This window comes from Callithrix jacchus, chromosome 3 (assembly GCF_049354715.1).
Source record: "Callithrix jacchus isolate 240 chromosome 3, calJac240_pri, whole genome shotgun sequence".
Taxonomy (NCBI): domain Eukaryota; kingdom Metazoa; phylum Chordata; class Mammalia; order Primates; family Cebidae; genus Callithrix; species Callithrix jacchus.
The window spans coordinates 80,914,304-80,986,392 of record NC_133504.1 but is presented as its reverse complement, the minus strand read 5'-3'; the positions used below and the strand labels follow the sequence as shown (position 1 = coordinate 80,986,392).

The 72,089-nt window shown below is 35.2% G+C and overlaps 1 pseudogene; it reads left to right on the top strand.

The window, feature by feature from the left end:
- The first annotated feature begins 27,898 nt into the window (after nucleotides 1-27,898).
- LOC100408719 (torsin-1A pseudogene) lies at nucleotides 27,899-41,903 on the top strand (annotated as a pseudogene).
- The last annotated feature ends 30,186 nt before the right edge of the window (nucleotides 41,904-72,089 follow it).

The following is a 72,089-nucleotide window of genomic DNA, read 5'->3' as shown; positions in this document are numbered from 1 at the left end:
ACAATGAATTTTAAGAAAATGATGTAAATATTAAATAACTAGGCTGAAGGAAAGAGTATATAGAATTAGAGCAATTGATACAACTTCAAGTAAATGGGAGTAAATCAAGTGCAGCAAAAATCAGATCAGCAGCTTCCTGAGAATAGTAAGTACAGGACAGATGTTTATGATATGGGCCAAAATAAAACTTTTGGGGTGATGGAAATGTTGTTTTCTTGATTATGGTTATGATTTCAGGATGCATTAATTTGTTAAAATGTACCCAATTATGCAGTTTAAGTACACAGAGTTTATTGTATTTCAATTAAACACCATAAAGTTATAATTATTTAAAACACTAAAAGGCAATGTCAATTTATGTCAACTCTTTGAAGTATTTGTTCTATTATTATTTTATTTACAATGCTGAAATTGAAAAGTTTGTTGTTGTTTTGACTCTTGTTCCTTTTTAATTTAACTGCTGGTTCAAAAATGATTTTAGAATAGTTTTCTTTGACGTGATCACATTTAATTGATATATACCAATGTGTATATTTCTAGTTTTTTTTTTGTCAACTTGATTTCTTTGACCTGAATTTCTGCATTTCTGCCTCACTAATGTTGATGCCTTACAGTGATACATTTTTTACTTAATTTTATTATCATTGTTTCAAATTATCTGATTACACTCTTAATCTCAACTTTTAGTTCCATAAATATGTTCAAAGTCTGTGCATGATGACCCCATGATATATGATCCTGTTGGTAGATTCTATTAACTTGATTTAAAACATATAATCTTCTCTCCTGTGTTACTATTGATTTTTGTTTAAATGCCTATTACTTTATATAAAAATATTAAAAATTCTTTGAGGCCTAGAATGCTACTATATTCCGCTTGAGAGGATTTATAATTTCTTCTGTCAACACCTAGGTATAGTAACAATCTCAAAACACCATAATACAATTTCAGAGGTTTACATATTTTGGCCTTGTCTGGACCCATGCAGTTCCACTTCACCCCTGGTGCTTACATTGCCTTTAGGAGTCCTTATTCAAAGGTTGACTTTAACCACAAAAGCCAATCTTGATTGACTATAGAATCCTTTTTTTTCTTTCTTTCTCTCTCCAGAAAATTATGAAAAGTAACGATTTTTTGCTTGGTTTCTCAGTCACTCAGCTGATTGTTCTGAATTGGCAGACATCTTTGGGTAAAAAATGATTTCAAACATACAGCTTACATGTCTTCATTTTCTCTTAGGTTTAGATTAGGTATGTTTTTTCTTTCTTCTTTTTTTCTTTTCTTTTATTCACCATGGAAGAGTTGATGAAAATTTTCTAGCTCACTGGTACCAAAAATAAAATCTCCCGGAGTGGATAATGTTTCACTATTATTTATATTTGACTAAATGTATAAACTAAAATAGTATATCAAAAATAATATTAAAAAAATAAAAGCTAGAGGGCACAAAATACAGTTTACTTTTAAAATATAATTAAAATAAATATTTAGTTTTAATAAAACAAATTCTTGACTGTAAAAAATAACATTATTTTTCTTTGTGGAATTCATATGACAGTTTTATACATTTGACTAAGGTCAGTTAAATTACCCTTAGTTTTGATGTTCCCTGCTGTGTGAAGATACCAGTGAATTACAACATTTTTTTCTGATACTAAGGTGAACATACCCCCACTACACCACTTGCCAAATGTTGTAAGAACAATGTGTGCCCTAGACACTTTTCAAAATTCTTTCTAGTATTTAGTTGTATTCATATACATGTTAAATTTAAAAGTTTGCTGTAAAATTTTTAGAAGATTTTAACATGTTAACTTTAAAATGATTTAAGTACAAATTTAACTGCATTTTTGAAAATATAAAAATCTATATGTATGAAATTATACTTTTAAACATTTAGATATTTATTGATTTTTACTTAATTTTAATTTTTTTTTATATTTTAGAATCTATTTTTCCTGTAAGCCTCAAATAATTTTATTTCCATGGTTAAAAAAATAGAAGTTCCTTTAAAATAAATAGGAATATCTTTTCTTAATTTTAATATAATTGCTATAGCTTTAAATTTTCTTACACAGAAAAATGACTGAAGAAAAATAAAGTCTGTCATGAAATGTATATCCCATATGTTATTCCACAAGTGGAATAGTTCAATCACTCAATGGCATGTTTTAATCAAACAGTACTGTGCCATTTCAGCTGAGTCATAGAGAGTTTTTGTTAAAATATTTCAGAATAACTTTTTTTATTAATGACATATTGACAGTAACTATACACCTCTTTTAAAAACCCTAATGAGAACAGACATTTTTAAGAAGCATTTGAACACTAACTATATCACCGGGTCATTGATCCCAATAAATCATATCAGGATTGACTCATACCATTTGATGGCTGGAATTCACAGAAGACACGCCTAATGAAAGTAGAAAAAAAAAAAAGTAAGTGTTTAACAACTTAAACAAAATTTTAAGTGAAACTATTTACAAATACCATTTTTCCTTTTTTTTTTTTTTTTGAGACAGAGTCTCGTTCTGTTGCCAGGCGCCAGGCTGGAGTGCAGTGGCACAATCTCAGCTCACTGCAACCTCCACCTCCCTGGTTCAAGCAGTTCTCCTGCCTTAGCCTCCCGAGTGGCTGGGACTACAAGCATAAGCCACCATGTCCAGCTAATTTTTATATTTTTAGTAAAGATGGGGTTTCCCCATGTTGGCGAGGAGTGTCTCAACCTCTTGACCTCGTAATCCGCCCGCCTCAGCCTCCCAAAGTGCTGGGATTACAGGTGTGAGCCACCACGCCCGGCCCACTTTTCCATTTTTTAAAAAATTTGTCTTTTGATGATGAAACAAAGTTTCAAGGATAGAAACAATTAATGTTACATGCCTATTAATTTGCTTTTTGTACCAACAAGTGCAACAGCACAAATGGTAATGGTGTTGATGATAACACAATATTTGAATTTGTTTTTTTCCTTACATTTGTGAATGACATTATGATATTTACATATTTGATATTATAAAATAATGAACCACATGTGTTACTGTTCCATTGTATAACTAAGTGACTCAAATGTATCAGGGGAAAGGCTATCTTAAGAAATTTATTTCTCCAAAATGTAAGCATTTTTATTCATATGTACATTTTCAAGTGCATGTGCTCACACACATACTTCCATGTAACTATTTCTGCTAAGGTTTATTAAATTTTGAAAGATAATATATGTTTATAAAATATTTTTACATTTTTGTCAAAAAAGTATTTTTAATTTCAAGACAAATTAGTTTTGCCAAATTAAAGATATATTTTACATCTTTCTTAAACACAGTAATATATGATATCCACTACATTGTGGGGCCATTAAAAATCAAAGAAAACCATATTTTAACAAAAGATTATATTTAATCCACAAAGTAATGTAACCTAACTATATAGAACTGTGTCAATTGTGATTTTGCAATGGCTTTTTAAATTTTTGAAATTAAATTTAAACTCTTTGTACAAGTTTTGTATTCCAATAGTGGAAATTTGTATGTGCTCTCGTATCCTTGCCAATTCTAAGAAAAAACTACCTATTTAAAAGGAAAATATTAATTTTTATTTACTTATGAATAAATTTTCAATCACGCATAACTTTTTATCATAGAAAATTTTATAAGAAAGTTTTGGACTCCTCATAAACACACAAATTGAAGTTTTAAAACAATTATGTGAATATTCTTAAGCAAATAACATATATATTCAAAACATGGATTTTTTTTTTTTTTTTTGAGACAGAGTTTCACTCTGTTGCCCAGGCTGGAGTGCAGTGGCAGAATCTCAGCTCATTGCAACCTCTGCCTCTCAGGTTCAACCAACCCTCCTGCCTCAGCCCTTCTAATAGTTGGAATTACAGGCATGTGCCACCATGTCTGGCTAATTTTTGTATTTTTAGTAGAGATGGGGTCTTCCCATGTAGCCAGGCTGGTCTGGAACTCCTGACCTTGGATAATCCACCTGCCTTGATCTTCCAAAGCGCTGGAATTATAGGTGTGAGCCATCGCTCCTCTCTAAACATGAATATTTTAGGATTAAAAGTCATTTTAGAGCTGTGCAACATGGCAGGTACCTATAGTCCCAGGTACTTGTGAAATGGGAGAATTGCTTGAGTCCAGGATCAAGTACATTCAGGATAACATAGTGAGATCTTATCTCTGGAAAAAAAATCATTTTACTCTAAATTAGTTAGCTATTTGCTTATTCTATATTTATTTACATTATATAAATGCATATATCCAAATACTATATCCAAATAAAAAAAGCTTACTAAATTTATGTAATATTTTATTGAAAAAAATCTTATTAATTTCTTCTTCAGCAGATGAATTGCCACAATGAAGAACAATTTTTCCTGTACAGTCTATCTTACTGAGTTAGGTATGTATTATTGCTACTAATTTTATATCTATGGTACTCCAAAGTATGCAATAAATTATATAGATTTCATGTTGCCTAACATGGACAGTAAAATAATCAGTCACTCACATAACCTGATTAACCTTGGAAAATCTCCAAAATGGCTCTGGCATAAACTAAAAATAATTTCAGATCACTTATTCCTTTAAAAGTTGAAAAATACTTGCAGAATTTAAGGAATGTAGCTTTCAAAGAAAAATAATCAAATCTATCTATTTTGTTGGTTTGATGTAATTTTTCACTGACGCTGATAATTTTAAAAAATGACATCAGTATGACTGGGAAATCAATGCCAGTGAAATATTTTACTTTTAATTTAACCTCCATATCCCCTAGATTTTCAAAGATTTAATACCTATGTTGCCGTTTTATCTGATTCTACTAATATAGTCAAACATAAAAAGGCAAATTAAAGCAACTGAGTGGTGTCTTCAAACATTCTCAAACAAGGGTTTCTTGATGAAGGAAAGCAGAATGTTTTACACTAAAATAGAATTTTATGTAATTGTTTTTATTAAAATAGAATTGCAGGTGAAAATGTTAACAAATTCTTATAATAATTACTTACATTTGTTTAATGCTTTATGATTTTCACAGTACTATGACATGTGAGTGAATAAATTGGCCGACTGTTCAGCAAAAGAACTCATTTGGATCGCTGTACTTTTCCCAAATTCAGGGCACTAATGTTAAATTCTCTACATAAGGAAATTCAGTCTAATAGTCTATATTATACTAGAACTCTTGCAAAGGCAATAAATATATCCTAGATTTTACTGCACACAAGTAAGAGCCAAAGCCAATAAGAAAATACGTTTTCTGTTTAATCTTTGACATATCTTAACAAGATCAAGTTCCACTCTTTAAATATGTAAATTTAATGCAGATTATATCAAATGTTTGGTTATCATTCTTCCTATTACTTACTATTTAAGGAGTACATAGTATACGCTAAAAACTCTATATATTGTCTTTCATTTCCAGAACATAGCAGAAAGCAGGTGTTGCAACTTGTTTTGTACAGGTGAGGAACTTGAAAAGAGTACAGTATGTCTTCCAAGTTACAGGAAGAGTGAATGGATGAACTGGGGTTTGTATAAAAATTGACCAGCCACTTAGCCCACAATATTTATACTAAACCAATCTGTGTCTCAATTATTTCCACATTATTTATTTTACTTATGACTCTTCTGATGATGGAAAAAGCAGTTACAAAACACAATTCCTATTTATTTATCTATTTATTTATTTTGAGGCGGAGTTTCACTCTTGTTACCCAGGCTGCAGTGCAATGGCGTGATCTCGGTTCACCACAACCTCCACCTCCTGGGTTCAGGCAATTCTCCTCCCTCAGCCTCCTGAGTAGCTGGGATTACAGGCACGTGCCACCATGCTCAGCTAATTTTTTGTATTTTGAGTAGAGACGGGGTTTCACCATGTTGACCAGGATGGTCTCGATCTCTTGACCTCGTGATCCACCCACCTCGGCCTCCCAAAGTGCTGGGATTATAGACGTGAGCCACTGTGCCTGTCCAACAATTTTTATTTTTATAGTACTTTGCAGACAGATATGTGGTTGAGATTGTTGCCATTTAAGGGTCAGTATTCCATGATTCAAGAGGCAAAGCAAAATTTCTTAATAAAGAAAAAAATCTTCTTTACTGTTAAATAAATGAAGTTCACAGGTAGGTGCCGTTTAAAAATACAACACATATTTTGGTAAATGCTGTGTCTTTGAACATATTAATTATGTTTGTTCCTGAACATTTTAAAAATTATATGTATTCTGTAATTAAAGAGCATATTATAAACACAATATTAAAAGCAATCTTAGTCTATTTCTGCTGCTTTAATAGAATACCAATAACTTTGTAATTTACATAGAAAATAAGTTAAATTTTAATTATTTTAATTATTATTTTTTTAAGACAGAGTTTCGCTCTGTCATCCAGGCTAGAGTGCAATGGCGTAATCTTGCCTTACTGCAACTCCTGCTTCCTGGGCTCAAGCGATTCTCCTGCCTCAGCCTCCTGAGTAGCTGGGATTACAGATGCCCACCACCACACTGGGTCAATTTTTTGTATTTTTAGTAGAGATAGGGTTTCACCATGTTGGGCAAGCAGACCTGGAGCTCCTGACCTCAGGTAATCCATCTGTCTTTGCTTCTTGACATGTTAGGATTACAGGTGTGAGCCACTGTGCCTGGCCAGAAAGTATGTTTATTTAGCTCATGGTCTGGGGTCTGGGAAACCATTGGCATGGCACTGGTCTCAGGTATGGGACATCTTGCTGCTTTATAACATACAGTGGGCATCTTATGGTGAGAGGACAAGTGCATGCTAGCTCAGTCTCTCTCCCTCTTCTTATATAAACACCAGTCCTATCATGGGGTCCTCACTCTGATAATCTTAACTGTTCCTAATTACCTCCCGAAGGTCTCAACTCCAAAGGTCATCAATATATAAATTGGGGGATTAACTTTCCAACACATGATATTTGGAAGACACATTCACATCATAGAAAAGACATTGCATTCCATATATTTTCTCTACCAATTCCACTTGCCTCAAAAGCTCCATTGAATTCTTGCCATATCCAAACACATGCATTGCTTTAAGAGCAACCACAGCAAGTAATATACAGGTAGGGTCTGTAGTTTTGAAATACAATTATCAAAACATTGACTTACCAGGAGATGAATAAGACTGAAGAAATTAATATTGGTTGGAGCAAAAGTGATTGGTTTTTTTGCCATGAAAAGTAATGATTAAAACTTCAATTATGTTTGTACCAAGTTAAATAGCTTAATTTTTATTTTTGTCAATATTTGGATATTTGAGCTATCACCCAGGTACCAGGCAAGATAGTTATTTAACTTTTGTACAGCATGTTTCAATATGCTCAAAGTACTGGGAGATAATGTGGGCTTGTGTGTTTATTACATCTAGGCATATGTTATAATATTTTACACATCTTTTTTGTTGTTGTTGTTTTAATTTTTTATTGCATTTTAGGTTTTGGGGTACATGAACAGAGCATGCAAGACAGTTGCATAGGTACACACATGGCAGTGTGTTTTGCTTCCTTTCTCCCCTTCACCCACATTTGGTATTTCACCCCAGGTTAACCCTCCCCACCTCCCCCTCCCACTGGCCCTCCCCTTTTCCCCCCAATAGACCCCAGTGTTTAGTACTCCCCTCCCTGTGTCCATGTGTTCTCATTTTTCATCACCCGCCTATGAGTGAGAATATGCGATGTTTCATTTTCTGTTCTTGTGTCAGTTTGCTGAGGATGATGTTCTCCAGATTCATCCATGTCCCTACAAACGACGCAAACTCATCATTTCTGATTGCTGCATAATATTCCATGGTGTATATGTGCCACATTTTTCCAATCCAGTCTATTATCAATGGGCATTTGGGTTGATTCCAAGTCTTTGCTATTGTAAACAGTGCTGCAATGAACATTCGTGTACATGTGTCCTTATAGTAGAACAATTTATAGTCTTTTGGATATATACCCAGTAATGGGATTGCTGGGTCAAATGGAATTTCTATTTCTAAGGCCTTGAGGAATCACCACACTGTCTTCCACAATGGTTGAACTAATTTACACTCCCACCAACAGTGTAAAAGTGTTCCTTTTTCTCCACATCCTCTCCAGCATCTGTTGTCTCCAGATTTTTTAATGATCGCCATTCTAACTGGCGTGAGATGGTATCTCAATGTGGTTTTGATTTGCATCTCTCTGATGACCAGTGACGATGAGCATTTTTTCATATGATAGCTGGCCTCATATATGTCTTCTTTCATAAAGTGTCTGTTCATATCCTTTGCCCACTTTTGAATGGGCTTGTTTGTTTTTTTCCTGTAAATCTGTTTGAGTTCTTCATAAATTCTGGATATCAGCCCTTTGTCAGATGGGTAAACTGCAAAAATTTTTTCCCATTCTGTTGGTTGCCGATTCACTCTAGTGACTGTTTCTTTTGCCGTGCAGAAGCTGTGGAGTTTCATTAGGTCCCATTTGTCTATTTTGGCTTTTGTTGCCAATGCTTTTGGTGTTTTGTTCATGAAGTCCTTGCCTACTCCTATGTCCTGGATAGTTTTGCCTAGATTTCCTTCTAGGGTTTTTATCGTGCCAGGTCTTGTGTTTAAGTCTTTAATCCATCTGGAGTTAATTTTAGTGTAAGGTGTCAGGAAGGGGTCCAGTTTCTGCTTTCTGCACGTGGCTAGCCAGTTTTTCCAACACCATTTGTTAAATCGGGAATCCTTTCCCCATTGCTTGTTTTTGTCAGGTTTATCAAAGATTCTATGGTTGTAGATATGTTGTGTTGCCTCCAGTGCCTCTGTTTGTTCCATTGGTCTATATCTCTGTTTTGGTACCAGTACCATGCTGTTTTGATTACTGTAGCCTTGTAGTATAGTTTGAAATCCGGTAGTGTGATGCCCCCCGCTGTGTTCTTTTTGCTTAGAATTGACTTGGCTATGCGGGCTCTCCTTTGGTTCCATATGAAGTTCATGGTGGTTTTTTCCAGTTCTGTGAAGAAAGTCAATGGTAGCTTGATGGGGATAGCGTTGATTCTGTAAATTACTTTGGGCAGTATAGCCATTTTCATGGTATTTATTCTTCCTAACCATGAACATGGAATGTTTCTCCATCTGTTTGTGTCCTCTCCGATTTTGTTGAGCAGTGGTTTGTAGTTCTCCTTGAAGAGGTCCCTTACGTTCCTTGTGAGTTGTATTCCAAGGTATTTTATTCTTTTTGTAGCAATTGTGAATGGCAGTTCGTTCTTGATTTGGCTTTCTTTAAGTCTGTTATTGGTATAGACAAATGCTTGTGATTTTTGCACGTTGATTTTGTATCCTGAGACTTTGCTGAAGTTGCTTATCAGTTTCAGGAGGTTTTGGGCTGAGGCGATGGGGTCTTCTAGGTATACTATCATGTAGTCTGCAAATAGAGACTCTGCATCAATTGAGATAATCATGTGTTTTTTGTTTTTGGTTCTGTTTATGTGGTGAATTACATTTATAGACTTGCGTATGTTGAACCAGCCTTGCATCCCCGGGATGAATCCTACTTGATCATGATGAATAAGTTTTTTAATTTGCTGTTGCAATCGGCTTGCCAATATTTTATTGAAGATTTTTGCATCTATGTTCATCATGGGTATTGGCCTGAAGTTTTCTTTATTTTACACATCTTATGGCCCAATTTAAAAAGGTAGTCTTTGAGTCTGTTTGTTATTTGAGTTTCTAATGTTTTTTAAATTTTTAATTGGTGTCTAACGTTTAATAATTAAGAGATTTAGCACAAGAAAATGTGATTTTTCTGATTTTATTTGAACATTCAGAAATTATATACTTAATGCTCTCCATTTTGGCAGGGTAAAAACTGGCTGGAAAAGAATAGCTTATTCTGCCTTTATATGGAGATCCAGGTCTCCATAGACCTCACCACTCTCTATCATTTTATTTCGCTTCCCTAATTATTTATACTATCTATTGTATGAAGAAAAAGGCACTTGGTTTTGGGATTCTTAAAGCAGAGAAGGCGGAATACATTAATCCTAGATTGATGGTTCCTCTGTACCTACAATAAAAAAAAATTGAAAAGTCAATTCAAAATTACACAATTAATTCCCAGTAATTTAACTGGACACCAGGAAATTCCAAAGCTGTATTGAAATGCTCTACACTCCTGTACTATTTGTGGTGCTTGTACTGTCTAGCATACATAAAATTGCCAGGCTTGCAAAGGGGCAGAAAAATATAATCAATATCAGGAACAAAATCAGTTAATGAAATCATATTCCAAAATTAAAGATATGACAAAATTAAAACAGGAAAATTAAGCAGCTATTATAAATGTGCACCATATGTTTAATAAGGTAAAGGCCAACCTCAATATTATAAGTGAAAATTAAAAAATTACAATTCCAAATGGAATTTCTAGAGATAAAATGCAAAATCCTAAGTTAAAATAAGCTAAAATTTAAAGAAAAATAAAAAGTAAACAATGGAGAAAATAAGTAGACTTGTAGATTCAGTTAGAATCAAGATGAATAGCAAAAATGAAAGACACAGCAAACATAAACACTAAAAAAGGAACAACAGAAGACCGTTGACCCTCAAATCAAAGCCAAAAAAGTCCAACACAATTTTATTTGAAACATTAGAATGAGAGGAGAGAGAAGAGGGACAAAGGACACGGATGCACCTGGATTTAAATCTTTCTTGTTAAAATTGTTGACACTTGCTTTATGGTTGAGAGTGTAGACTATCATGGTAAATGTTCTATATGCATTTGAAAATAAAAATTGCTCTTCAAGAGGGTTAGTATTGGTTATAAATATCAACTAGTATCAACTTGCCGTTTTTTGTTTTCTTCAAGTATTTGTAGACGTATGTTGACATTTTCAATGAATAATTGTTATTTTTTAAAAATTTGATCTCTTATTTCTGATGAATTTGTGCTTCATGTATTTAAATATCTAATTTTAGGTAAAGACAAATATATGATTATTAATTTATCTTAGATAGTTCTTTATTAAATTGAAATGTCTCTCTTTAATCAGTAATAATCTTATACATTTGAAATCTATTTTCAATAACAATACTAAGTCCACTGCAGCTTTCATTAATTCATGTTGGCATTGTGAACATTTTCATTCTTTTATTTTTATTCTATGTCTTCATATTTTAGGGAGCATACGATTTACTCTTTCTAAAATCAAAGCAAATTATTTTATATTTATTTAGTGTGTTTGAACAAATTTCAATTTAATGTAATTATATATTCACAATTAATGGTAATTGTATATATTTCATCAGATTATTTCTTTCCTATTTGTCCAATTTTGAAATAAAAAATGAGCTAAGCAAAGCATTTGGTATATGAAAATACATATGCTTTCTGACAACAGACAATTTATTGTTATTCAAATGCCACATCTATTTTTTTAATTTATATTACTATTTTTCTCTTTTTTTTGACAGGCCTCAGGATGAAATGTTTATGTGTAACAGCAACATAAAAATATCTGGAGTTGAATTTAAAGAAAAAGTTTTAAATGCAAAGAAAATGCAATGAACTATCTTTAAAATTTAACTTTAATAAAATAACAAAGGTGATGTTCCCAGGTTTTTCATAACTTTTCATTCTATGGTCCTTTCCTGACAGTCCTGCTTTCAGTTATAATTTTTTATTTTTTTGTACAAGCCAATTAAATGTTACATGACAATCTCTTTTCTAGCACAAGTGACCAAGCTTCTGAGAGATGGAAAAAATGGTAATGGAATAATTAGAAATTAGGCCATATAAATTGAATTATTTTCTAACTTCAAGATTTATTAACAATTTTTGACAGTGTTCATATCTAAATGGCTCTTGGAATGTCTTACCAAACATGTTCCCTTCTCTGCAAAATTTTCATCTCCCATGTTCACATTATCACTTCTGAGACAGTTGACTTTCACAACCCTTACATGTGTGAGAAACAAGCCATATGCACTTTCCTACAATAACATCCTCCACGCAAGCCACGAATAAAGGATCGGGGTAGGTAAATTACAGATAACCTAATACAACCAAATAGAAATCCTCTCACAAAAATTAAAAGTTTCCACATGAAGGAAGTATATTCATGCGTTGATTGACAGGCATTTGGGTTGGTTCCACGATTTTGCCATTGTGAATTACAGTAGCTAAGTTATGAGGATGCAAAGGTATAAGAATGATAATATGGACTTTGGGGACATAGGGGAGGGAGCGTGGTGGGGTGAGGGATGAAAGACTACACATATGCTGCAGTGTATATTGCTCATGTGATCTGTGCACCAAAATCTACTCAATCACCACTAAAGAACTTACCAATGTAACCCAATACCACCTGCACCCCAATAACTTATGGAAAAAAAATACAATCAACTTTAATTATTTAGAACTAAGGTTTAAGGTTATTTAGATACGGTTCTATGGTGTCTATGTTGAAGTCAAATTTTGAAGCCCTATTTATTGAAAAAAGTACACACTAGAAAATTTGGATTTAAAAAATGAGAAAAAAAATTATTCTGAAGGAAACAAGATACTAAAAAATGAAACAGTTTTTCTGGTAGTTTTTAGTTTCTTTGGTTGTTAAGTCTGCTATGGCATTTGAGTTTAAAGAAATTTGCCAATTTCTTTGTAATAAATTCCCCTTTACTAAAGCTAGTTTAGACTTCTTTCTCTTTTTATTAAGAGACTATTTAGAAAAAAATTAAATATTTTATATTTCTTTTTAAAAAAACTTTTTTGGCTTTTTTATGTTTCCCATATTTTGAGCTTTGAGCATTTTAAGACTATTCTGTTTGCTTACTGCTAAATAATTAGTTCCATTTCCTAGCCTTGAGAATGTCACTAGGGAGCAGAATGTTTGAAGTTAAGAAGATTAAAATCTTCCCTTACTTAAAGCTATATATATATATATATATATATATATATTTACTTGAAGCTACATAACCTTCAAAAAGTTTAATCTGATAAAGCGTTATATTAAGAACATTCTCCAATTCCCAATCTTATATTTTGTTTAGTGTGAAGGCATGAACAAAAATATGCAATACTGTTTTGCTTTTTATTACAAAATTGTCCTTGGAAATATTATTTTAACACAATACTTTAAAATTTTAAATCTCAGTGAGTAATAGGTCCTGTAAAAAGAAACATTTATATTTCATATGCTATAATTATAATAATGTTCCTTGCTTAATTATGTTACATTGTTAATAAATAATTATTATATTAATAATAATATTTTTTTATTTTTAAATAACAGAAATTTATTTCTCACAGTTGTGAAGGCTGAGAAGTCCAAGATCAAGGTAACAGCAGATCTGGTGTCTGGTGAGTACTTGCTCTCTGCTTCCAAGATGATACCTTGTTGCGGAATCGTCTGTGCTGCTGTTGCTGCTGGGGCTGGCCGGTGTGGGCAGTGGGGGCTGCCCATCACTCAACTGCTTCACTCCTTTGTGGTGGGATTTGCCGTTGAAATGCACCTGAGTCTGTGCTGCAGAGTTCAGCTGGATATTGCACACTTCACAGAAGGAGAACAGAATTTTCTTTTTCTCTTTGCTCAACTGGTCCTCAGGCCTGTCACTCTTTATCCCCTTTTCTTCAAAGCCATGTAGAAAATTTGCCATATTCATGATTCCGTCTTCAAGATGATTATCAGGGCTTAAGGAGTACCTCATGCATTGAGTTGTGTTCTAAAATCCACAACTATTGACTTCTAAAAAGTATGCATGCTCGCAAAATATCTTTGTTGAAGTAGTGAAATTAGATAATTTCTTCTCTTACTGCACACTTAAAGGTAAAATAAAACATATGACTCTCTTGGCTTCCTCAGTCTAAACTCAAGTAAATAGTTTTAAAAGCTTTCTTTTGCTTATATGAATATCTCACAATTCTTATGGTTGATATTCTATAACATTATTAGTTATTTTATTTTACTTTAAAGAGAAAATATATTTATTACTTTTATAAATTTCCTAAAAATAATTTTGTAGCAAAGATGGCAATTTTTTTTCACAGAAAAATTTATGCAAACTCTGGTATTTCATTGTATTTAAACTGTGCATACACTGTTAACTGAAGTAAAGCAACCTTTTATTTGTAGGTTATGGTGTCTAAATAATCTTTCCAGATATTTGAGTTTTTGATTTCAATATATTTACTTATTGAATAAAACTTGTTTCTTATTTCTACTTTAAGGATACAGATGCAAAGTTAATTGAGAAATGGGCCTTTATAGAAAATAGACCATATGCTAAGCAGAATGCTGTGTAGTTAATTATGCAATTTTAAAATTACTTCTTTTCTTTTCCTCCCCCTCACTCTCACCCAAACAGCAGCTCACTGAGTCTCCCAGGCTGGAGTGCAGTGGGGCAATCGCAGCTCACTGCAACCCCAACTTCCTGGGTTCAAGAGATTCTTCTAAGTCAGGCCTCAAGTAGCTGAGACTATAATCGCCTAAAACCACCCCTGGTTAAATTTTGTATATTTTGTAGAGATAGGAGTTTTGCTGTATTGCCAAGGCTGGTTTTGAACTCCTGGGTTCAAGGGGATCTGTGCACCTCAGCGTCCCAAAGTGCTGGAATTACAAGCATGAGTCACCAATCCTGGCCTAATATTTATTTTTAATTTTTTCCGTGGAGATGGGGTTTCACCATGTTGCCAGGCTGGTAAGTCTCTTTTAGTCATGCAAATAATTATAATAGAAATGTTTAAAGATGAATTGCCTAAAATGAAGTGAGTTTGCCCAGGTACACAATCAGTATGTCCTGAATAGATTTTTAATTCATATTTTTATTTCATTTAATACATACACTTGCCCTTAGGCTTTTTCTCATGAACTAATTAAAAAGTTCCCTTTGTTTTCAATAATATTTGGATTTTCTAGCTCCTAAACCAGTCAATTATTTGAGCTTAATATTGGTGTCAATCACAATTATAAAATATTTGGTAAAAATATTAAACTCTTAAGGAAAACCTTTTGAGGAACCTACCTATTCTTGTCATTCCACCTGTCTAGTGAGTTACAAATAAGTTAGCTATGTTCAAACTCCAAAATGGCACCTTTTCTTCTTTTTCTCTGTCCTTTTGCTATTGTGTTGTTTGCAAGATTGTCTCTTTATGTCATTCAGTTGTTTCACTTTTTAATTTTTCCAATGTGACTTTTTACTATTGTTTTATTCTCATTCCCCCCCACATTTATTTTTCAAAAATATGGTAACTTCCAGCTTTATTCGGTGATCATGCAGCACTATGAACATAGTTCTAGCATCACCTATTTCCATGAGGTTTGTCGAATTTTCTTGGAGCTGAGCCACTCGATTTGGTAATAAGTTTTGCTACATTCCAAGTCAATCACCTATTTAACCCCCTAAATTTTATTGATGTTTCTGCCACCTCATTTGTTAAATATGTTTTTATTTATTCAACTTGTTTATTTTATTAAAATTAAAATAGATAATGGATATAAGATGCCCTTCATAACTCCATCTAAATAATAACACTAGTTCTTTGCCTTGATGCATGTTTATGCATGTATTTGCTGGTCCATTCATATTGTGCACATAACTGTATATAATTCTTCCCAACATTGGAAAGTCTAATATTGTGTGGGGAATGCCCCCGTGTGAGGCCCCCCGAAATTGGGCTACATGATATGGTGGGCTTGAGCCCAGACATAGAGTCTCCAGTTGAAAGGAAGTCGAGCTATGGGAAAGCAGGAATGGAAAGAGGATCTAAGTTAAAAATAAACATGTGCAGACAATCACCAGGTGGTCATGTGGTAATAAGACGCATTGTGTCTTTTAATTTAGTTCTTTCTCAGTAAAGATGTGACTATCTTCTAAGAAGGTAATAAGACTTATTGTGTCCTTTAATTTAGTTATTTCTCAGTAAACACGATTCTCTTCCAGAAAGTAATGACTAACTTCTTACTAAGATAACCAGTCACCTGCTTAATTTAATTGTCTAGCTGACCTTTCCACTGTATCAGATAATGAGACCCACCTGCTTGGTTCCATTGTATATCTGATCTTTTCTTTGTACCCCTTTGATGATGTTGTAAATTGTTCTTCTACCTTAAGACTTTCTGTCCCCCTTTCTCATGGAATTATGTCCCCCTTATCATCATGGAATTATGATGTATGCAAGTACCCAAAAATGTATATAAACTGACCCTAAGCACAATAAACTTGTTGGTGAAGCATTGCTTCTTAACCCTCCAGACCCTGTTTATCTGTCATCTTTTACCTTCTGCGCACCCCCCCATCCAAGTTGGAACCCTCTTGCTGGACAAGAGTTTCCTGGCAGATGTGCCCCCAATAATATTGTGACATGAATGTTAAGATGACAAATACCATCTTAATAAGACCTTAAATACAATGGGACTCATAATTTAATATTTCCCAGTAAAAGCAAAGGTGAAAAATTTGTAATTATCTATGGCAATTTTTATAAGAAATGTTTACTTTTGTCTTGATTATACATCATTGTATCATTTTCTTGCAAAGCACCAAAGTTGACCTTACAACTCGATGACAAGGTAGTGTTGAAAGCAAGTTAATTTATATTAAGTGATAGCTAAGATTTTACATGTATTACTAACATTTTTAAATATAATGAAGAAAGCATAAATGCCTTCAAATATTCTCAGCATTCTCACTCTCTTAAGTTGACTCTAGGAGCTGGAAAAAGAAAAGCGTATTATGAATTTTTATTAACATGTAAATCACAGACAAATTTGGTCCTCAAAATAACCCATCTGGTACAGTTTAATGACACATAGTGGTGAAAATGTCATCAAGTTTTGTATTTCAGTAATTTCACTGAGATTTTGTTAAAAAACTATATAGCATATATTGTTTTATACTCATTTGGTGTCTAATTAAAAATCTTATAGTATAGGGGAGAAGATTCAAGATGGTGCTGTAGGAGCAGCTCAGGATTGCAGCTCCCAGTGAAAGCACAGAGGGTGAGTGGACGCCGCATTTCCAGATGGATCTTCATTGCCCAAAGACTAGGAGATTCCCAGGCGGAGAAGCCCCACGGGTTGCCAGCGAGGCTGTTTCAGCTGGTGCGGCTGTTTCAGTTCTCCGTACAAAATACACTCGTCTGGTTGCCCTGTTAAACTGGCAATTGGAGATCTGGGAAGGAAGATTAGCCCATTCATCTGATTAAATGGGACTGAAACATCGAGTCAGGTCAGGAGATTCCTGGGTAGCAACTTTGTTTCAGCCAGTGCAGTGGGTCGCCCCATAGGAAATCACACAGCTCCTGGTGCCCTTTCAGCAGGCGACTGGAACACCTGGGAGAGAATCAACCATTCAACTTATTAAAAAAAGGGCTCTGAGGCAGGGAGCCAGGTGATCAGGCTTGGCAAGTCCCATACCCACAAAAACAAACAAACAAAAAAAACAGCAATTGAAAACGCTCAGGGCTGAGAGTTTCACAGCAAGCACAACTAAACCTAGGATGGTCCAGCTCTGTGGGGGATGGGCGTCTGCCATTACTGAGGCACTCCACCCCTATGGAGGTAGTCTGCCATTGCTGATGCAGCCTGCCATTGCCAAGGCAACCCACCATAACAGAGATAGTCTGCCATCACAGAGGCAGGCCACCATTGCAGAGGCAGATCTAACCACACCCATATAAACAGGAATGCAGGGAAATACACACAGCAGCAGGGAGGAGCCCACTGCAGCAGGGCAGACCCCACAGCAGATCAGCAAAGCCTCTGCAGGCAGACAGTGACTAGGCTGCCTCCTTGCTAGGCAGGACATCCCTGAAAAAAAAAAAAGCAGTAGTACAACGGATACTCATAAATAAAGTCCTAACTCCCCGGGACAGAGCACCTGGGGGAAAAAGAGGGGGTTTATGAGTTCTGCTGCAGCAGACTTAAACGTACCTGCCTAGCAGCTCTGAATGAACAATGGAGCTCACAACTCAGCACTTGAACTCCTATAAAGAACAGACTGTCTTCTCAAGCAGCTCCTTGACCCCCATATATCTAAAGAGTCACCACACAAAGGACTGATCAGACTAATATTTGGCCAACACCATTCTAGGACAAAGATAGCAGAAGAAGAAAAAGGTAGCAACTCCTACTGTTCTGTAGCTGCTGCAAGTGATCCCCAGGCAAGCAGGGCCTATAGTGGACCTCAGCAGTCCTACCGCAGAGGGGCCAGACTGTCAGAAGGAAAACTAAGAAAAAGAAATAACTTCATCATCAACAATCTGGACATCAACTCAGAGACCCAATCTGAAAATCAGCAACTACACAGACGACAGGTGGATAAATCCACAAAGATGGGAAGAAACCAGTGCAAAAAGGAGGAAAACACCCGAAATCAGAACACCTCACCTCCTACAAGGGATCACAACTCCTCACCAGCGAGGGAACAAAGCTGGATGGAGAATGAGTGTGATGAAATGACAGAATCAGACTTCAGAAGGTGCATAATGAGAAACATCTGTGAGCTAAAAGAACTGTTCTAACTCAATGCAAAGAAACTAAGAACCTTGAAGAAAGATTTGATGAAATGATAACAAGAATGGACAACTTAAAGAGGAATATGAGTGAATTGATGGAGCTGAAAAACACAACACGAGAACTTTGCAAAGCATACACAAGTTTCAACAGCCGAATTGACCAAGCAGAAGAAAGGATATCAGAGGTCGAAGATCAACACAATTACATAAAACAAGAAGGCAAGATTAGAGACAAAAGTGCAAAATGGAATGAACAAAGTCTTCAAGAAATGTGAGACTATGTGAAGAGACCTAATCTACGTTTGATAGGTGTACCCAAATGTGATGAAGAGAATGAATCCAAGCTGGAAAATACTCTTCAGGGTATTATCCAGGAAAACTTCCCCAACCTAGCAAGGCAGGCCAATAATCAAGTCCAGGAAATACAGAGAACACCACAGAGATATTCCTCAAGAAGAGCAACCCCAAGGCACATAATTGTCAGATTCACCAGGGTTGAAATGAAGGAGAAAATGCTAAGGGCAGCCAGAGAGAAAGGTCAGGTTACCCACAAAGCAAAGCCCATCAGACTCACAGCAGATCTCTCAGCAGAAACCCTACAAGCCAAAGAGAGTGGGGACCAATATTCAACATTCTTAAGAAAAGAACTTTTAACCCCAAATTTCATATCCAGCCCAACTAAGCTTTATAAGTGAAGGAAAAATAAAATCCTTCATGAACAAGCAAGTACTCAGAGATTTTGTCACCACCAGGCCTGCTTTATAAGAGCTCCTGAAAGAGGCACTACACATAGAAAGAAACAACCAGTACCAGCGACTCCAAAAACATACCTAATGGTAAAGAGCATCAACAAAATGAAGAATCTGTATCAACTAATGGGCAAAACAGCCAGCTAGAATCAAAATGGCAGTATCAAATTCACACATAACAATATTAACCTTAAATGTAAATGGGCTAAATGCACCAATCAAAAGACACAGACTGGCAAATTGGATAAAAATCCAAAACCCAATGGTGTGCTGTATCCAGGAAGCCCATCGCACATGCAAGGATACACAAAGGCTCAAAATAAAGGGATGGAAGAAGATTTACCAAGCAAATGGAGAGCAAAAAAGAGTGGGAGTTGCAATTCTCATCTCTGATAAAATAGACTTTAAAGCAACAAATATCAAAAGACACAAAGAAGGACATTACATAATGGTAAAAGTATCGATACAACAAGAAGAGCTAACGATCTTAAATATATATGGACCCAATACAGGAGCACCCTGATATATAAGGCAAGTTCTTAATAACTTACAAGGAGACTTAGACTTCCACACAATTATAGTGGGAGACTTTAATACTCCACTGTCAATATTAGACAGATCAGCCAGACAGAAAATTAATAAGGATATCCAGGGCTTGAACTCAGACCTGGAACAAGCAAATCTGATAGACATTTACAGAACTCTCCATCCCAAATCAATAGAACATACATTCTTCTCAGCACCACATCACACCTACTCTAAAATTGACCACATATTTGGAAGTAAAGCACTCCTCAGCAAATGCAAAACAACTGAAATCATAACAGTCTCTCCGACCACAGTGCAATCAAGTTAGAACTCAGAAATCAGAAACTAACTCAGAACCACACAGCTTCAGGGAACCTGAACAACTGGCTCTTGAATGTTGACTGAATAAAAAATAAAATGAAGGCAGAAATAAAGAAGTTCTTCAAAACCAGTGAGAACGAATACACAACATACCAGAATTTCTGGGACACATTTAAAGCAGTCTCTAGAGGAAAATATATAGCAATAAGTGCCCATATGAGAAGAGTGGAGAGATCCAAAATTTACACCCAATGGTCCAAATTGAAAGAGCTAGAGGAGAAAAATCAAGAAAACTCAAAACCTAGCAGAAGTCGAGAAATAACTAAGATAAGAGCAGAACTGAAGGAGATAGAGACACGAAAAACGCTTCAAAAAATCAATAAATCCAAGAGCTGGTTTTTCGAAAAGATCAACAAAATACACCAGATTAATAAAAAAGAAAAGAGAGAATAACCAAATAGATGCAATAAAAAAAAGATAAAAGGGAAATCACCACAGATTCCACAGAAATTCAAACCATCATCAGAGAATATTACAAAAAACTCTACGCACATAAACTAGTAAACCTGGAAGAAATGAATAAATTCCTGGACACTTGTGTCCTCCCAAGCCTAAACAAGGAAGAAGTTGAAACCATGAATAGACCAATAACAAGATCAGAAGTTGAGGCAGCAATTAAGGGGCTACCACACACAAAAAGCCCAGGTCCAGATGTGTTCACAGCCGAATTCTACCAGACATACAAAGAGGAGCTGGTACCATTCCTTCTGAAACTATTCCAAATAACCCAGAAGGAGGGAATTCTTCCCAAATCATTTTATGAGACCAACATCATCCTGATACCAAAACCCGGCAGAGACTCAACAAGAAAAGAAGACTTCAGGCCAATATCTATGATGAACATATATGCAAAAATCTTCAATAAAATACTGGCAAGCCGATTGCAATAGCACATCAAAAAGCTTATTCACCATGATCAAGTAGGATTCATCCCGGGGATGCAAGGCTGGTTCCACATATGTAAGTCTATAAACATAATTCACCACAGAAACAGAACCAAAAACAAAAACCACATGATTATATCAATTGATGCAGAGAAGGCCTTTGACAAAATTCAACAGCCCTTTATGCTAAAAACCCTCAATAAACTCGGTATGGATGTAATGTATCTCAAAATAATAAAAGCTATTTATGACAAACCAACAGCCAACATCATACTGAATGTGCAAAAACTGGAAGCATTCCCTTTGAAATCTGGCACTAGATAAGGATACCCTCTCTCACCACTCCTATTCAATATAGTACTGGAAGTCCTAGCCAGAGCAATCAGGCAAGAAAAAGAAATAAAGGGTATCCACATAGGAAAGGAGGAAGCCAAATTGTCTCTATTTGCAGATGACATGATAGTATAACTAGAAGACCCCATCGCCTCAGCCCCAAAACTCCTGAAACTGATAAGCAACTTCAGCAAAGTCTCAGGATACAAAATCAATGTGCAAAAATCAGAAAGGTTTCTATACACCAATAACAGACTTAAAGCCAAATCAAGAATGAACTGCTATTCACAATTGCTACAAAAGGAATAAAATACCTAGGAATACAACTAACAAGGAATGTAAGGGACCTCTTCAAGGAGAACTACAATCCACTGCTCAACAAAATAGGAGAGGACACAAATAGATGGAGAAACATTTCATGTTCATGGTTAGAAAGAATCAATATCGTGAAAATGGCCATACTGCCCAAAGTAATTTACCGACTCAATGCTATCCGCATCAAGCTACCAATGACCTTCTTCACAGGACTAAAAAAACCACCTTAAACTTCATATGGAACCAAAAGAAAGCCTGCATAGCCAAGTCAATTCTAAGCAAAAGAACACAGCAGGAAGCATCACACTACCGGACTTCAAACTATACTACAAGGCTACAGTAATCAAAACAGAATGGTACTGGTAGCAAAACAGAGATATAGACCAATGGAACAGAACAGAGGCATCAGAGGCAACACAACATATCTACTACCATACAATCTTTGATAAACCTGACAAAAACAAGCAATGAGGAAAGGATTCCCTGTTTAGTAAATGATGGTGGAAAACTGGCTAGCCATGTGCAGAAAGCAGAAACTGGATCACATCCTGACACCTTACACTAAAATTAACTCCAGATGGATTAAAGACTTAAACATAAGACCCAACACCATAAAAACCCTAGAAGAAAATCTAGGCAAAACCATTAAGGACATAGGAGTAGGCAAGGACTTCATGACCAAAACACCAAAAGCATTGGCAACAAAAGCCAAAATAGACAAATGGGACCTAACCAAACTCCACAGCTTCTGCATGGCAAAATGAACAGTCATTAGAGTGAATCGGCCACCAACAGAATGGGAAAAAAATTTTGCAGTTTACTCATCTGACAAAGGGCTGATATCTAGAATTTACAAAAACTGAAACAGATTTACAAGAAAAAAACAAACAAGCCCATTCAAAAATGGGCAAAGGATATGAATGAACACTTTACAAAGAAGACATACAAGAGGCCAACAAACCTGTGAAAAAATGCTCATCATCACTGGTCATTAGAGAGATGCAAATCAAATCTACATTGAGATACCATCTCACGCCAATTAGAATGGTGATCATCAAAAAATCTGGAGACAGCAGATTCTGGAGAGGATGTGGAGAAATAGGAACACTTTTACACCACTGGTGGGAGTGTAAATTAGTTCAACCATTGTGAAAGACAGTGTGGCGATTCCTCAAGGACCTAGAAATAGAAATTCCATTTGACCCAGCAATCCCATTACTGGGTATATATCCAAAGGACTATAAATCGTTCTCCTATAAGGACACATGCACACCCATGTTCATTGCAGCACTGTTTATGATAGCAAAGACCTGGAACCAACCCAAATGCCCATCGATGATAGACTGGATAGGGAAAATGTGGCACATATATACCATAGAATATTATGCAGCAATCAAAAACGATGAGTTTGTGTCCTTTGTAGGGACATGGATGAACCTGGAGAACATCATTCTCAGCAAACTGACATAAGAACAGAAAATGAAATACCACATGTTCTCACTCATAGGCGGATGATGAACAATGAAAACACATGGACACAGGGAAGGGAGCACTGCACACTGAGGCCTATTGGGGGGAATAGGGAAGGGACAGTGGGGGGGAGTTGGGGAGAGATAGCATGGGGAGAAATGCCAGATATAGGTGAAAGGGAGGAAGGCAGCAACTCACACTGCCACTTGTGTACCTATGCAACTATCTTTCATGTTCTTCACATGTACCCCGAAACCTAAAATGCAATTAAAAAAAGAATAAAAAATCTTATAGTATATATATCTTGCATATGAAAACATACTATACATGGTTTTAATAATAAGTAAGCAGCATCTGGATATTTACCAGCAAATTTCTGAATTTTAACAACACCTTGACTGCTCAATGTGTGCATTTTAATTTTACATAGTATCCACTTCTCTCTAGAAAGTTAATAACCTGAAATTAGGGTAATATATTATCAATTTTTATAATTTTACTGTTCATTTCTACCTATTTTTGAAATTTATGTAAATATCATTATATGAAATATAGTGATGGGGGTTTGGAGACTATGATTTTAAAATCAATATTATCAATGTAAAATCATTATCAAAATTGAAGAATTAGTTTGCTGTATTTACACCTATAAGATAATCCAATGTATGAAGATACCACAAGCTATTTATATGTTATATTCTCAAATGACAACTGTTTTATGACCCTCCATTTATTATTAGTGAAAATTTGTTATATTCTTGAACCTTCATTCCAAGGCACAAGGCAAGGAACTCTTTTCATAGGTATGCGGTTAGTTAAAAGTACATATATCTTTAACTTCAATAATTAATGCAAAAGTATTTTCTAAACAGCTTGTAACAGGTTTCCTCCTAAGACCATACTGATGAAACCCTTGTATTGCAGACTATATTTCTCTGACAATTTGTTGTGAGTGAAATATTATATCATTATGGTTTTTAACTTGCAGTCTCCTCATTAGAAATGAAGTTGAACAATTTTTCATACGTTATTGTTTGTTTTTCATCTTCTACATAATGTCTACTAATGTGTTTTTGCTCATTTTGCTAATAAATTGTTCCTTTAATTGATTCATGGGAGTTGTCTATATATTTTACATAACAATTATTTGCCTATTTTAAGTTTGTAGATATCTTCAGGTTGTGGTTTGTCTTTCTTCTAAATTTCCATCACATTTTGATGAAAATAATTTTAACTTTTATGTAGTTGTAATTTAAAATTTGACACTTTAATATTTTCCTTCCAGAAATCATAGCATGATTAGGATATTTTTATATATTATTTGGAAAAACAAAACATTCACAAGTAAGTTATCTTTCTTGAATTGTTTTTTGTAACTGGAATAATGAAGGAATAAAAGTCTATTTACTTTGCATGGTTAATAAATTTTTCTGGTACCATTTTCTTATTTTCCCACTCATTTTCAATAGCAGCTTAGCATTATATAAAGATGTAATAAGTGTATGAACATTTTCTTATTGTTATACACAGATATTGCTGTGCCAAGAACATTGTTTTAAACATTGAGGTTGCTCAAATAATAGATGGATACCTAGTAGGTTATGATTCACACTATTGTCTTACTCTTCACATTTTTCAGTCTATATTTGATAGCCATCTCTAGCATATATATTTTATAACCTTTTTATTTTATTTTACCTTAGGTTCTGGCATACATGTGCAGATCATGCAGATTGTTGTGTAGGTGCATACGTAACCAGGTGGTTTGCTGCCTCTATTCCCCCTTTGACTATATCCAGCATTTCTCTCCATGTTATCCCTCTCCACCCCCCGCTATTTTAATTCACATTAATGCCACAAATCAAATGAAGAATAACAAATACCTTTACCTAACAAATATCGATCTTATTAGCATTACAGGTCTCTCCATTAATTTTCATCTTCTTACATATTTTTCAAAATTTTATGATTACCTAAGTTCTTTTAATTATTTTGTTCATTGTATTCCTAGTTAGATCATATTTTATGATCATAAATTATATTATTTTGAACTAAAATATGAAGCTTATTACTGATTTATATAAATGAATACTAAATATCTGAACTCAGAGGAGAGAAAGCTCTGTTCACATCATTATTTAGCAGAAGAGAATAATCCAAATATTTATTTATTTGCTCATAAAATTCTATTGCAGATTTCTTACTCTGAGTGATTCAACTGCCTGTTAATCATTTAAGAATCTAGACTCCAGACAGCCCAATGCAGTGTAAATAGAAATACTTTACTTTTTAGCTTAAAAAAAGTGTTTTGAAATCATATCGGATGGTTGTGAAAGAATCATATATGACAAATTAGATTAGGCTAGGGAGAGGAGCAGAGACTAGGTGGATTTATGTTTCACCCAGCTTGGCTATCATCACTTTAAAATTCAAATTTTGAAATTTCTGAGTTATACCTAACTTTTTAAGTAACTTCTCCTCACAAGAAAGCAACATAATTTTTCACTGGAAAGAGGAGGTCAAGGAGAGATCCTGCACTGTACTTGACATTTCTTCAATTGCCATCTTCAATCTCCACCACAGCTCAGTTACAGTGGTCATAAAGACACAGAATTTCACATTCGGTAAGGACTTTCCATACAGAATAAGTCTTTGGATTTATAGCTTTACCTTTCCTAGATTTAATAACTATGTAATTCATCAAATAAAGATTTTCCATTTGAAGATTAGAAAAGAAAAAATGAAAGGCAATACTGCTGCTTCTGGTTTTATTTTCAAATTCAGGATCATACTAATTCACATAAATACTAGTGTTATTTCAAACAGCAGAAACGTAAATGAACCTCATTAATCCCCATTGACTACGATGCAAGAGTGTTTGGTGGACTTCTCTCTTATACATCTATCTCTAACATCAAGCCACTGCCTGCTGCATGATTGGCAGAGCAGTTCATATTTTCTACTCACTTGTATTTAGAAAACAAATGCTCAGTGAAAACTGGCCAAGGGCAGTGTGAGGTTAAACAGGAAGTATGCAGAGAACTACTAGCAAATACTGGAGACTGAGTTATTTCTATATGCCAAACACTATCTCATGAGGATGAGGTGGGCATTATGTTATCCCTCTTTATGGCAGCTTTCACTAATGTTCAAACAGGATCAGAATCAACAGCTGTTAAGGGATAGGACAGTTAGAACATAGAAGTGTCTGAAACTAAAACCTGCAATTTTAACAATTTTGCATAAAACATAGCTTCATATATGTATATAATTAATTCCGATTATGTTTCTGTAAATGCTCTTCATCAAGTGTCTCTTAACATGAGTCATTTAATTTGGTGGTAGTTTTGACTATTTTTTTTTTTTAGTTCCTCTTTCACATAGAAAGTTAAAGAAACTTAACCCAGGACAAAAACTAAAGCTCAAATGCCACGAGCTATTAGAGCTTGCCAGAACTGAAGTCTAAGAAGGTACAAATAATGGGAATTCTAGGTAAAATATTTGAGATAAACCTGTAAGAAAAGATAAAGATATTCTAAAGTGATACATATGTTTCAAATTTACTTGGCCAATTAACAAGCAAAAATAACTATGATAAGGTAGAGGATAATACCAGCTCACTGCTTTTGAAAATCTAAGTACTTGTCTTAGTCCAGTCAGCCTACAATAAGAAAATAATCATAAACGGAGTGACATATACAACAGAAATGTATTTCTCACAGTTTTGGAGACTAGGAAGTCCAAGATCAAGGTGCTTGAAGATACAGTTTCTTGTGAGGGCCTGGTTCCGGGTCCATAGATAGCCTTCTTCTTGCTCTGCATCCTTACCTGATGAAAAAGATAAAGGAGATCTCTGAGGCTTCTTTTACAAGGACACTAATAATTCTTTTATAAGGATTCTGCCCTCATGACCTAGTAAACCTCCCAAAGGACCTACCTCCTAATACCATCATTAGGCATTAGGTATCAATCTTGGCATTTTAGAAGGCACAAATATTCATTCCATAGTGAGTACTCTGGCTATAATGTACATCTTTTGAAATATACTGACATGTCATTATTTGATAGGGCTAAAATTACTGTAGCATTATACTAAGAGTGCTATAACAAAGCACCACAGAAATGGGTGGCTTAAACAACAGAAATTTATCTTCACAATTTTAGAGGCTAGAGTCTCAAGATCAAGGTGGGTTCCTCCAAGGACTCACTTCTAAATTGTAGACAGCTGTCCTCTCCCAACGTCTTCACCTTGTGTTCATTCTGTGAATCTTTGCCCTGATCTTTGCTTTTTATGGGGATATGTATCGTATTAAAATAGTGTCTACCCTAATGATATTATTCTAATTTAATTATTTCTCTAAGGTTCCATCACCAAATACAGTTATAATCCAAAGTACTGGGGTTAGAATCCATATTTTGATATATAAATTTGTAAGGAACATATTCATCCCTTAACAATTGCCGTATACGCTATAACCTTTATTGTATTTGATTATCCAATTCAACAGGGAAGCCTCTTTAATAGGATTCGAAATTCAAACATTGTGTCATCAATACTCTATTTGTATTCAAAATGTATACGCTATAGTCTGAATGTTTGTGTCCCAAAATTCAAATAAAGACCAATGCAGCTGTATGACAAGGTGAGGATTTTGGAAGGTTATAGGTCATAAGGGCTCCATCCTCATGAATGGGTTTAGTGCACTATAAACGGCTTAGGGGAGCCAGTTTACCCTTTCTGCCATGTGAGGATGCAGGAAGAAGGTCACAGCTTTAAAGCAAAGGCAGAGCTCTTATCAGACATCGAATCTGTCAACAACTTGATTTTAAATTTCTCATCCTCCGGGACTGTAAGCAAAAAATTTATATTGTTTATCAATTACCTAATCAAGATAATTTGTTATGGAAACAAAAATTAATAAAAACATTATGCTTTCATTTTTCTATAATATTTCATACTATTTTGATGAGACATTATAATTATAAGATTATACCAGATCTTAAATTAAGCGGTATGTACTCAAGTATTTATTTTATTACAGTTTAAAATTACATGTGTTATTTATATACAATAATTTGATAATATAAAATATCATTTAATAAAAATAAATTTATTTATAATAAACTTAGCATGGTGACTGAATCCTGCAATCCCAGTTCTTTGGGATTCCAAGGTGGGAGAATCACTTCATGCCAGGAGTTCAAAACCATCCTGGGTAATAAAGCAAGACTCTACCATTATAAAATTTTCAAAGCTTATTTGGGAATGATGGTATGTGCCTGTAGTTTTAGCTATTCAGAAAGCTGATGCGAGAGAAATAGTTGAGGTCAGTAGCTGAAGGTTACAGTCATCCATGATTGTGCCTTTGCAACAGAGTAAGATCTTCTCTTTAACATAAAAATTAAAAAATTAAAAATTAATAACCCATGCTTTATAAATACAGAATAACATTCTCCATTCTCAAGAACTGATTAGGGCAAAGTAAAAAGGCAGTATTCATGTTAAGGGGGCAGCTTAAAATCTTAACTACAACAAATTGATGAGTAGCAGATGGAACTTGCATAGTAAGTTCATATATGCAGTAGCACATGTGCAGAATATTAGATTGAATATTGGGAAATTGGCAAAAAATTAAATGTATAATTCACATAACAAAAAATATAGATCAGGTCACTAAAAATCTCTATGGCTTTATAAATAGTCTTTTAAAATATATTTTTTACATATTTTTTTAAAAGTTTGAGATACATATTTAAGCCTTGATATTCAGAAGTGAAAAAAACAAAATTACTTAACAGGGACTATCTAGTGATATCAACTAACAATACACCATTTTAGACTCTTAATGTGTGATAGGGTGGGCATATATCATGTACACACTTTTTACTAGTAAACAAATTTTCCCAGAAAAAATGCCAACTGCACTATAATACACTCAAATTCCTGCCTCTATCTTTAAACTCATCTCAACACAACACAATAATAAATCCACTTTACAATATCAAATTCCTAAATGTTAAATTAATATGCATCTCAGTCTTAATATATTAAAAACAAAACTGATGATACTAGTCTCCTCTCTACCACACGAATTAGATTATCCCATATTCTTCTCACTTAATTAGCACCTGCAAAAACAAATCTGCTAATCCCTTGATTCCTCCTAGTTGCTCTTAATAGGTCATCTTTTATCAATTCCTACCAGAAAATATGATCCAAATCCATTCATTTTAACTGCTGCTGTTAACCCCACCGGTAGTACTACCATAGCTCTAAACTGACTCTCTGCTGCCAAGCTACAAGCCTTACTCCACATAATAACTATGGCAAATTTTTAAACATAAATAGTTTATACTACTTTCCTGGTTAAGATTTGTCATGCCAGATTTAACACTTATCAAAATGGCCAAAAACAAGGAAAAGCCTCCAAAGACAAAGGCAATTGAAGGAAATCCTACAGCATTCAGGATGGTAGCTTGCACTTGGTTGTAGGCAACGGCACGGGAAGAACAAAATTGGCACAGGGTCATCAGCTAATCCCTGATATAAAACCTCAGTCTCTCTGGAATGAATGTAAAATCTGAAGATTTTCTGAAATGACAATAAACTATGGTACTAAATGCGAAAGAGAGCAAACCAAGCTTTCAAATTTGATGGTCTTGGATCTAAGCACCAATTCTTGAACTAAAATAAACTCTGTATCTGAAGAGAATGTCTCCTCTTATATCTGTAAAAGAAGTCCATCACTCTAAAATATTTGGAAAGATCAGTCTACAAGTTTTAAATAGTATACAGAAATTGCTTTCAAGGGATTGACTGTTGAGGATTTTTTTACCATGGAAATCATAAATGTATTTTCACTGAGCTCTATTGTAGTTGTGTAAATGAACAGGGACTTCAACAAGAGTTCTTCAGAAATCACATACTTAGATAAAATTTAAAAAAAGCATTATGTAAAAAAGATATAGTGTACTCTATTTCAGTATATAACCTCACAATAAGAATTGGTTTATATGCTAAGTAGGCTAATTCTTCAATATAATTTGGAAGTCTCATTGATGTATGCACATAAAACTTGTATCATCAAGATCTGCTGAATGATAAGTTTATTAACTAGGCAAGGGGAAAGAACACCAGGTAGAATTATCATTTACCCCCATGATCTTCCACTTGGATGAGCCTGACCTTGCTCTCTGCATTAAAAGCTTATTTATAGTTCTCTCTCATAATTATGGTGGTGAGTAAATTCAAAGACAAGGGGCCAGAGCCCTCCATCTGCAATGCCACTGTAATTCACAAAGGTCGTTCACCTGCATCTTCACCTGCAACTTCTACTTATAATTTCCTTCTGCCTTGTTTATAAAACTCAGCGGTTTATGCCTTTCTTATGTTCCTTTCCATCAAATAACTCACATTTTATTTGATAAAGGCCATTTATTGTAGTATTTATTCATGTGTGAGAGTTTTATTTGTATAGTTATGGCTTTGTTAGTATTCTGGATACAAAGTGCAATGGGCCCATTTCTATTTTTATTCACAGATATTTTTACAATTATTGTATTCCACGAATGCATATATAGTGTTAGAGTCTGAACCTCTCTTTTTAAATAATTTTAGTAGGTTTGACTTAAAAGGTGTGGAACAAGTTTCACAAAGCAAATGTCACAAAATATATGATGTAGTGTAAAATGTTTTTAAAACTACACATACATATTGGTTTCCTGAAGTTATAACTTATTTATAACAACAAGTGATGGGTCCTAAAATTTACTAAATATAAGTACATAACTCGCTGAATAGATAACAAATGCACTTGCCTGCTACTTTTCAATACATTAATCACATGGTAATGCCACAAAGGAATTTGAGAATAACAAGGTAAAAATAAAAGGAAATTCATTCTAATTCTTATAGAGCATTGACTCATCACATTCCATATATCAAAGAATAAAATTTTCATTTTACATGATTTATGCTTTATTAAGTGTTTTTTTAAAACTATTTTATGTTGTAGGATACAGGTTTTTAAAAGGTAGGTGAAAAGCAAATACAGACTATGGCCACCAAATCAATAGACCTTTAAGAACCAATTAGTTCTTTAAATATATACGAAATGGATGAGGTACACATTAATATGAAAGTCATGAGTAAGAAAAGTAAATAGAAAAAGAAAGTAATTGCTTTTCAGTGAAGCCTTAAAAAGAATAAAGCAAAGCAGTCAGAAAGAAAATCCTGTGGCTTACAAAATGATTTACCATTGCAACGATTAATTTCTAGTTTATAATGGGTTTTATTTCCACACTTTTGCAGTAATACATTCATTTCATGCCCAATTTATACCAGAGTTAGCCAGAGAATCCCTTATACAGATAAGGCAGAGTTATATTTAATCTTATCTTCTGAGCTGTATCAGCATAACATTCTGTAACACTGGAAGATACTAATACAATGTACCAATAAAATGTGGGCAAGATCAGTTTTATTTTCTCTAATGGAGAAAAGATTGTCGATTTACCAACACACATAGCTTTCAATCTACTCAGCTAACATAGATCTATATTGCGTTAGTCAGTTTAACTAATTTCTAAAAATTTTGGAGACATTAGTTTCTGTTTATATATATATATCACTAAATTATTTAAAATGGATTGTGTATAGGGAAGTATAAAGAGGGACATTAGCAAACAAACTTCATTTTTCTTTTTGATGTACTTCATTACATTTCTGCTTTTAAGGAGAGAAAAAAACCTAAAAACCATATAGCCAACATTTTTAAATTTTGTTACCTCAAAATTGTAATAATGATATTAGGGAAAATATTTACTTTAGGAAAATAAAGTCTGCATGTGACAATAATCATATGAAATCCAGTTATTATGTTTTGTTAATCTTCATTAACAAAAGTGTAATGAATCCTTTATAGAAGGCAGGCATATCTGATACTCCAACTGTCATTTTTTTAGTTACAAAGGGTAGATAAGAAAAAATATCTTTTCCATGAGACTGCAGGCAGGATGAACCTAACTGTTATTGTCGTGACAGATGAAGGGAATGTGAAAGTGAGAAGTTAAGAATGAGAGTTCATTTACCAAAAGATAGAATGTCCAGAACATGCTGTGAAATGAATTTAGAGAGGGGAGAAATGGAAGATTTGGTTAAGAGAAAAGGAAAAACAAATAGCTATGGGCAGGAAAATCTGAATATGGAAAAGATGGTAGTTCTTACTGGCAGTGTGATTTTCTAAAGCATTATCTAAAACAGGTGGATTAGAATTCACTTAGGATTTTCATAAACAGCAGCAGCACTCTGGATGGTCTAACATATTTTAGACCTAACATATTTTATTACCTTCTTAATTGAAGGACACCAGCTAATTCTGAAAGAAAAACCCTGGTTTGGATTCACTTTATGTTTTAAAGCTGCAATGAGGCCCAGAGTGGAACTATGAATTCATTGTTACTTGAATTTATGCTCATAAAAAGACAAGTATAGACATCTGCGATTGCCCAGTTTGAGATACTAAAGCCTTAGTTCACAAGGCTGGGGAAGAGGGTGGGGAGTTGGGGAATGTAAGGAAGTGTGGAAGTAAGGATGTTCACTAAAGACAGGGAATATATGTACAGCCCAGCATAGGTTTTCAAAGACCAACTGTAGGTATTCAGAACCCAAGAGCATAGAGAGGTAGCAACAGAAATTATGGGACATTGTTTACACATAGTGGGATTGAGCAATACTTATTTGAACTCATTAAGTATATAATAACAAGTAATAACCAAATTTCTCACTATAGGAGAACAGAGTTAAAAATAAGACTTGTATGGATATGGTAGAATTCTGTTTTTTTATCTAGGTTCTGATTACATTAATGTGCAAGTGTTTCTTCAAATTTGAGTTTTCATTTCTCTGGGATAAATTTCCAAGAGAACAATTGCTATCTTTAAATAAGTGCATCTGTTAATAAGAAACTATCAAATATTGTCCAGAATGTTTATACTGCAGTATAATCCCAGTATCAATATATGAGGTATCCAGTTACTCTACATGTTTGCCAGCATTATAACATTACAATGAGGTTTTTAATAAATTTTTAGTTATTCCAATAAACATGTAACAATATCTCATTATGGTTTTCATTTGCATTTCCACAGTGGCTAATGATGTTGAATATTATATATTTGCTTATAATGTGTATCTTCTTTTTAAAGAATAGGGTGTTGGTGTATTTTGCCCATTTTTAATTATGTTGTTTGTTTTGTTGATGAATTTTGAAAATTATTCATATATTCTAGATACAAGACTTTCCTCAGCCATGTCGTTAGCCAATATTTTATCCTATGCTGTAGATTATCTCTTTATAGGGTCTTGTCGAAATCAGTAGGTTTTAATTTTGATGAAGAACGACTTAACAATACCTTACATAATAGACTTTGCTTTTGGTTGTGATATTTTACTTTTCTCAAAAATTATTTTCCTAAAAGTTTAAAATTTTATATTTAAATCTATACAAAATTTTGAATTAATGTGTTTATGTGGTCCTATATTTTTAATATATATTTTGTAGCTTTAATTTTGCATTTAAATCTATGATCTATATTCAATTAACTTTGTATACTCTTTGACTTCGGTGTTAATTATAGGCTAAAGTATTTTTCTTTTTGGCCTAGAATGTCTAGTTTGTCCAGTACCTATCCACATATTGTATTAAAAACTTACTAAGAAAATTAATACTCTTTAATTCTAGGTGCATGTCCTATATTATTTGAACTCATTAGGAAAAAATTACACTTTTTTATTATACTTTCAGTTCTGGCTTCCATGTGCAGAGTATGTTACATAGTAATTTACTGGATTCATCAGCAATATCTTCATTCTTGGAATTTTCAAATTATATATACTTTCATCTTGCATCTGCATATAACTAGTTTGTTTTTCTTTGTTTTCCTTTACTGTAGAAATATTTATCATACTACTTAGTTTGTAGATTTTAGGAATGTAAATTTTTTTTTATAAAAAGTAGGTTATAGGTTGAAAAGTCACTATCAAGTGAATAGAAAAAAGTAATCAAAAATTTCAATATTGTAAAAAAAGTTGGATATAGATAATTAATAGAGCTCTACAATCTCAGAATCTGTACTAGCTGAGAAACACCAAAAAGAAGGTTCCAGAATTTCAGGCTTTGTATTCAACTCTGAGATCTACTGGAATCTGGTAATACCTCTAAAACATAGTGAATCCAAACCAGGATCCTCCTTTTAGAATTGGCTGGTGTCCTTCAATTAAGAAGGTAATAAAATATGTTAGGGCCGCAGATCATCCAAAGTGCTGCTACAATGATGAAAAGCCCAAGTGAATTCTAATCCACCCATCTCAGATAATGCTTTAGAAAATCCCATTGCCATTTAGAACTACCATCTTTTCTATATTCATATTTACCTACCTATAGCTGTTTGTTCTTCCTTTTCTCTTAACCAAGTCCTTTCTTTCTCCCTTCTCTAAATTCATTTCTCTGCATGTTCTAGACTTTCTGTCCTTTGGTCAACAAATTATCATTCCTAATTTCTCACTTTCATATTCCCTTCATCTTCCTGTGACAGTGGCAATTAGTTTCTTCCTGTCTTGTAGTCTCATGGAAAGACTAATTTTCTCGTAAACACTTTTTAACTAAAGATTGAGAGCTGGAGTCTCAGATATGCTTGATCTCTAATGCTGCCTTTACATCTGTCCTGTTCCTTCCTTTCTAAAATAGCCTTGCTTCTTTCTTTAAGACATGCCACCCAGCTACAGCACCCTCCTATATCTTCTTCTTATTATTAAGTAAATGTGCCTCCAGTTACCATAGAATTTAAAACCTATATTACATCTCACTCTCCATCTAAATATTTGACCACATTTGTTCTGTGAAATTCATGTGGAATTTCCCAAGGTACATGGCAACTTACTGACTGAAATATATCATATTCAGTGAATTTATCTTTATATCTGTTCTGATGGTTACATTTGTATTTCTAATAATGTGCATTCCTACATCACATCTTTGCAATATTTTGTTAGTTTTGCATCCATTTTTCTAATTTAGTTGTTTCCTCTATATATTTTATTTGGCCTATTGAGAATTCCAATTCTGAAGTAGACAACTTAGTTTCTCTTTATTAAAATTTTGTATCTACTCTACCTGTATCTATTTTATAGCTTACAACTTAGTTTTGCTTTGTTTTTTTTTCTTATTTATCTATTTCATCTTTATTTTTTGGCCTTCTACTGGGCTAAATGTTTTATCATGAAAACTCTGTCATCAACAACTTAGCCATATTCCTTATTGTCCATTTTTTAAAACTCTTCTGAAAAACCTCTAGTCTTGAAAACTCCAAATGAAAATTATCTCGCACTGAGGCTGCTGAATATTGTGGTAGTAAATTGTACAACATTTGGATTGTGGCCACCATAAATTTAAGTGTTTAACTTCATGGTTGCCTTCAATATTGCAGAACAACCTTCCATTTCCTTCATCACCTCCCTTTCTCATTTATCACAACAGCTATTTGAAAAGTTTTCAATGGCTTTAAACTTCTGACCCTATAAACTCTCCTCTATACTCAGCAGATAAACTCACTCTCGACTTACTGAGAAAATAGACACCAATTTTCTGTCATTAGACCTATAAATTTACTTGTATTGCCACTACTAAATTTTTTTTTTTTAAATTGTACTTTAGGTTCTGGGGCGCATGTTCAGATCATGCAGGATTGTTGCATAGGTACACACCTGTCAAGGTGGTTTGCTGCCTTCATCCCCCCATCACCCACATCTGGTATTTCTCCCCTCATTATCCCTTCCCACCCTCCCCAACCCTCGCTGTCCCTCCTCTATCCCCAACACTGTCTGCAGTGTGTGATGCTACCCTCCCTGTGTCCATGTGTTCTCTTAACCCCAAATCCACAGAATATATATATATATATATACACACATACATTCTTCTCAGCACCACTCTGCACTTACTTTAAAACCGACGGGCCGGGCGTGGTGGCTCAAGCCTGTAATCCCAGCACTTTGAGCGGCCGATGTGGGTGGATCACAAGGTCAAGAAATCGAGACCATCCTGGTCAACATGGTGAAACCCTGTCTCTACTAAAAATACAAAAAATTAGCTCGGTATGGTGGTGCGTGCCTGTCATCCTAGCTACTCAGGAGGCTGAGGGAGGAGAATTGCCTGAACCCAGGAGGTGGAGGTTGCGGTGAACCGAGATCGCGCCATTGCACTCCAGCCTGGGTAACAAGAGCGAAACTCCGTCTCAAAAAACCAAAAACCAAAAAACAAAACAGAAAAAAAACAACCACATAATTGGAAGTAAATCACTCCTCGGCAAATGCAAAACACCGGGTCACAGCAAACAGTCTCATAGACCACAGTGCAATCAAATTAGAACTCAGGATTAAGAAACTAACTCAAAACTGCACAACTTCATGGAAAATGAACAACTGGCTCCTGAATGTAGACTGGATAAACAATGAAATGAAGGCAGAAATAATGACATTCTTTGAAACTGATGAGAACAAAGACACAACATACCAGAATCTCTGGGACACATTTACAGCAATGTCTAGAGGGAAATTCATAGCAATACTGCCCACATGATGATCAAGGAAAGGTCTAAAATTGATACCCTATCATCAAAATTGAAAGAGTTAGAGGAGCAAGATAAAAAAACTCAAAAGCTAGCAGAAGACAAGAAATAACTAAGATAAGAGCAGAACTGAAGGATACAGAGACACAAAAAAACCTTTCAAAAGACCAACAGATCCAGGATCTGGTTTTTTGAAAAGATCAACAAAATAGACCACTAGACAGACTAATAAAAAGAAAAGAGAGAAGAATCAAATAGATGCAATAAAAAACGATAAAGGGGACATCACCAATGACTCCACAGAAATACAAACTACCATCAAAGATTACTACAAACAACTCTGCACACAAACCAGTAAATCTGGAAGAAATGGATAAATTCCTGGACACTTGCACTCTGGAAGAGTGCACTCTGGGGGAGTGCAAGTGTCCAGGAATTTATCCATTTCTTCCAGATTTACTGGTTTGTGGTTTGTGTGGTCAGACTTAATAAATGGTTTGTCTATATTTGCTATTTCATCACGTACTTTTCATGTTATTGTAATACAGATTTTATTACCAGGGGTCTATTGAAACTTAACAATTATTTCCTTATTGATACACCCTGCTTCAATTCTTATTCGATCTGTAAGTTGATTATTAGAGTAGCAAATTGTGAATTTCCTACTTTGCACCTCAAGAAAAGCCATGAGAAATATCAGGCTTATTTAATGGTTTCCAATGCATAATATAGTTAAAGAAATTTGTATTAGAGTTCTCCAGAGAAACAACCAATGGGTGTGTGTGTGTGTGTGTGTGTGTGTGTGTAAAGAGAAAGGTTTATTTTAAATAACTGGTTCCTGTGACTATATGGGGTGGTAAATATAAAATCAGCAGACCAAGTCAGAACAATGGAGACTTAGAATTGATGTGTTGTGAGTTCAAAGGCAATCTGGAGGCAGAATTTCTTCCTCCATAGGGGACTGCAGTCTTTCTCCTTTAATACCTTCAATTTAAGAATGAAGATAAGACCCACCCACATTATGAAGGGTAATCTGTGTTACTCAAACTTTACTGACTTAAATATTAATCACATCTAAAAAATTCCTTCACAGCATCATCTAGACTGGTATTTGATCAAACATCTGGGCATCATAGCCTAGCCAAGCTGAAATAAAAAATTAACCATTGCAAAGGTAAGATTTTATATCTAATCTTGTGGGATAAATATTTTATTTTTGCAAGATTTGAAGGAATGGGAATAACTTCAAGGTATACTTGTACCATTACAATAAATAAAAATCACAACATTTCTTCCATGAATTGTTATTTTTAGTGCTTGGTTAAAGTGTTATTTTCTTATCTGACTAAATTTCTGAAGATTAGTAAATTTTCAGTTTAGTATATGTAATTTTATATCAGAATTCAGTGAATAGGGAATTAGTAACTTATTTTCACTCCTCCAGTGAGAAAAACAAAATGTTCTGTACAGCATCATGTGATAATTCACATAAATGAAGTAGAATTACATTATTTCCATTTGATTCTCATTTTTGAAATTAAAAAATGTCTTATATTTTCTGACTTAAATGCTTTGTTCTTATTGAAATTCTAACAGGTTATGTTTAAAAACTGCTACGTATTTAAGTTAAATTCACTCAAGCTATCACTGCACCAATTTAATATGAATAAGCCTTTTTTTCTATGAATAAGCCTTTTAAATAACATTTTTACTAGCAGGAAAGCAAGAGCCATCAACCAGAAAAAGTGACATTCTAATAATACATAAGCAATAGACTTAGAAAAACATCAAACAATTTCAACTAGGTTAAGGTCGTTTTTAACTTTCCAGTTTAAAAAAATAAAGAATACATGCAAAATAATTAGTAAAAAGTTAAAGATATTCAGGAGAGTTTATGCTGTCTTTGCAATTTTCATTTTTAGAAAACAAATAATTTTCTTTTATGAACATAATCATTAAACAACTTATTTTCTCTCTTTTTTTATCATTTTTATTATTAAAATGGAGCTTTTAATTTGCAGATGCTGATGCCATATGCGAGGTTAGCTGATGTTATATCAATTAAAGCACCCTAGCAACACTTCTAATTAAACTCCACTCTACTGGAAATGACTCTTGCAGATAAGCGTTGAAGTTTTTGGTCTCACTGGTTGTTTCTAGGCTAAAATGTTTTAGCTCTATTTTGCTGTTATTTGAGATACCGTTGTCTTGTGTTTATAGATTAAATAGCTTGGATTCAAGAACTGACCAAAATAGTATTAGCTTTAACACAGATTCAGAATATAAAATGCATTTAATGACTGTTTCAGTGTTCAGATAGAAGTAAAATTATTTTAAAATTAAACTTTATATATTTTACAGCCTTAATGTTTTTGTATGAGTTCAAGACAATGAATAGGCATGGTGTAACATACACCAGGCAACATGTAACATGAAATCACTTGTGAATTTGGATAAAGGTAGTATTTGTCTATTTAAAAATATTATTATTTTTTAAAATTTTAACTTACCCCTAAAGTTTCACATGGAAGAAAGATGTAATTTTTTTTTTTTTTGAAAGAAAGACTGAGAAAGAGAAAAGGGGAGAGAGAACAGGAGTCTTGCTCTATTGCCCAGGCTGGAATGCAATCCAAAAATAGGTATTAAAACCTCCCTTATGCCAATAATTGTGCTTAACAGCAGAGACAGGAAGAAATAAGGGAAGAAAATAACAAACAAACAGCCATCTAATATTCCATTTAAGTCTTTGAAATGCTATGCAAATGCTGAAGAGTGATTTACTTCCAATTATGTGGTCACTTTCAAAATAGGTGTAATGTGATACTGAGAAAAATGTATGTTCTGTGGACCTGGGGTGAACAATTCTATAAATATTCACTGAGTTTACTTGTTCCAGGTCTGAGTTCTAATCATAGATGTCCCTGTTAATTTTCTTCTCATTGATCCATCGAATATTAACAAGGTGATGTCAAAGTCTCCTGCTATTATTGTGTGGGAGTCCAAGTCTCTTTATAAGTTATTAAGAACTTGTCTTATGTATCTGGTTGCTCTTATATTAGGTATTTATATTTATAATCATTAACTCCTGTTGTTGCATTGATCCTTTTACCATTATGTAATGTCCTTCTTTGTTTCTTTTAGTCTTTGTTACTATTAAAGTCTATTTTGTCAGAGACGAAAGTTACAACTCTTTTTGTTTCCCCTCTCCATTTGATTGGTGAGTCTTCCTCCAGTCCTTTGTTTTGAGTCTTTGTGTCCTTGCTTATGAGATGGATCTGAATACAGCGTACCGACGGGTTTTGACTTTTTATTCAATTTGCCTGTCTGTGTCTTTGATTGGGGCATTTAATCCATTTAAATTTAGTATTAATATTGATATTTGTGAGTTTAATATTGTCATTTAATGCTATCTGGCTATTTTGCCGATTAGTTGATATAGATTCTTCTTTATGGAGATACTCTTTACCTTTTGGTAAGTTTTTGGGATGACTGATACTGGTTGTTCCTTTCTGTGTATAGTGCTTCTTTCAGAAGTTCTTGTAAAGCAGGCATGGTGGTGATGAAATCTCTGAGTGCTTGCTTGTTCATGAAAAATTTTATTTTTCCTTCATTTATGAAGCTTAATTTGGCTGGATATGAGATTCTGGGTTGAAAATTCTTTTCTTTGAGGATATTGAATATTGACCCCCACTCTCTTCTAGTTTGTAGGGTTACAGCTGAGAGATCTGCTGTGAGTCTGATAGGCTTCCCTGTATGCGTAACCTGACCTTTCTCTCTAGCTGCCCTTAGAATTTTCTCCTTTATTTCAACCCTGGTGAATCTAATGATTATCTGTCTTGGGGTTGCTCTATTTGAGGAATATCTTTGTGGTGTTCTCTGTATTACATGGAGTTGAGTATTGTCCTGCCTTACTAGGTTAGGAAAACTTTCCTGAATAGTATGCTGAAGAATGTTTTCCAGCTTGGATTCATTCTCTTCATGACATTCAGGTACACCTATCAAACATAAATTAGGTCTTTTCACATAGTCCCATATTTCTTGGAGACTTTGCTCATTGCTTATATTCTTTCTTCTCTAATCTTGTCTTCTCATTTCATTTCATTAAGTTGGTCTTTGGCCTCTGATATCCTTTCTTCTGCTTGATCAATTTGACTGTTATAACCTGTGCATGCTTCGTGGAGTTCTCGTATTGTATTCTTCAGTTTCATTAATTCACTTATATTCCTCTCTAAATTGTCTATTCTCGTTAGGGGTTCACCAAACCTTTTTTCATTATAATATTTACGGAGAATATTTATGAGTGTGGTTTCAACAGTGACTATGTCCACCTGTTTGTGGCCACACTGCACTTTCCACATGCCTCAAACATCACCTAGTACAAGGACCAGTTACAGTTGTGGATTTGAGGCAATGTGAGCACCTGTGCGAGGTCCATCTTCATATTTGATGAAATGGATAAGATGCATGCAGGTCTCATACATGCCATCAAGCCTTTCCTTGACTACTAAGACCTGGTGGATGGGGTCTCCTACCAGAAAGCCATCTTCATATATCTCAGCAATGCTGGAGCAGAAATGATCACAGATGTGGCTTTAGATTTCTGGAGGAGTGGAAAGCAGAGGGAAGACATCAAGCTCAAAGACATTGAACACGCCTTGTCTGCCTCAGTTTTCAATAACAAAAACAGTGGCTTTTGGCACCGCAGCTTAATTGTCCGGAACCTCATTGATTATTTTGTTCCCTTCCTCCCTCTGGAATACAAACACCTAAAAATGTGTATCAGAGTCAAAATGCAGTCCCGAGGCTACGACATTGATGAAGACATTGTAAGCAGAGTGGCTGAGGAGATGACATTTTTCCCCAAAGAGGAGAGAATTTTCTAGGATAAAGGCTGCAAAACTGTGTTTACCAAGTTAGATTATTACTACGATGATTGACAGCCATGACTGACACCGAGAGTCACTGCCTGGAGTTGGAGAGGAAACTCCACACTCAGTCCTTCCCATGCCTCTGCCCCCTGCTCCTTTCCTTGAGGAGGACTCAAGTGAATGTTTTCTGTTTGATGTGACAGGAATTCTCTGGACATGGTTTCAATCCCTGGTGCCTGCAGGCCACCTTGGGACCATGGGCGAGGACAGGAGGCCTCCTGAGCCCTCAGAGAAGGAAGGAGCCAGCTCCCAGCACACTCATCGCAGGGCTCATGATTTTTTAAAAATATTATTCTATGTATCTATTATATAATACAGTTATAGTATAAATCTTTTTGTGTTACTCTATAAAGCTAAACTGATGAAATAATCAAAGTTGTTAGGTATATCAATAAAAGCATCCTAGAAACACTTTCAATTAGGTTACTCAGATAAGTTTTAATTTACATGTAAAGGATGTTAGTTAATTAAATGTCAATTGGTGCCTCAAGATGAATTATTGCTATTTCTCTGTAGTTAACAACATGTTGCAAGAATTTTCAGAGAATTTTGTTTAGACAGTAAGTCAACTGCAGCTATTCAACCTATTTATTTTGATTTAGCAAAGTGAGTGATAATTATCTCTTTTATTAAATTGTAATCAAGTATTTAATTGTAATTTAATATTCTTATTGTGCAAACTATGGCATATAATCTAGTATTCAGATTAGTATTAACTACACTTTTGTTGTTATTTTCAAATATTTGTTACATGTAGAAAAGGATGGGATTTCTGTCTGCTTATTGAGTTAGTAAATATTATATTAGAAACAAATACTGAAAATTTCCATATTACAAGGAGGGTAAAATGCTCATTGTCTTCTTGAGAGGTCTACACAGAAATCCTAAGAATAATGGTAAATACTATAAAATTGAAGATGTTACAAACTATGTGATCTCTAGCATTGTTCTGTTTTTTAACACAATTATCCTGTGTGCATTGATCTTGCAACCTGAAATAGCAATAATATTTAAAAAGCCAAGCAATCATTATATTAAAATCTGAGATTGCTAAGATTGAGATGTGACGTTCTCTGGTCTATTATAATTGTAAATCACTCTTAATAAATTTTTATTACACTTATCTCTTTTACAGAAACCACATTTTTTCCCCTTCAGTTCCTTGGCTTGTGGTTAATTGGTGTTCAATTTTTATAGCTAAAAATAATAGTAAAATATTTTTTCTCTTTCATACACAAATAATTCTGAATATTGCTTAGAAACAGTATTCCAGATAATCAATTTTTGCCTCCTACAGTTGTTAATTGATTCAACAAATATTTATTGAACACAAATGAAGTCAAAATCTATTATGGCATCTATTAAAAACTGTTATTTGCTAACATCCACAGGACAAAAAGATAAAAAATAAATCCTTTTTTAAAAATTTTGCCCTGTTTATTGAGTTTTCTGACCTGGATTTTGTGTTTGTGTATGTAAACATATATGTATATACTTATTTATTAAGAGTGACCATTCACTAAATGAATTTGGAGTGATTATAATCTGAGAAATGCAGATTCCAAAATTGTGTTATATTCATTTGGAAACAACAAAAAACATAATACTAGATGTAGTTTTGGAGGAACTATATGCATTTTTAATACAAATTTTATATTAAAAAATATTTTGAGGTAGTTTACCTTTAGCACTTATTTAATAATTATTAAATGAATTTAATATATTTAAGTTTTATTGAGTATGCTATAAGTAATATAAACTGATAAAAAGTGATGGCCAGTATCTTGAGGAATTTCTGAGAATTATGTGTTTACATATGTGTATATGAGTGTTTGTAAGAGTGTTCACGAATATGTAAAAGTGCCTGCGTGTATGTGTGTGTGTGTGTGTGTGTGTGTAAGGATGTTGATAAGGAGTGACCCTGGATTAGTTATGTAACCCATTTGGTGAACGGACTACCTTTTATATGATAATTAATCTTCATATGGTGAATAATATCATACCAATATAATTAAATTATTAAGTAATTATGAGGAGAAAAATTGTTTTTTTTGTTTGAGATTTGAGGGTATAAAAAAACTCAGACTTTAAAAAAAATATTAAGTTGTTGCAGAAATGCTTAAAGTATCCGAGTTTCTTTTACTTATTTATTTTTTGTTTTCTTTGGCTCAGAGTAGATTGGTTTTCATCTCTTAAGAATATAATGGGAATGCTTTTCCTAAACACTTTTTGGCTGTTCTTCCTCACCTATAGCTTTATCAATTCGTTAAGAAAAATAAATCATTTTTAACCCTTCAGAAACACTGAACTGTTGATAAATTGTTGGTGATGGTTTAAGGAGAAAAAATTGAATATACCTGCAAAGACCAATACCCTCAGATCTTTCTACAAGCAGTGAATGAATAACGTGGATATGAAATATCACTGTAAAAATGATCAAAATGTTATTTTCATGGAAATCAATGTTTTTGAGACTCTGAATGCTTTTAGACTCCTATGTTAGAATACATATTTTTCTGAATATTCCTAGAATCCTTGTGTCAGCTTTTTTTAAAACCATCTTTCATCTTGCCCACGCAGTCACTTTTATTCAGAAAATAACTTCTTAGAAGGAATGAGGAGACCCTTAATCCTGAAATGAATTCCTTAATACCAGACAAGGTGAAAAAATACAAATTAGCAGAAGTTGACTAGTTGCGAATTATAGAAAATGTAGTTCTATATCATTACTCTGTGTTTCTGAGACTTTCTTTTACAAAAATAATCTATCATTTTAGAGGATATTTCTATAGAATCGTATCAAGCTTTTATTTCTTTGAAACATTTCCCTATTTTTTCTAGATAATAGAATTAAAAGCAAATATTTGTAGAATGTGACAAACAGTAAATAAATTTATGTGAAATTAAGTAAAATCGGTTGCTTGGAATCAAGCAACAAAAATAATTAGTCGATCTAATTTCAAATTTTTCAATTGGCATTGGTCTGTGGACTAATTGCTTGAAACAGACACATCTGCTGATAGTTTTATTCTTAAGAGGAATCTCATTTGCAATTATATATGATACTTTGAATCACATTAAACAAAGATATTAAAACATAATGCCATGTAAATGTCGGTTTGCTATTCTATCTCCTCCATACATACTTTTTTCCTAAGTGTAGTATAAATGCTCTGAACCTCACTAATCTAGACCACTTAAATGTAGGTCAAATCACATCTAGTGACACTAAAAAAAAAAAGTCCTTTTAATTTCCTTTAATTTTTGTGGTGGTGGGAAGTAAAATAAGTTACTATAACTCCTTACCTTTGGTTCCATGCTTGCTTTATTTCATTCATTTTTTTTTTCTTAAGTTCAGGTGCAATTTATATGGCAGTAAAAAATAAAATGCTAAAATAGAAACTCAAAGTATAGAAAAAAAGCAGAACACACAGTTCTAAGTGTTCTATTTGACACATTTTGCTAATTCCATAATAAATGTGAAACTTACAAAAGAAAAAAAGCAAAGAATGACAAAGAACATTTCATTACTAAAGTTCTAAAGTGTTAGGGAAATGGCTGCGCTTTAGTCAAGGAGTAGGCCAATGCAAACTTCCGGTGCAGCATGACTCAGTGGGTTTGGAACGCAGGTGTACAACTCTGCACATTATGTAACTACTTACATGGACACGCTTGGCTCGGGGCCATTATTGTCTGTAAAAAGTATAACTACCCTGCTGATGCTGTACATACGGCTGGCTTGCTTGCTCCCAGAGAGAGAACAAAGCCATGCAGAAACTTCTTAGGATTCCTCAAGTGTTCTTTCAACTGCCTGCCACTCGTCCACCCACTACCCTCAGTCCTCAGCTTGAGCTGGATCCTGACACTGGCATGACACCTGACCTGGTCGACAAGATACCTAGATAAGTGAGACTCTGATCCCTGTTGTTTTCAGGTCAATCACGTGGCCACAACATGGGTTGTGTTACCTGGTGGCAGCTGTGCTGTTCGAATGGGCCCCAGTGGAAACCTGGGTGGTGGTAGATGGGTCTCCTACAAGCATGGAGAAGGCACTGAAGCAGCTGGAAGCACGGAGCATAGAGAAGGAGCAAGGCTTTGACAGCAGAGTTGGATGGGCATTTGTGACTGTGCTGTGGGAAGTGCAAGCTCAGTCCCTAAGGAATCCCGAGGGGAGGTGTGAGAATTAAAGAAACAGTGTAGGCAGCATCCAGGAAACCCCTGCCCAATGAGATACTTCGTCTGTGGGATGAGGGATCAGATTGTACATCTTGTTCAAACTATGAGATAGAAAAGCTGGCTTCTATCATGACACTCCTCCGCTTCCTCAGTGGCTGCAAGTAGGAGGCTACAAAAAGGGTAAGGGGACCACACCCCTGACTGAGAGACTGTGGGCAGCCATAAGAACTGTGTGGAACAATGCTAGTGAAATACTAGAAGCTATCAATAGGTGGCAGTCATATACAGTCTTGTACTTCTATTTGAATAGGGAACTGGCCAAGGTGCCAGATTAGAAAAACTTGTCCCCACCAACATACATCAAGTGCCAGCACTGGTAGACACCAGCACAGATACATTCTGGGGGTGGACGTTCTACACAGCTTGGTAGCTGTCCCGTCTATCATGGACTTGATGGGCCACTTGACGATGAAATTGGAACAGTACCATTACGTGGCGGACTTGGCCAATGGATTTTTGCCCATTGACATTGTTCTAGAGGCCCAGAAAAAACTTGCCTTCATGGGTCGATGACATTGGACTTCCACAGTGTTGCCACAGGGTTATATGCATAGCCCCACCATATGTCATGGTCTCGTTGATGATACTATGTTAATTTCTGATTATCTTTCAGATTTAGAAATGGCAATGCTCCTCTTACCTGGGATTGGAATAGTACCGCTGAGAACACAAGTCCTACAGGAAGTTGACCTGAGTGCCTGTTTGAGCTGGCTGTGCAGGTGACCACAGATGATTTTGGCTGGGGTGTCTGGCAGTGCATGGAGCCCTTTAGAACACCAGTAGGTTTTTGGTCCCAACTTTGAAAAGCAGCTGAGCCCTGGTATTCCTGGACAGAGAAACAGCTAGCAGCTGTATATGCTGCCCTTCAGGTTCATGAAAGCATGACAAGACAGGCTACAGTTGTCATGCAGATGACTTACCCTATAGCGGGATGGGTGCATTTATGGATAAAGACCTCCAGGACTGGGACAACGCAGACATCCACTTCAGCAAAGTGGGACACCTACTTGGAGCACTGGAATACTGTGAATATGAGTCCCTTAGCAGCAGAGCTGCAACAGGTCTTGAGACCCATAGCCCTGATACAAGATAAGGCCATGGGGTCTGGGGCACCCCTAGATGCCAGGCCCTCACCATTTAAGGAAGGGTGTCCCCCTATTGCCAATGGTGTATGATACACAGATGGGTCTAGCCTCTGTACCTGGTACACGTGCAGTACTAGGTGCTATTGCTGCCTGGACCACTGTTGCAGTCCAATCTAGTACTGATACCGTATGACTTGAAACTGGATGTGGGCAAAGTAACCAATGGACTGAACTTAGAGCAGTGTAGATGGTGATCCATAAAGAGGTGACACCTATGGTAATCTGTACCAATAGCTGGTTGTCTACTGAGGCTTAACCTTGTGGTTAACTACTTGGAAAATACAGAAGTGACCAGTTGGTGACCAGTTGCTAACCAGTTCATGTGGGGCCAAGTCATGTGGCAAAACCTGGGGAAGGGAGAATGACCTTCCCCAACTAGGAATGGAGATGAATGATAACCTGTTGTTGCCTGGCTCAATGTCCCTGAAGGCAAGGGAACAGAAAACCTGGCTGTGGCCATGGACCCCCCAAAGCCTCCCACTGCTGACGGTTGGCCACTGCAGCTCTCTGGGGGGAGGGCCTACGGTATGACTTGCATGCCACTTCTTGGATGTTTGATACATGGCCCCCATCGTTGACTGTTTGTTCATAAGAGAACAGTCATGGAGAAAACCCTTCTCTGGGGAACATATGTACTGTCTGCATGGTCTATTATGAGCTCCCCTGTGGCTTTGGCATGGATACAAGAGCCAAAGGAACCATGGGGAGCTGAGAACATGTGGTACCATTGTCCAGCACAGATACCTTTGGCGGCTGCCTTGCTATCCAGAATAAAAGATCTGCCTGTATTTTGCCTGAGGAATGTGATTTACCTCTGTTCATACCTGTGCCTGCTCTGTCATTTCTACAGTAGGCTAACATGTTCCAATTGTACTGTGGACTGGGCCCACACCTAAACTGAGGTGACCGTTGTTTCCAGCAATTGGATCTCTGCACCACCCTTCCAGCTGCAACACAGACAGCTTGCCTTGACACATACATTCAGTGTCTGCAGAGAACTAGACATGGCTGGAGATCTGGGGTCCCACAGCCAATGCCTAGAATGCAATGTCGCAGCCATGGACAAAGTATGCTGCAAGACCCATGGTGTGCACAGCCCCTGGCTAGCCCATAGTGTGCATCATGGGTGGGACTGGCTAGTGAGGTAACATGTCATACCACTGGTCCATGTGCTGTGATGCATAGAACAACACTGAGGTAACACCACTGTGGGATGGGTACTCATCCGAGCATGTGCAAACATAACACACATTACCACACAAGATTTGGTGGAACAAGAGCCCCACCAAGGTAAGGCCCTGATGGACTTTGTGCCCCCTGGGAGTTTATGGGTCTGTGGGGACACAGGGTGGCCTTACCTAGCAGCAAACTGGACTGGATGTTGTACCTGCCACTGTTCTCCCCACATTGCCAACACCCGTAAAACTGGGAAGTGCTAGACTATCGGTTTTTGCAAGTGCAAAAAGCCCCCTGGTGGTTCTAGCCCTTGAAAAGAACTAACCCTAGAGCGGGTGTCCTAACTGTAGAAACACAAGTTACTGCTCTTGCAGAGCACACCTCTCTGGCTCTGAATTACACCTGAGTAGCCCTCATCGTGTTCATGGATGAGGTTGATCAGATGAAAAATGTGGTACTGCAAGACTGAATGGCCTTACACATAGTAACTGCTGCCCAAGGAAGGACCTGTGCCCTTTTAGGAACACAATGCTGCACCTTTACCCCTGACAACAGGCAGAATGTAATAGCAGCCCTGCAAGGGGTCTCACAAGAAATTAAGGTGGTCAAGAGCTTTACTGATGACCGCTTGCAGAGACGGTGACCATCTCTAAGTTCTGGCCTACGTTGGGCCCTAATAGTCATAAGTAGCATCGCTAGGATGCTAGTAGTGATCTGTTGCTCTTTGTACTGGTGTTGTGGGTTATAGATTCAGGGCTTTGCACTATGGACACATGTCCTTGCCAAATAGATGCCCTTGACTAGGGGTGGAGTGTAAGGGAAATGACTGCACTTAGTCAGGAGTTGGCCAAGGCAGCCTTCCAGTACAGCATGCCTCAGGTGATTTGGAACACAGGCACCCAACTCTCCACATTATGCAACCATGCCACGTGAGGTGCATTAGGTACCCACTCACATGAGCTCATGCTTGGCTCAGAGCCACTATTGTCCATAAAAGGTATAACTCTTACGCTGATGCTGTACATATGGCTGGCTTGCTTGTGCCCAGAGAGAAAATAAAGCCATGTCACTCCCTACGATCACTTGAGTGTTCATTCGGCTGCCTGCCACTTGTCTACCCACTACCCTCAGTCCTCAGCTTAAACTGGAACCTGACACTTGGAGTGACACCCAGTCTTTATTTCCAGACAGATACCCCTATATTCTAATCTGGGTTGTTGGTTTTTGTTGTTGTTGTTATATCTCTCACCAGAGATTAATTATAACTAATCGGGAACTTGCTAAATGGAATTAGATATTATGTTATCTTGGGTGACTAACTTCTTTCACTCATTTATCTGTTGCATTTACCAGCACATATTTTTAATTGCTGAGCAGCATCTCATTGTATAAGTACATTACAATTTGTTTGTCTGTAACCACTACCCTGTTTATGAACATTTGGGTTGTTTTCAAGTTGAGTAAAACTGCTGAATCTCAGAATAGCAATAAGTTTATTTTAAGAAAATGCCAAATTGTCTACCATAGAAGCTGTATCAATTTAGCTTCCACGACAATCACCTAGGTAATGGGCAGGAAAATTTCATTAGAAAAAGAAAAAAGTAAAAGTAGATTAAGACAAAATAAGATGTAAATAGCTAGGTATCAAAAAGGAATGTCTTCCCTTACTGAATTATCTTTGCCAAATGATAGTTCCAGTGGGCAATAGAAAAGTAGGGCGAGAAAATAAAGTAAGACTTCAAATGAAAGGCTAGGGAGTGCAATGAATTTGGTGAGATTCCAAAGGCTAAATAATCCTTGCCTTTTAAATTCATCATATAACCACTCACAACCTTAATTTTCTTTTCTCTGGAAAGGATAAGATATGTATGCCCTTTGGTTTCAAGGTAGCAGATAATTGGAGAACTGAATTGCAACAATTTCACAAGTTTGAATAATTAAAGGGACTTTAAAGGACTCACAGTTTGCACTCCTGTAAGGCCTTACTGTAATTAATACCAAAGAGCTGGAGAAAGTGCAGGCAAGCATGGGGACCCAAAAGACTTCCAGTGGCTGCTCCCTCTGCTTCTTTCTTAGTGGTCTAGGATGCACTAATTTGGGGGACTGCAAATCCTCTGTAAAGAATCTTGGGTTCAGGGTAACATGGGAGAAACTTCCTATCAAGGTGTTTTAGGCCCCATTGGTCAGGTAGCCAAATCAGGCTCAGTTACATCAGGCGTAAGACACCAATGTACATAACCCTAATCCAGCAGGTCCAGGACACCCCAGCAATTTTTAAATATTAAAATGTTCAAAAGTTTATTACTTTATATTTATCCATATAGTTTTTTTTTTCTTTTTGGACAGGATCTTACTGTGTTGCCCAGGCTGATGTGCAGTAGGGTGGCATGATTACTGCTCATTGCAGCCTCAATCTCCCAGGCTCAAGCCATCCTTCTGCCTCAGCCTTCAGAGTAGCTGTGACTCCATGCAGGTACCACCATGCCTGGCTAAAATTTTGTGTGTGTGTTTTATGGAGACAGGTTTTCAATCTGTTGCTCAGTCTGGTCTTGAACTGCTGGCCTCAAACTATCCACCTGCCTTGGCCTTCCAAAATGCTGGGATTACAGGTATAAGCCACCATGCCCAGCCTGGCCTTATCTTAACCAAGTGAATTTGAGGTATCCGTAGAGATAAGCATAGAGCAGACTTAGTCCAGCAATAAGGTAACTATATCTTATACATCATTAGTAAGAGCAATGAAAGGAAGCTAAAAAACCATTATGAGCAAATTTTCTATGCCTTTTATTTCCTCCAGTGTTTTAAACTATTTTTATTATTTTAAATTGTATTTTAAGTTTGGTGGTATATGTGCAGGTTTGTTACATAGGTGAACTCATTTCATGGAAATTTGTGGTACAGATTACTTATCACCTAGTTATTGAGCCTAGTACCCATCAGTTATTTTTCCTAATCCTGTACCTCCTCCCAACCTCCGCCCTCAGGCAGACCCCAGTGTGTGTTGTTCCATTCTATTGTCCATGAGTTTTAATCATTTAGCTCCCACTTACAAGTGAGTACATGTGGTCTTATGTGTTCCATTTCTGCATTAGGCATGGATGGCCTCCAATGCCATCCATATCTCTGCAAAGGATATGATCTGGTTCTTTATCCTTAATAAATGATTAAAGTTAGGCTGGACTCCAGAGATGGAGGTTGTAGTGAGCTATGTTCGCACCACTGCACTCCAGCCTGGACAACAAAACTAGACTTCAAAAAGAAATTTTTAAAAATGGTTAATATTTAAGAAGTCACTGATATTATTTTTATATTCAGGAGTCACTTTGTTCTAAAATTAAACTTTTTAAAACTTTTATTAAAATTTAAGCTATTTTAAATATATTTCAGTTTCATTTATGTCATTGAAATGTGTTTCTCTTTGGGGTTTCTCCAACTTGCTCTTTTCGGGTGAATATAAAAGGCAATTAAAATTAGGGCCATGTTGAAATGTATTCTGTTTCTCCCTCTTCTGTTTCACTTAACTCTGATAGGCTTCCATTCCCTCTAGGAAAAACTTCTCCATGTTTCCACTATATATTAAATACATTACATAGAGTATAAATTTAATATCGCATATATTACATACCTCTTCGCTTCAAACTTATGGGAATTGGTGCTTAGTTTTACTAAGTCAATCATTAGGATGACTTCTCCTTAAAAATAAAATAATCTTTTCTTAACAAAACCTCAAGTAATATCAGTACCCTGTGGGTGGCTTACTCTAGTCAATACTCTCTTTACTCTTAATTATTTCAGGCCAACGCCTTGACCTGATTAAAGCTCAGCTTGATTCTGAGGATCAATAGTAGCACTGTATAACGTTGTCACCAGCTCTTCTTTCAGGTATACAGTCAAGGCCAAAAAGTCACAAACACTGTAGAAACAATGATTAATTTATTTAAAGAATAAATATAAAAATAAACAAACATTACAATTGTAAATTGATAAATTTTTTAGTAAACCACCAAATAATAATAGAATAATCTTGCTTTTGACATGTTCTACTTTAGAAATAGTTTTGATATATTAAAGTATTACATAATACACTTCAACTGTATACCTTATAGAGAAGGATCAAGCATTTGAATGAGATAAAAGAATGAATTGCATGCATATTCTTGCATTTCTAGTTAGATTTCTATTTTGAAGATAATTGCATATATACTAGTTTCCAACATGAAACTGTAAAGCCAAAGCATACATATATTTTTCTGTTACATGTTTTAAATATCTCAATACAAAAAATTAAATTTAGTTTAATAGTACTCAGCTGTTGCTTTAAAACCTTAAGTTTGCTGAACTTGCATCACTTTAGGCAGCTGTAATCCATACTCCAAAGTTATTCATCTATTTTTCCCTTTCATGTAACCCTAAACTGTAAAACTTCAAATTTCATCCTTGTGCAGTAATTTTGTCTTAACCATTGTGGAAGATAGTGTGGCAATTCCTCAAAGACCTGAAGAGAGAAACAATTATTCCACCCAGCAACCTTATTACTGGGTATATGCCCAAATAAATAGAAATTGTTCTATTATAAAGACTCATGCACATGGATGTTCACTGCAGCACTATTCACAATAGCAAAGACATAAAATCAACCTAAATGTACATCAATGATAGACAGGATAAAATATCATAGTACATACACAGCATGCAATACTATGCAGCCATAAAAAAGAACAAGATGATGTCCTCTGCAGGGAAATAGATGAAACTAGAGGCCATTATCCTTAACAAACTAATGCAATAACAGAAAACCAAATACTGCATGTTCTTACTTATAAGGGGAGCTAAATGGTGATAACACATGGACACAGAGAGGGAAACAACACACACTGGGGCCTATTGGAGCATGGAGGGTGAGATGAGGGAGAGGATCAGGAAAAATAACAAATGGGTACTAGGCTTAATACCTGGGTGATAAAATAATTTGCACTACAAATCTTCATGAAACAAATTTACCGATGTAACAAACCTGAACATGTATACTTGAACTTAAAAGTTAAAAGCAAGATGTCTCCATAGGAACTTTAAGTATTTTATCTCAATAGGAACTTTAAGTCCTTTTGTCTCATTTAATAGTAGCATGGATCAACTCTATTACAAGAATAAGGGAAATAAAGAAAGTACAAGAGAATTATGTCATGATATATTGAAGAATGTGGTCCAGAGATTTAGCAGTCTCTGAGTATCTAAAGAAAACATGAGGTTCTCATTGATACACTCTGTAGTAGTTACTCACATTTAAAATTCTAGACTGTATTTCTCTTTAAAGATAATTTCCTTATATAAAAACATTTTATACAGTTATACTTTCTTCTTGATGGCTAAATTTGTTCATGTGTGTGTGTGTGTGTATATACAATATTTTTCTTGATGATACAGAATACATGAATTTTAAGCCATTTAATGCATAAATCAATTATGAACCACCATGTTTTAAAATTGCACATATATTTAAATAACATATTAAATATTTAATATGCAAGTGTAATTGTTAATCATTTATAATGCAAACAACAAAGATTCTGGATTTTGTCTAAAAAGTCAGATTAGAAATTATAATACAATTAAGAAGTCACCAATTCAATATTATTAATTTATATTATAATTATTTTCTGTAATAACATATATGTAACATGTAATTGTCAACTGTCTCCTTTCATCATGTCTCTAATGTGATGAAAAATGAGAACACATGGACACAGAAAGGGGAGTACTAAACACTGGGGTCTATTGGGGGGAAAGGGGAGGGCCAGTGGGAGGGGGAGGTGGGGAGGGATAGCCTGGGGAGAAATGCCAAATGTGGGTGAAGGGGAAAAGGAAAGCAAAGCACACTGCCATGTGTGTTCCTACGCAGCTGTCTTGCATGCTCTGCTCATGTACCCCAAAACCTAAAATCCAATAAAAAATTAAAAAAAAAATAATAGTTGTCATTTTGCTATTCTATAAATTGAAGAGTAATCAATTTGTAAATGACTAAACACCAGTACAAAATTTATATTTTTAAAAAAGTGGTTAGAGAGTTGGAAAAAATATATGAAATATTTATTTATTTTCAAAAGTAGTTTAAAAAGCAGAACCATTCAGGACATAGGCATAGGCAAGGACTTCATAACTAAAACACCAATTTTAAAATTAAAGCTGTAAATATTGCTGATTTTGCACAAAACTAATTTTTAATATAGCATTTGTTTTAAAGGAAACAAAGATTCTAAAATGGCATGGGTTCTATTGTCTCAACAAAAAATATACATTACAATAAATTTAAAGTAAAACAATCTACTCTGAAACCAAAGAGTTTTAACTGTGGAAAAGAGAAAGTGTGTTTTTTGTGTGAATCCTTGCTTCTGTCCTTCCTCAAACCCTCTTCAGCATAGGCTCTCACTTTCTCAGTCCTGAATTCACCCTCATGAAGGTAGAGGACATTCAAGGTCCAAAAAGGTGGGTTGTTAAATTAGTTTTACTGCCCTAGCACGTATGGAGCTTGGAGTGTCCGGATACCTGAGTGCCAAGATGATACTACCCTCCCTTCTCAGTCCCAGGTGAACTGGTCCAGTCCTAGGACCCTGCGATGGTCTGTGCCTTTGTTTCCTGATAGCAGTTCTCTCTCTTTTGTCTCTATTTTCTTGGTTCCAGTCTTGAGGCTTTGCCCTTACTCGTATCTTCTTATTGTAAAAAGGAATAAATAAATCTCAACTTAAAAGGACATTAATAAGTGATTGTTCTACACTATAATCCCAGGAAAATGCTTTTGTTATGTGATTTCTTCAAACGGAAAAATGTCACTTTCACAAAACCAAGAACATGTATTAGACCAAAGTCTATTTTGTAATATTTTACTTTATTGTTTTTTTATATTCTTTCATCAGATATTTGATTGCAGAGCAGAACATCCTAAGAATATATTTAAAAAATTATTACTCTCCAGCTTGTGAGGACTGATAATTAGTGAAACTGTTGACATTTATTGCCATGTGCTTTTTGAAGCTACTTAACTAATAAACAGAAAATGCTTAATTTTGAAATGTTGTTAGTTTTTCAACTTCCTTGTAAAATTATATCAATGATTATCTTTAATAAATCTAGTAATTTTTATTTATATTACTGCAAATCTGACTTTAAAAAAATTCTCTTTTATTGAATATCTCAATAGTCTGTCTGAATGACAGTAGAAATGTATTACAAATAATGCAGTGTAGTCTGTGTAGCTTAAAGCTGAAATTATAAAGATTTTTTTTTTTTAAGTAAGAGATACAACATAGCAATAAAATAGAGCAAAATCAGGCAGGAGTGGGGGATGGCTTCAATGTCTATAGCTGACCACTAGAAAATAGGAATACAAAGATCCTATTTAAATTAAAATGACATTTAACCTCTTTCAGATTATGAAATTTCAAGCATAAGGAAATTAAACTTCCCCAATTGCATAAAATTGTGTTAGCAAAATGTAAAGTCAGTTACAGGTGAGACATATGTGTAAATATTAAAGGAAACAATCTTAGTAATAATTAAATTTTCTTAAAATGATATCGATGTGTAATGTTTCTTTTTACAATTGTATATTTCAAGTATTTATTATGTGATTAATAATAGCTTTTACTTTATTAATTTTGGAGCTCTGTTATTTGATACATACATTTATTTAGCTATAAAATTAATTATAAAAATAAGGGTTTGGAAAACAGATTGAATTACTAGCAACACTCTTTTAAATCTCTGATATTTTAAAATATAACATATTATCAAGGTTATACACTTGGGTAAGCATCACATGAACAGTTAAATTGGAAACAAACAAACAAAAAAAAACTTTACAAAGATTTAAACTGGTGACCTGTATTGCAAGAAACAGATTTTGGCATATGAGTGGTACACAGGTGAAAAAAATGCCAGAGATTTCTGATGATACTTGAAATGCTGTGTTACAGAAGATTTATTTCATTTTGCTAATTATTTAATTTGTTACAATATTGCTTTAAAATTATTCCTTGGTATCCAGAATGCATAAATTATGCATTGGTAACTTTATTCACAGGGACTAAGTAGCAGAAAATAGCCTCATTTAATACGGTGTAACTATTTATTTATGCCTGGGATATTGATATATTTTGTCACTTGTTTGCTCAAGTGATGCATATTGGAATATAGTCAGGATTTGGATACTTCTTGAGGGAAATGTATCACTCTTATGACAAAATAGCATAATTTTATGATTAAGAACAAAAGATGTACTTTTTAAGAAGTAATTACTTGTAAGTGGTTCAAGTAATAAAAAGCAAACCTGTTTTCATTACTAAATGATTTTACTTTTTACTTACAAGAAAGTTATTTGGCCTGTCACACTGGCTCCTCCCTTTAATCCTAAGAGTTTTGGAGGCTGAGGCAGAAAGATTGTTTGAGCACAGGAGTTTGAGATGCCTGGGAACCATTGTAAGACCTCATCTCTACTAAAAATTAAAAAAAAAAAAAATAGCTGGGAGTTGTGACAGTGTCTGGGGGCGGAGGTGGGAGGACTGCTTGAGCTCAGGACTTAGAGTCTACAGTGAGCTATGATCAATCACACCTCTGCACTCCAGCCTGGGCAACACAGTGAGACACTGTCTTAAAAAACAAAAAAGAAAATGACTAAATTCTGCCTCAATATATTAATGAAGTAACAATAAAGAAAATTAACTGAGGACTGAATTAGGAAGACATTTGTCACTGACTCTCAAACTGTAACATTTAATCTCCTGGCATGTTCATTGATTTAAGCTTCTAATGGTAGCGCTGGAAGTAGTCTGTATTTAGAAATACAGTACTTAATACAAATATATGTAAAAAATAAAGATATTTAAACATTTGCTGCCGTTTTCAGTGACAAATAACTGTGAACTAACAAGATAAATAATGACAAGAAATGAGAGCTAATGGTTGTAAAGGAACCATTTATTCACAACCAGCTCTCTCCTTGATCCATATTTACTTGCTCTGCTAAAGGATTGCAAACATTACTCCTCTCACGGATAAGAAACTGTTATTAATTTCAAATAGCATCTTTTATTCCTCAACATCTTCTAAATGATACAAAATCAGCAGATTATATGAGCCCACACATATTAAGAGCTCTGTGGATGCAAATGCTAGAGAAACATGCTATTTTGTGAACTATATTATCTGTAGATAGGTTTTATATTTTGTTCATCTATCTATCCCTGTTTCAAGCTACAGTCTTGCCACATAATACTAATGTAACATATATTGGTTTAAGTGCATCTAGTTCAATTAAGTATAAAGCAAATAAATCAAGGTGAATAGGAAATGCTAAGAACTGTTTACATAGAAGTATATTCTCCATAGGAGTATTAAAGGAGAATACTGAAGTAGAATACAATATAAAAGAAAATATCTATTATGAGAGCCCATGTTATAGATTCTTAAAACAACAACAGCAACAAAAAAATTAAGTCCGCTATTGGCTTGGACAAATTTGCTAAATGGATAAATTACCAAACTGAAGCTAACTTAAGACAAGAAGGAAAATTATTTCTCGAAAATGCATAAGATAATTTAAACTACCCTGAAGGCTGTTTTCCAGGGTATTTTTCTGTAAAGAAATTAATGTAGCTACAATGTAAGATTTTCTTTGTGTGTTATACAAGAGTAAAAGGGCAGCAATAAATACCCTGTCAGAAATTTTTTAATAATTGTTATCATGTAAATAAAATTGCATTGCAAATTAAAAAAACAAAAAAAACAATTGGCCTTGGCCTTCTCATACCCAATTTAGGAATAAGGCTATTTTATATATCATGTACTAGTGAAATTAAATACCAAATATTTAAAAGTCATATCAACCAAGTTATACTGCTAAATTCCCTGAATATATTTTTAATTAGCAAAATAAATTGTTGAGTTGAATAATTAACAAACTTTGAGTAGTAAAGATAAATGTTTTCAAAGCAATGCTTTACAAAAAACGAGGGCATAAACTAGAATATATCTGGAATTATGTGTTTAGTGTGGGTAAATTTAAAATATCATTTCATTTAAACATAGAAACAATTAATACTCATTAATGTAAACAAAAAGCACAAAGTGAAAATGCAAATAATCTCAAATTATAGCATAAAGTACTTCAAATATTGTAAAAGTAATTGCTTACTTAAAAATATATGTCAATGATCAATAAAGACAAATTTTAATATTTACACTTTATACTTATAATATATATTTCCATAGGTTATGGCGGAACAACTTGTTGCATGAGTAAGTTCTTTAGTGGTGATTTGTGAGATTTTGGTGCACCCATCACCTAGCAGGATACACTGCACCCAATTTGTAGTATTTTATCCCTCACCTCACCCCCTTCACACCCTTTTCCCCTGACTGTCCAAAATCCACTGTGTCATTCTTATGCTGTTAAGTCCTCATAGCTTAGCTCCCACTTATGAGTGAGAACATATAATATTTGGTTTTCCATTTCTGAGTTACTTCACTTAGAATAATAGTCTCCAATCTCATCCAGGTTTCTGCAAATGCCACTAGTTCATTCCTTTTTATGACTGAGTAGTATTCCATATGTGTGTCGATATGTGTGTGTCTGTGTGTGTGTGTGTCTGTATACATTATATATACACATTGTGTGTGTGTGTTTATCACAGTTGCTTTATCCACTCATTGATGGATGAACATTTGGGTTGGTTCCACATTTTTGCAATTGTGAATTGTGATGTTATAAAGATGCATGTGCAGCTGGGCACAGTGGCTCATGTCTGCAATCCCAGCACTGTAGGAGGCCGAAGCAAGAGATCACCTGAGGTCAGGAGTTTGAGATCAGCCTGGTCAACAGAGTTAAACCTCATCTCTACTAAAAATATATATTAAAAAAAAAAAGCTTGGCATGGTGGCATGTGTCTGTGATCCCAGCTACTTGGGAGGCTGAGGCAGGAGAATTACTTGAGCCCAGGAGGCAGAGGTTGCAATGAGCCAAGATTTCACCATTGGACTCCAGCCTAGGCAACAAGAGCAAAATTCAAAAACAAAATAAAAGCATGTGCAAGTATCATTTTCTACAATGACTTATTTTCTTATGGGCAGATACACAGTAGAAGTAGTGGGATTGTTAGAGCAAATGGTAATTCTACTTTTAGTTCTTTAAGGAATCTCCACACAGGTTTCCATAGTGTTTGTAGTAGTTTATATTCCCACCAGTGGTATAGAAGTGTTCCCTGTTCACAGCATCCATTCCAACATCTATTATTTTTTAGTTTTTTGATTATGGCCATTCTTGCAGGAGTAAGGTGGTATCACATTGTGGTTTTGATTTGCATTTCCCTGGTCATTGGTGATGTTGAGCATATTTTCATGTGTTTGGTAGCCATTTGTTTATCTTCTTTTGAGAATGTTCTATTCATGCCCTTAGCCTACTATTTGATGGGATTTTTTTTTCTTCCTAATTGGTTTGAGTTTGTTTTAGATTCTGGATAGTCATCCTTTGTCAGATGTATAGATTGTGGAGACTTTCTCCCACTCTCTGGATTGTCTGTTACTCAGCTGACTGTTCCTTTTGCCATGCAAAATCTCTTTAGTTTAATTAAGTTCCATCTATTTATCTTTGTTTTTATTGCATTTATTTTTGGGTTCTTGGTGATGCAATCCTTGTCTAAGCCAATGACAAGAAGTGTTTATCCAGTGTTATCTTTTAGGATTTTTATAGTGTGAGGTCTTAGATTTAAGTCCTTGATCCATCTTGAGTTGATTTTTATTTAAAGTGAAAGACGAGGATCTAGTTTTATTCTCCAACATATAAATTGCCATTTATCCCAGTGTCAATTGTTGAATAAGGTATCCTTTACCCACTTTATGTTTTTGTTTGCCTTGTTAAGGATCAGTTGGCTGTAAATATTTGGGTTTGTTTATGGGATTTCTATTCTTCTCAATTGGTGTACGTGTCTGTTTTTATACCAGTATCATGCTGTTTTGGTGACTACAGCCTTAAGATATAGTTTGAAATCAGGTAATGTGATGCCTACAGATTAAGAATTAGATGTTTAATCTCATTCTTTCCACTAAAACAAATAAATAAATAAAATAGCAAAAGCACTTGCATTGTGTCCATTTAAGGGACATCCTTCTACTGTTTTTATGAAATACACAAATTATGTAGTTATTGTTGGGGTTTGTGTCATTTTCTCAAACCTGTAATTTTGATATGCACATTATTTTTATTTTTATTTTTCTTCTACTATAAGTTTTGTTCATGCTTTTCTTGTCATCATTTCTTAATGTAGTTTTCCTTTACACAGTGCTTTTACATATCAGACACTTCTTTAAGTGCTTGATAAATATTAAGTCATTTAGTCCTTAAATCATCCCAAAAGAAATTGGGCATTACTATTTATAGATGATAAAATTGGGGCACAGATAGGTAAATAAATTTGTTTCAGTTCGCTTAGCAAATATGTGGCAGAGCTGTGGTTTGGGTTTGAATGTCTGGCTCTAGATTCCAAATTCTTCAAAGAAAACACTTTTGGTAGAAATGTAATTGCTATGAAACTCTTTAAGGTGTGTGTTCTGGAAATATTGATAGCCAATTTGAAAATACACATCCATAAAGTGGCATATTGTGATGTCATTATAAAGAGGTCTGTAGATACAAACCTCAAATTAATCTCCTGTTATAAGGTTAATAAAAAAGCATGGGATTTAGAATAATCTACTGCAGTATCTATTTCTAGATGCTTAACTTTCTTGTATGTTTTGAATTCATGTTTTCACATCAAAATGATGCTGAATTGAAATCAGTGACTTGTATTTTCTGAGAACATTTTCCTTTTTTGTGATACATTTTCATGTAAAATGAAAAAATATAAAAGTATTATATTGAAATAAAAGTATCTGTAGAGATAATTTTTGAATAACTTTTATTCTGATGATACCTAAACTTTCCACTTAACTTGGCATACTTTCTATGTTTTCAAAAAATATTTTATAATTTTCTCTCCATTTTATGTTTTTATTATATATCTCATGCCATTCTTATCAAATATCTTTATGTCTTTATTATATACTTTTACACTATTTTAAATGCATTATTTCCCCATTCCTATTGCTAACTACTCACTATTTAGGTATAAATAAGCAATTTAGTTTGATATATTTATTTATCTATCTAATGTTTTTGTACACCTTCTAAAATGTTGTTTATTTATTCATTCATTAATTCAATAATTTATTCATTTATTCTTAAATTACATAGAAAGTTTCTTGGTTTTTCAAGAAAGGGAGAAAAGAGAAAGAAAAACTTCAGGAGATTTCAAGCTGTCTGTTTTTGCCATTGCTTTCACTTCCAAATTTCTGGCTGCATTAAACTGAGGCTGAGGGATATAGGTGGAAAAGTAATGGTAAATCACTGCACATTCAATGATGCTTTAAGTCATGATGTTCTCTACTCATGTACTAGCTGCTATCTATTTTCAAAGTCCTCAAATAGCTGCTATATTTCTTTTGTATAATTTTGTATGGTTTTATTCATTGAATGAGATAGATAAACTATATTTATATCAATTTGTATCCAGAATTGAAAACCCTGTTGTTCACTTTTCAGTTCTTAACATATGAGTTAATAAAAGGGATGTGACTTCTTCCCATCACTGGCATTGTACAAATAGGTTGTGGGTTCATGTCTGTATAAGTATCTCCAAACTCATCAAGTTATACTTATTAAGTATGTACAGCTATCTGTATGTCAATCATACCTCAAGAAAATGTTTTTGAAAACACTATTAAATATTTATCCTTACTTTTTTTTTCAGTCATTTCTTCACAGTGAGTAAGGCCCTCCATTGTTATTACAAAACATGCTTTTGAAGGGCAAGCAAGGATTTCAGATCACATTGCTGTAATTTTCTAATATGACTTTAATCTCTAGTCTGAAACCTACAGAAAATAATGAAAACTATTTCTTGCTATAATACATAATAGAATAACATCAGTTCATTAATTCATGAAATAGAGTAGGGTTGCCAGATTTAGCAAATAAAATACAGAGCATGCAGTTTAATTTGAATTTTAGATAAATAATAAGTACTGTTTGTTAGTGTGCGTTCTATGTAAAAAAAGTATTCATTGTTTATCTGTGTGTTTGTTTTTTTTTGTTTTTTTTTTTTTTTTTAGAGATTTGCTGGAGCCAAGGAAGGCCTGTGTCACTCTTTTTTTTTTTTTTTGAGTAGAGGTGAGGAACTAGGATGTTGAAAGGTAAAAAAAAAGGAGAGAAGGAGAGGAAGAAAGAGGAAGAAAAAGGGGGAGAACAGGAATATTGCTTCATTCTAAAAATGGGTATTAATAATGGCTGATCAATATGTTGTGTATTTAAAATGCAGAACTCTATAAATATGTATTGAGTTTACTTGTTCCGGATCTGAGTTGAAGTCCTGGGTATTACTAATTTTCTGTCTCTTTGAGTCTAAATCTCGTTATGGGTCTTATGTATCTGGGTATTAAGATCTCTTATTGTTGCATTGATCCTTTTACCACTGTATCTTTGTTGCTTTGAAATCTATTTTATCAAATGTGAGAATTGCAACTCCTACTTTTTGTTTGTTTATTTATTTATTTTTGCTCTCCATTTGGTTGGTAAATTTTTCTCCAACCCTTTGTTTTGAGTCTTTGTGTATCTTTGGATATGCCATTAGGTTTTGGCTGTATATTTTGATTGGGGGATTTAGTCGATTTAAATTTAGGGTTACTGCCATTTGATGTTAACTGGCTATTTTATCCATTTGTTAATGTAAATTCTTCTTTATGTTGATGCTCTTTACTTTTTGGTATATTTTTAGAAAGGCTCATACTGGTTGTTCCTTTCTATGTATAATGCTTCTTTCAGAAGTTCTTGTAAAGCAGGCCTGGTAGTAATACAATCTCTGAGTACTTGCTTGTTCATAAAAGATTTTATTTTTCCTTCAATTGTGAAGCTTAGTTTGGCAGGATATGAGATTCTAGGCTGAAAGTTCTGTTCTTTAAGTATGTTGAAAATTGGCCCCCACTCTCTTCTGGCTTGTAGGGTTTCCACTGAGAGATCTGCTGTAAGTCTAATAGGCTTCCCTTTATGGGAAGAAACCAGGCCTTTCTCTCTGGCTGCCCTTAGTATTTTCTCCTTTGTTTCAATCCTGGTGAATCTAACAATTATGTGCCTTGGGGTTGCTCTTCTTGAGGAATATCTTTGTGGTGTTCTCTGTATTACCTGGGGTTGAATAGTGTCCTGCTTTGCTAGATTGGGAAAATTTTCCTGGATAATATACTGAAAAGTATTTTCCAGCTTGGATTCATTCTCTCCATCACATTCAGGTACACCAGTCAAACGTAGATTAGGTCTTTTCACATAGTCCCATATTTCTTGGAGACTTTGCTCATTCCATTTCATTCTTTTTTCTCTATTCTTGTCTTGTTGTTTTATTTCATTAAGTTGGTCTTCGACCTCTGATATCCTTTCTTCTGCTTGACCCATTCTGCTATTTAAACTTGTGCATATTTCACTAAGTTCTTGTGTTGCATTTTTCAACTCCTTTAGTTCATTTATATTCCTCTCTATATTGTCTATTCTTTTCAGCATTTCATCAGACCTTTTTCAAAGTTCTTAGTTTCTTTACATTGGGTTAGAACAAGTTCTTTTAATTCCCAGAAGTTTCTTATCATCCACCTTCTGAAGCCTACTTTAGATAAAGGAACATAGTCCTTTTCCATCAGGGCTTGTTCTGTTGCTGATGAGGAACTGCAATCCCCTGTAGAGGGAGAAGGGTTCTGATTTTGGGTATGCTCGGCCTTCTTAGGCTGTTTTTTTCCCTTTATTATAAACTTATCCATCTGTCGTCTTTACAACTACCGCCTTTCTAATTAGGTTTCTGAGTCGATGTCCAATTTATTGATTCCCAGTGCTGGGATTCAAGCAACCCACTGAGCCGGCCAAAATAACTGCGAAAAGACTGATGATGCTCTTCTGCCCAGGAATCTCTGGTCTGACTTCCTTCTTGAGTCCGCAACAAGCGGCTCTGCCTTCCCATAGCTCCAAACACCGGTCAGTAAGGGAACCAGTCCCGTTTACTCTGCATGAAGAGCTGCCACGCCAAGGTGTCAGCAGAACTGCTGCGCCGGCCACAAGAGTCGTGCTGGCTACCCGTGGGGCTCCTCCAGTAGAAATCTGCTGATCCGTGAGCAACGAGAATTCATCTGAAAGTGTGGTGTCCTCTCGTTCTCTGAGCTTTCACTGGGAGCTACAATCCTGAGCTGTTAGTGATCAGCCATCTTGGATCTCATCTTGGATTTATTTGGTCTGGTAATAATATAGCCACTTCCATTTTCTTCTGATTTGAAGTTCTTCTAAATTTGCTTCTTTAAAAATGTAGTTCAGAATATAGCTCCTCAGAAATGAAAAAATAATGCTTCATAGAACATAAAACATTTTGATAAAACATGTGCAAATATATAGATGCTCAACTAGGTAATTAACCACTGCTTCTCACAGACATACCTGTTAAACATATGCTCTCTCAACATCTGTATCTATTAACATAAAAGAATAAGTTCAAGCATACCAATAAATAGACAATAAAATATTTAAGGGAAAAATATAGGTATACATACTAATTCACAAGTAGAATTTTTCCCTTAAAATTACAGTCAAATTAAATCCCATTTTTTGTTCTTCCTTTAATAAACTCTAAGTCATTTCTACACTGCTCAAAAGAAGAATGATTGAATTCAGAGAGGGTTAGCTTAATGTAATCTGTCAAATTTTAATATTAATAGTAGCTGCAAGTAATACATCAACCTTATTTTTTAATAAATACAAACAGAAGAAAAACAAATGAATATGACTTTGAAATTCTCTTTCCATGCTTATAATGAATTAGTTTCCATGCCCTCAAAGCATATTTTTAATACAGTAGGAAAATGTCATTTTAGTGTTTTTTTTTTAATTTGCATTTTAGGTTTGGGAGTACATGTGCAGAACATGCAAGATAGTTGCATAGGTACACACGTGGCAGTGTGATTTGCTGCCTTCCTCCCCTTCACCCACATCTGGCATTTCTCCCCATGCTATCCCTCCCCAGCTCCCCCCTCTGTCCCTCCCCTATTCCCCCCAATAGACCCTAGTGTGTAGTGATCCCCTCCCTGTGTTCATGTGTTCTCATTGTTCATCAGCCATCTATGAGTGAGAACATGCGGTATTTCATTTTCTGTGCTTGTGTCAGTTTGCTGAGAATGATGTTCTCCAGATTCATCCATGTCCCTACAAAGGACACAAACTCATCATTTTTGATTGCTACATAATATTCCATGGTGTATATGTGCCACATTTTCCCAGTCCAGTCTATCATCGATGGGCATTTGGGTTGGTTCCTGGTCTTTGCTATTGTAAACAGTGCTGCAATGAACATTCGTGTGCATGTGTCCTTATAGTAGAACGATTTATAGTCCTTTGGATATATACCCAGTAATGGGATTGCTGGGTCAAATGGAATTTCTATTTCTAGGTCCTTGAGGAATTGCCACACTGTATTCCACAGTGGTTAAACTAATTTATACTCCCACCAGCAGTGTAAAAGTGTCCTACTGCTCCACATCCACTCCAGCATGTGTTGTGTCCAGATTTTTTAATGATCACTATTCTAACTGGCATGAGATGGTATCTCAATGTAGTTTTGATTTGCATTTCTCTAATGAACAGTGATGATGAGCATTTTTTATGTTTGTTGGCCTCACATATGTCTTCTTTTGTAAAGTGTCTGTTCATATTTTTTGCCTATTTTTGAATAGGCTTGTTTGTTTTTTTCTTGTAAATCTGAGTTCTCTGTAAATTCCGGAAATCAGCCCTTTGTCAGATGGGTAAACTGAAAAAATTTTTTCCCATTCTGTTGGTTGCCGATTCACTCTAGTGACTGTTTCTTTTGCCGTGTAGAAGCTGTGGAGTTTGATTAGGTCCCATTTGTCTATTTTGGCTTTTGTTGCCAATGCTTTTGGTGTTTTGGTCATGAAGTTCTTGCCTACTCCTCTGTCCTGAATGGTTTGGCATAGATTTTCTTCTAGGGATTTTATGGTGCCAGGTCTTATGTTTAAGTCTTTAATCCATTGGGAGTTAATTTTAGTGTAAGGTGTCAGGATGTGATCCAGTTTCTGCTTTCTGCACATGGCTAGCCAGTTTTCCACCATCATTTACTAAACAGGGAATTCTTTCCCCGTTATTTGTTTTTGTCAGGTTTATCAAAGATTGTATGGTAGTAGGTATGTTGTGTTGCCTTTGATGCCTCTGTTCTGTTCCATTGGTCTATATTTCTGTTTTGGTACCAGTACCATGCTGTTTTGATTACTGTAGCCTTGTAGTATAGTTTGAAGTCAGGTAGTGTGATGCCTCCTGTTGTGTTCTCTTTGCTTAGAATTGACTCGGCTATGCAGGCTCTCTTTTGTTTCCATATGAAGTTTAAGGTGGTTTTTCCAGTTCTGGGAAAAAGGTCACTGGTAGCTTCATGGGGATAGTGTTGATTCTGTAAATTACTTTGGGCAGTATAGCCATTTTCACGATATTAATTCTTCCTAACCATGAACATGGAATGTTTCTCCATCTGTTTGTGTCCTCTCTGATTTCATTGAGCAGTGGTTTGTAGTTCTCCTTGAAGAGCTCTCTTACGTTTCTTGTTAGTTGTATTCCTAGGTATTTTTTTCTCTTTGTAGCAATTGTGAATGGCAGTTTGTTCTTGATTTGGCTCTCTTTCAGCCTGTTATTGGTGTATAGGAATGCTTGTGATTTTTCCACATTGATTTTGTATCCTGAGACTTTGCTGAAGTTGCTTACCAGTTTCAGGAGTTTTTGGACTGAGATGATGGGGTCTTCTAGATATACTATCATGTCGTCTGCAAATAGAGACAATTTGGCTTCCTCCTTTCCTATTTGAATACCCTTTATTTCTTTTTCTTGCCTGATTGCTCTGGCTAGAACTTCCAGTACTATATTGAATAGGAATGGTGAGAGAGGGCATTCTTGTCTAGTGCCAGATTTCAAAGGGAATGCTTCCAGTTTTTGCCCATTCAGTATGACATTGGCTGTTGGTTTGTGGTAAATAGCTTTTACTATTTTGAGATACGTTCCATCAATACCGAGTTTATTGAGGGTTTTTAGCATAAAGGGCTGTGGAATTTTGTCAAAGGCCTTCTCTGTGTCAATTGAGATAATCATGTGGTTTTAGTTTTTGGTTCTGTTTATGTGGTGAATTACATTTATAGACTTGCGTATGTTGAACCAGCCTTGCTTCTCCAGGATGAATCCTAGTTGATCATGGTGGATACGTTTTTTGATGTGCTGTTGCAATAGTCTTGCCAGTATTTTATTGAAGATTTTTGCATCTATGTTCATCATGGATATTGGCCTGAAGTTTTCTTTTCTTGTTGAGTCTCTGCCGGGTTTTGGTATCAGGATGATGTTGGTCTCATAAAATGATTTGGGAAGGAGTCTCTCTTTTTGCATTATTTGGAATAGTTTCAGAAGAAATAGTAACAGTTCCTCTTTGTGTGTCTTGTAGAATTCGGCTGTGAACCCATCTGGACCTGGGCTTTTTTTGTGTGGTAGGCTCTTAATCGCTGCCTCAACTTCAGACCTTGTTATTGGTCTATTAATAGTTTCGGCTTCCTCCTGGTTTAGGCTTGGGAGCACACAAGTGTCCAGGAATTTATCCATTTCTTCCAGGTTTACTAGTTTATGTGCATAGAGTTGTTTGTAATATTCTCTGATGATGGTTTGAATTTCTGTGGAATCTGTGGCGATTTCCTGTTTATTGTTTTTTATTGCATCTATTTGGTTATTCTCTCTTTTCTTTTTTATCAATCTAGCTAGTGGTCTATTTTGTTGATGTTTTCAAAAAACCAGCTCTTGAATTTATTGATTTTTTGAAGGGTTTTTCATGTCTCTATCTCCTTCAGTTCTGCACTGACCTTAGTTATTTCTTGTCTTCTGCTAGGTTTTGAGTTTTATTGATCTTGCTCCTCTAGCTCTTTCAATTTTGATGATAGGGTGTCAATTTTGGATCTCTCCACTCTTCTCATATGGGCACTTATTGCTATATATTTTTCTCTAGAGACTGCCTTAAATGTGTCCCAGAGATTCTGGTATGTTGTGTCTTCGTTCTTGTTACTTTTGAAGAACTTCTTTATTTCTGCCTTCATTTTATTGTTTATTCAGTCAACATTCAAGGGCCAGTTGTTCAGTTTTCATGAAGCTGTGTGGTTCTGAGTTAGTTTCTGAATTCTGAGTTCTAACTTGATTGCACTGTGGTCTGAGAGACTGTTTGTTATGATGTCTGTTGTTTTGCATTTGCTGAGGAATGCTTTACTTCCAATGATGTGGTCAGTTTTCAAGTAGGTGTGATGTGGTGCTGAGAAGAATGTATATTCTATGGATTTGGGATGGAAAGTTCTGTAAATGTCTGTCAGGTTTGCTTGTTCCAGGTCTGAGTTCAAGTCCTGGATATCCTTGTTAATTTTCTGTCTGGTTAATCTGTCTAATATTGACAGTGATGTATTAAAGTATCCCACTTTTATTGTGTGGGAGTCTAAGTCTTTTTGTAAGTCATTACGAACTTGCCTTATATATCTGGGTGCTTCTGTATTGGGTCCATATATATATTTAGGATCGTTAGCTCTTTTTGTTGTATCAATCCTTTTACCATTATGTAATGTCCTTCTTTGTCTCTTTTGATATTTGTTGCTTTCAAGTCTATTTTATCAGAGATGAGAATTGCAACTCCTGCTTTTTTTTTGCTCTCCATTTGCTTGGTAAATCTTCCTCCATCCCTTTATTTTGAAACTTTGTGTATTCTTGCATATGAGATGGGTTTTCTGGATACATCATGCCAATGGGTTTTGGCTTTTTATCTAATTTGCCAGTCTGTATCTTTTGATTGGCGCATTTAGCCCATTTACATTTAGGGGTAATATTGTTATTTGTGAATTTGATACTTCCATTTTGATGCTAGCTGGCTGTTTTGCCCATTAGTTGATTCAGATTCTTCATTTTGTTGATGCTCTTTAGGATTTGGTATGTTTTTGGAATGGCTGGTACTTTTTGATATGCTAATGTTTTACTATTGGAGAAAGGATATTTTACAGCTATTACTACAAGTTTTAAATAACATATAATTTATTAAGTATACTAGTCCCTTGGTATCCATGGGGGATTGATTTCTTTAAGGATCTTCATTGGATACCAACAGTCACAGATGTTCAAGCCCCTTTATATAAATGGTGTAATATTTGCATATAGTTTGTGCATATCCTGTTATATACTTAAATCATCTCTAGATTACATATGATATCTAACACTATGTAAATGCTATATAAATTACTATGCTATACTGTTAAGGGAATAATGCCAAAAAAAAAACCTGTATGTGTTTAGTACAGATTCAGTTTTTGTTTGAATATTTTTATTCATGGATTAATGAATTAAATCTATGGATATGGAATCCATGGATAATAAGGGACACTTATATCAACAATTCCTTAAAATTACTAAATTAGATCAAGTAAATCCTTTAGAAATACAGAAAGGCAGCCGGGCACAATGGCTCATATTTGTAATCCTAGCACTTTGGGAGGTCAAGGTGGGTGGATCATGAGGTCTCTATAAACATAAGCTGGTCATGATGGCAGGCAACTGTAATCACAGCTCTTTGTGAGGCTGAGGCAGGAGAATCACTTGAATTGCAAGGCAGAGCTTTCAGTGAGCTGAGATTCTGCCACTGCACTCTAGTCTGGGCAACAGGGCAAGACTCCAACTCAACAAAAAGGGGGAATGGTAAGAAAGAAAAAATATAGAAAGGCAAAAAGTTGGCTGTTTTAAATATTACAAGTAATTATAAGAGCTAGACATGTCCCTCAGGTTTTGAAATTCTTCTCATTGTTTTGACTCGTATGTTTTTCAAATAAAAATGCTTTTTTTGCCATGATTTTTTAATTGTATCAGTATATTGTGAAATATACATTAGGCCTCTTTCTGAATCCATCTGAATAATACAATGATAAAATTCACTGACTTTTTTTTTTTTTTTTTTTTTTTTTTTGAGGCAGAATCTCTGTAGCCCAGACTGGAGTGCAGTGGTGTGATCTCAGTGTCAGTTCACTGCAACCTCCATTTCCAGGTTCAAGCCACTCTCATGTGTGCTTCAGCCTCTCAAGTATCTGGAATTACAGGTATGTGCCACCATGCCCACTAATTTTTGTATTTCAGGTAGTGATGGGATTTTGCTATGTTGGCCAGGCTGGTCTTGACTCCTATTTTCAAGTGATCAGCCTGCCTTGGCCTCCCAAAATGCTGGGATTAAAGGTGTGAGCCACTGTGTCAGACCAAAATTCACTGACTTCTAATTGTATAGTCTTCAATGTACTATTGTTTCTGTTGACAGTTTTGGACTTTACAAGAGTGCCCAAGTTATTCATATTCATATATAGCTTTACCAGAATGCCCAAATTAAAACTGAGGGACTTCTCTTCTTGGGTCTGTGAGGGGAGTAGTTTCAAAGGCAGCAGTTTCCATTCTCCATGCCTTCATCCAGGAACAAGAGGGGTTTCAAATGCCAAGTTCTTTGTCTGGGTTTCCTACATGCAGGGTAAGTAGAGAAAGCCAGGTGAAACTCCCTTGTCCCAAAAAGCCCACTGAAAGCTCTTGGAGGAGGGAGCTCTGCAACTCAGGGCTGTAGACCAAGTAACCAATCTGGTATCAGAATCAAATATCAATCACTCCAGAGAAAGTTAGAAAGAACTCCTCTCATTGGTTGAGAAGATGAATGGGGAGGGAATACCTCAAGTATTAAAACTCTAGCCGCTCCTTACCTATGTGGATTCCTTCTCTGGGTCCCCTCCCATGACAGCAAGGGAGCTGTCTTTCTTTCTCTCTTTGTCTAATAAATCTCTTTTCTGCAAGACTCTTTGGGTTGACAATATTTATTCAAACAGCAAACTCGCCACACCTCTAGAGCCCCTTTCTTCATTCTTCTGGGTTAGGGAGGCTAAGAAACTCTTCAGTACTGGTAGCTGCATGCACTTCTCCAGTTACATATTTTGGTGAACCAGCCAGGAGAACATGACTTCAGACAGGTGAGTGATATTGGGCCCCTTTCACTTGCTAATCTGTCCTTTCCCTTCTTTTAAATTTGTTAAAGAGGTAAAAACCAGGTGACTGTCATCCATCTAAATGAGACTAGCACAGCTGCCTGTCTAAAGACACAGGTGTCAGGCTTTCTGGGAATGGACTTTTCAACAACCCCAGCTCTTTGCAACTGGGAGTGTTAGCTAGCCCCAAACTAGCTTTCTTTTCTTGCTGTTCTTTCTTTCTCTGGTCCAAGCCGAGAGTCAGCTAGAGAAAAGAGCAGCAGCACAAACTCCCAGTTCAGTCAATTTGAGGTTGTGGCCCCATTTAGACTTCCTAAGAAAAAGCCACCTGTTCAAGCCATGCCCAGCCTTTCAGACCCCAACATCCTGGGTCCAGATTTCCATAAGGCAAACTTTTTTCCAGCTCTTTCCTCTGAGATATTTCCTGCAAGCTATTACCCTTCTTGCTAGGACTTTGAGGCTCCTCTGCGGGCAGTCCAGAGACCCTTGCCCATGATCCCCTCAGGCTTATGCCTATGAGGACATCCTACAGGATAAATACACAGAGTAGTCCATAGTGCTAGGTTACGTCCTAACAGAGCCAGAGTCTTTCAGTGGGTACTGGAAGCTATAGGACATTATGTATTTTTTTGTCATCTGCAATTTCCCAGTCCAAC